The sequence below is a fragment of the Hydra vulgaris genome, chromosome 04, assembly GCF_038396675.1.
Source record: "Hydra vulgaris chromosome 04, alternate assembly HydraT2T_AEP".
Lineage (NCBI taxonomy): Eukaryota > Metazoa > Cnidaria > Hydrozoa > Anthoathecata > Hydridae > Hydra > Hydra vulgaris.
Window position 1 is genome coordinate 5,902,501 of NC_088923.1, and position 65,000 is coordinate 5,967,500.

The following is a 65,000-nucleotide window of genomic DNA, read 5'->3' on the forward strand; positions in this document are numbered from 1 at the left end:
GAAATTAAATAAATATTTTCAAATTAGAAATTATTATTATCTGCACTTAATAACAAACAATACACTACCAGACTACCATGCTAGTTTTCTGTAATAGGTTACTAAGGTTAGGTACTATCAAAATATTAATACATTTGTTGTCAAACTGAAATTCCAAATAAAAATAATATTTATACTTGTAAACCTTTTTATTCTGTTTGAACAAATTCTAAATTGAGTTAAATAATAGTATTAAAATTATGAATACAAATTTTAACAAAATGATATAAACACAGTTGTTTTAAACACTAGCAGACATTTTTTAGTCTGGTGCCCTGATGACAGTTAATCTGCTGCACTTTAATTAATCTATATAGCACGCAATCAGACAATATTTCAGTGGAAAAAATCTAACTAACCAGGTTCTAGAAATTTTTGGAACTTTGGAACTTTTTACACGTTTTTGACGTTTTTCGTAAAACTTTATGGTCATTGAGCACCCCCTAAACATTATCTGATTGGAAAGATTTTTTCCACAGTAACTTACTATCTCAAATGTCACAAAAAACACAAATATGCATACAAATCAGATAAAATTTTTTTTTTCCTGTGTTCACATGAACAGCCCTAATATATATATATATATATATATATATATATATATATATGAATATATATATATATATATATATATATATATATATATATATATATATATATATATATATATATATATATATATACATATATATATATATATATATATATATATATATATATTAAAATTAAATTATATATACATATATATATATACATATATATATATACATATATATATATATATATATATATATATATTTATATACATATATATATATATACATATATATATATACATATATATATATATATATATATATATATATATATATATATATATATATATATATATATATATATATATATATATATGTATATATATATATATATATATGTATATATATATATATATACATATGTAGATATATATATATATGTATATATATATATATATATATATATATATATATATATATATATATATATATATATATATATATATATATATATATATATATATATATATATATATTAAAAATTAATTAAGTGAAAAACAAGGAAACTGAAAACAAGTTAGATATAATATATCTAGATATATATATTCAAAATATTGGTCCAGCTCTCTGCGGCATATTATGCCGCACAGAGCTGGACCATTATTTTGTTTTGGATTTTTAAGTTAAATAATTATTTTAAGGACACTTGTTAGACTTAAGAAAAAATACCTCATAGATTTCAAATATTTATTTACAATTGTCACACGTTTTAAATGTATTTTCAAGTAATTTCGAGTAAAAATTTTTAAAAAACCGGTAAGTGATAAAAAGTGAAAAAAGTCCAAAGCTTGCATGAATAATATTAAAACGTATTCTAATTGATTCACTAAAGTAAATTACAGTAATTCGAATTTAATGTAAAAAGTTGCTCAAAAAAAGTAAATTTTGAATAATTTATGCCGGAAATGAAATGCAAAAACTTACCTTCAATCTTGCAAATGAAATCTAAATTTTTCTACAATTTATTATGCAAAACACAAATAGACCATTATTGTAATAGCGGACGTATAGAACTGAGTTAAAACATCACAAGCATTTTTGCCATATAGATGAGGATGGTACTAAAAATTCTTATAAAACAAAACTTAAATCCATATGAAACCTATCTGAAATCCACACACACACACACACACACACACACACACACACACACACACACACACACACACACACACACACACACACACACACACACACACACACACGCACACACACACACACACACACACACACACACTCACACACGCACACACAATGAACTTATCTAAAAAAAGGTTTTAGAATTAATGTAATAAAATAAATATTTCGAAGTAATTTTCATAATTTTGTGAGTAAAAAATTTTTTCGATACCGTTTTTTTAAATTTCGATAATATAAATTTCGATGCAAATTATAAAGATTCGAAAGTAAAAAATTGCTTCGGTGCCATATTTAGAACTTCGATCATATAAAAATATTTAGATACAAATTATAGAGATTCGAAAGAGAAAAATTGTTTCGGTAAATTTTCGATAATGAAATATGTTTTTGTACAATTTTCAGAAAGCGAAAAATAGTTTCGATGCTATTTTTAGAATTTTTGATGAACTAAAAATGTATCGATAGAATATCGTGTATTTCGAAAAGTAAAATTCATTTCGGTTCAAAATTAAATAATTAGAAACCGTTTCAAATTTACCGGAACAAAAAGTTTTTTTTTAAACCGCAAACTAAACTTTTGCGAAAGTGAACAACCCTAATAAATTATTTATTTTATTTTGGGTATGACCGTGAAGACATTTAAAAAGAATGTCATTATTAAATTTCTTATTAATTGGTTTTAGTTTTCAAACAATGGATATAGCTAAACCTAAATCAGGTGTATAATTATGATTTGCGATTATATCGACATTAATCAATCGATAATTTCTGCATCTTCAGGTCGTTGAGAGAAATATAAATTTTAATTTATTTGTTTAGGCAACATGATAAAGTGTAGATCTTTCAGAATTTTTCATTGCTTTTAAAATATTTTTCTTTTTGCGGGTCGCAATGTCGTATCAATTTATTCTTTCTCTAGCTTTCAGCATTTTGCAACACATAAATTTTTAAACACGTGATCAATTTTTATTGTTAAGTTTCGGTACCATAAAATTAGAACATCTTTTAACTGAAGTATTTATTTTTAACTGAAATATTTATTTATTAGAAAAAGATTTTCTTGTTAATCTTAATCAGTTTTAATAAGACAAAAAAATAACTTTAAAAAAATATAAATTTACATCAAAATAGAAAGAAATAAGAAATATGCGAAACATTGAGATATATTAAAACAAAATGTTTTCGTGCCAACGTCAACACGCAATACACGTCAATACGCGATGCTAACGCCAATACGCGATAACGTCAATACGCGATGTTAACGCTAACACGCAATATACGTCAACACACAAAGTACCAAAAATCAACACGCGAAGTAGAGTAAACTGGGGTAAGAGTAAACGAAAAAAAAAGTGAACAGTTTAGCAATTTAGTTTCTTTTGCACTTATTGAAAGCTATACCAAAAAATTCTTTAAAAATGCGAGGCACCGTTTTGAAGAGAATTTTGTTCTCTATCTAAAGGTGTAAAAATCATTAAAAAAAAAAATTTAATTTTGCCTTAGCAAACCTCAAAAGTCTCATTTTTTTTCTAAAAAATCAACTTCAAATCTCCCAAAACCAAAATTAGATTTTACTAAACAAAAAAAGCTAATTTGTAGAGAACTTTATGACGATCAAAGTTCTCTTTTCAAAATTGAATTTGCTAGTTTCGGAATAAAGTTATGAGCAAAAAACCAAAATAAATGTTTTTCCGAGGAAGAGTAAACATGCTAATTGCTCTCTTATGCATTAAGATGAGCGCGGTTAAACTAATTAATATTATTAATTATTTAAAACGTAAATAAGTATGACAGCCTTTGCTATTTATCTAAAAAATTACAAATTGCTCAACTATTTCATGTACCATCTCAGCCTGCTTCATTATCTCCATCCGAGCTTGCTTCATCGTTCTCAACTGAGCCTGTTTTACCATCTTCTTCCCAGCCTCTGTAATCATCTAACACCAGTCAGCATCAAACTCAAACGATTTGCCAACTTCAAAATTCAATAACAACACCAGTGACTCCTGCTCAAACGTATCAAATGTTGCAACACTTCACAGAAAGACTCGAAGGCAATTCGAAAATGTTATACAGCGCCATCATACTGACACGCAAAAAAAACCCAAAAGAGTCAGCATTACGAGAGTTGAAAGCCAATGTCTATAAAGAAGCGCAAAATTAGCTTCAGGTGAAACTCAGCAAGTGTAATGTTTAAAAAAACCAAGACAAGACTAAGACATCAAGAGGTGCAAAAAGTGTCGCAGAGTTTGAGAAGAAGCATTGCCAACTCAAAACAAAATGTGGTACCAATATGAAGCTTTAGTTGTAAGTCTCCAAAAAATACAAAATTGGTGAAGAGTTTTTTGCATGAAAAAATGCCAGGAACCTGGTTGTGCCGATGAAACAACTCTTTTTTTTAATTAATAAATAGTTTTCCGCATATTTGACTAAAATAGTTTTTTGTATACTTAATTTCTAATAAGATTAGTTTCCATTTTATTTTTGATTAATCTTGCTTGATTTTCTTAATATTCTTATTTAGTTTTGATTTTCTAAATATCTTTAAAAATTGTAATTAAAAATTAACTAGTTTACTTTTCCCCAATTATAAGGGAAAAAGTAAACGTTTTTTCTTCATAAAAATCGATTTTTTTAAAGATTTTCAAAGTATTTTTTCTTAACTTATATAATGTATATTTATGTAATATTTATATATGTAATATTTATATAATGTAAAAAATTCTCTTTAAAACAAAAAAAACAAAAAACAAAAATACTTTTTTTCTTTAAAAAATATTTGAATTTAAAGCTAAACCATTTACTTTTACCCCAGTTTAATCTATACACGCGTAATAATTAGAAATAATCAGACGCATTTTTTTAAATTTCATACATTTTATATCATATTTACAAGAGGTGCATGTTAAAAAATATGTTTCTATTTAGTATAAAAATAAATTTCTAACTGAACAAAACGAGCGAACGATGTAAATAAATTACAATTCGAAATCATTTTCAAAAAGTAAAATCAGGAAGTTTAAATAAAAAAGTGGTTATTTGTACAACGGCAACTGCGTTATTTGCACTTCGATGCCAACTTAGGCGTAAAGTTTTCTTATTGTAATCACTAGCAAACATTCCAGGAAAACGTAATATGTTCTTTGATATTCCGTGGCTGCAACAGTTGAAACCAAAGATGTATAGTTATCTCGATGTATACCAACTTGTCACTCATTACTTGGTTTTTTCAATGTTTTAACATTCTTTTTTATAAAATACGATCTAGTATCTTTGTTGACGATGTCTAGGCGCTCTCAATGCTAAAAATGTAAACAAATATTCAACTCTGTATAAAATACTAGTAGTAGAAGTAAAAAAAAAACAATTTTTAAAGGAAATGGTTTGCATAGTAAATCAAAAAACATGATTGCGTGGAATAAAAATTTAAGTTTGAATGAAAAATTTTGAAGATTTTTTTTTCATTTTTTTTATACATTTACTTTAAAAATTACAAAAAACTCTCGCAAATGATTTCTTGTAAGTAAGTGCTTAATTAAGTGCTTCATAAGTGCTTAGTTATGCAACTTTTTTTTTTGAAGTGAGGTTTGAAAAAGCTTAATTTAGATTTTAAATAAAAAGTTACAATTAATTCCATCAATACAAATCTTTTTTTTTTGACACTACGTTATTATAATGAAATTCTTGGCCATGCACTAAACTCAATGAAAGAGCTGGCTAAATAAACTTTTATGCATTTGTTATAATTCATTGGTTGTAGAAAAATGCTACCAAAATATGCTGTATATAATGCTGTATATAATGATCTTATCATAATACTTAATAACTTATGGCTATGATTTCCTAGCAACTAATTTTTTGGGCCTAGGCATAACAGTAAACTGTATATAATGTATATGGGTACCTGGGTGGCATAAAGTGTATTTAGATTAACCTGGAAGTAAAATATATAATAGGTAAAAATAGGCGTATATTAGTAAACTAATGCGGATTCGATTAACAGCTTTAAAAGATTTAAAATTAAACATTTCCTTTTTTTTTTTAATTAAAAAAAAATTAATATAATATATTTGTATAAAAACTATTTTTTTCTTTGATATAAATAATTTTTATATATGGACCAATTTGCACTGGTATTAACAGAAATAAATTTATATAAAAAAAAATTATATACTTCTTTTATGTAGAACTTCATCTGGTTCATCGTCTTCTTCATCCAGTAATCTCTGATGTGAGTTCTTAATGCGTTGTCTTTAAATAATTACATACATTAAAATAAAAACTGTCAAAAAATAAAATCTGAAAAAAGAATAAAAAAAGAAGAACAAGCAACAGATTAAACATACTTTCTGGTAAAAGCAAATACAACCCAAATAAGCCCACCAAGAGTTGCTGCAAATGCCAGTGATCCAACAATTATATAAACAACCATGTAATCTGAAAAACATAAACCGACTAAACATTATGGTTATCAAAATAGAGACGTACATTACTAAAACATAAAACAAATTAAAATCTGCAGACAAAGTTAACAACATGCCGGATTTTGGCAAGAATAAAATATTATTTTAAATCTTTTTATAACCAGTACAGTGGATTGGCTCTTAAACACTTTGTTAAATAAAATTACTTTAAACAAAGAATTAAACTTTGTTATTAAATTATGCAATAAAGACAAGTTTAAAAATAGTTTTTTTTTAAAACTTTTATACTTAAATAAATTAAAACTTTATGACAATGATGTTTTTTTTTGGTTGATTTATTGGTAAAATTAAATTATATAAAATTAATTTAATATAGTTAATTTTCTGAATTGGTTTTAGTGGCTAAAAAGTTTTTAAAAACAAAAAGATTTTTGGTTCAATAAGGTTTTAAGTTCTGATTATACAAATTTGTATCTCAGCAAGTATCTTAATAAGCTATATGAAATGAGATTACATAAAAAGAACTTAACAACACTAGAAGAGCGTCGAATACGAGGATTTTTTCAACAAAATAAAGAAAAGTTGCAAAGAGATTTTTTTTATCTTCACTTCCAACATAGCTGTAAGCAACCACTATTAGAGTTGGAAGTTACTGGAAGAGAAAAGATGAAGTTTATAGAGCAAGATAACGATTAACAGACCACTTAAAGTATTGCAAATTTTATGAATCAGGAAAACAAGATAAAGGTAGCGAATTCAAAAGAACTGATGTTGGAGGAAAAAAACTGGACAAATAAGAATATTTAGAGCATTTAGGAACAGTCACAGTAAAAGGATAAGACTTAATAGAATGACGAATAACACAAGAATAAATTTTAGCAGATGGCACAAGAGGCGCTAGCTCTTTAGAGCAGTGCCCATTATAGTATTTAAAGAAAAGTTAAACAGAAGCAATATTACAAAAATGTGACAATGGTTGGAGGTTGGCTTCAAGAGGGCATCATTGGAAAACCCACCCTAGATAATTAAATAGATTTGAGATAAAGATAAAGAATAGAATCCTGAGTAAAAAAGTAGCGAACACGATAAAGAGATACAACCTCAGCAGTTACTAATTTTGCAATTGATTTGATACATGGTTTCCAAGAAAGATCGGAAGTAAGAGTTCGCCCTAGAAGACAAAGGGTAGATAACTCATCAAGTACATTACTGTTCATAAATATAGGAAGGTCTAGATTATTGCTATAATGATTAGCTGAAAAAAATTGAGTTTTATCTGAGAAGTGAGGTCTTTTTCAAGCTTAAATGCCTCCTCAAAGCAATAAGAGAGTAGCTTCTTATCAAGACAAATATAAGCGAACAATGCCACTTTAGATGTGGGAATATCTAGGAGATTGGTAATGTCAGTTAAAAAAAGTATAGTGCAAAGGATAGAACCTTGAGGAAATCCTGAAGTTACAGGATATAAGGAGTGCTGTCCATCGAGGACAACTTTTATACTACTATTGGGAAGGAAGGATTTAATAATCTTAAAGATGCTTCTTGACACAATGTAAGAGGAGAGCTTTAAGAGAAGACTAAAATGCCACATTTTATCAAAAGCTTTAGAAATGTCGAGAGCAATAGTCTTAGCCTCTCCACATCTATCTAATGCACAATAAATCGATTGATTATTACTGTTAGTTAATCAGCTGTAGAACAAGAAGATCAAAATCCATATCGATGATCAGAAAACTATTAGATTCAAAATAAGAGATTAAGTGCTTGTTAATAAAGACTCAGAATTTTTGAAAATTGGGATAACAGATGCTACTTTCCAGCATGCTGGAAAACAAGACTTTGATAAGCACTTGTTAAATAGTTTTGAAAGTATAGACAACAGCTACAAATAACACTTCTGCAAGACTATAACAGATATGTTGTCTGGACCACAAACTGTAGAAGAGTCTAAGCAGGAAATCACTTTAGATACAGAAGCTGGAGTGATACGATGTCAAGCAATGGATCAACCTGTTTGTCAGCTATATCAAGCATTTGCCTCATTACTATTAAGAAACCCTAAGCCGTAACAAAGGGCTCCAAATGTGACCTTGACAAAGTACACCAAAAGTACAAACAGGGACACCATCCATGCGCAACATGGCACTGTTAGTACTCTGATATTTTACAATTGTTGATGGAATCAGCCTCTCTGAGAGCTACCACAGAGTTTGGAAAATCTGACTATCTGCCAGCCTGAGAACCATAAAACTGAGTTTTAGAGCTGTACTTTCATTAGGAGATAATAGAATGAGTTACCTAGTCATACAAATAGAGACACTAGCAAAACCCATGGATTGAGTCAAAAAGATCCAGCATTCAACATCCTAAACTGGAAAAAATGTTTTACAAAGGCATTTACGCCACCCTAATAGATAAAGAAGGGGTGCAAGGCTGGTTAGAATCTGCTTACCCCTTAGGTTGGATAAACTACTCAATATTTAAAACAATTGAAATATTAACCTTTTTTGAGTCATAACCAAAAGTTAATTAAGTCATACTGTAAAAGTAATGCTACATATATTTTTTCTCATATAGAGTTGTCAATGTTTGTCAATAGATAAATAGAGTTGTAGATGCTTGGAATGGTTTACCATCTCATATTATTAAATTGATAAGAATTAATTAATTTAAAAATAAACTTTTATAAAATAAAAATAATTCAGGCTATCGCAAAAGTTATTTATCACATAATATTATATAAAAAATTATTATACAAATTCAAAATAAATCAAAAAGCCATTTAAAAAAAATGTTTTCTCTAGAAATAATATTGTAAAAATATTTCTTTTTTAAAAGATATTTCTTGAAACAATTCTTGAAAAAATTTTTTTTTTGAAACAAAAATATTTTAATTAAATATTAGTAGCTTTTCCTACAAAAGACATTTGACAAAAATTGAACTTACCTCTTTGCTTTTCGCCTGGACCAGCTTTATTCATATAAGCTAGTTGAACACTGTCTTTTGTTGTAGCTGGCTCTCCTGTTGTTTGGCACAGTTTAACATCACTGCATTCAATTGCATAGCAATGACCATTTAAAAGATAAGCTATATCACAATCTGGTCGGTCACAACAAACATTGATGCAAGATTTCATATCTTTTTTTCCAACAGGATGGAATTTCCCAGCTTTAAGTCCTCCTTTTAATGTTTTGTTTTTCACTATTTCAGTGTTTAAGCAAGCGCTTTCTTCACTAACATCAAGATCTTAAAATGATTTTACAATAAATAAATTCAAAGTACAAAATAAAAACCTTTTACAAATTGCGTAAAAATAAAACTCACCTGTTGACTTTTCTTCCTCAGCTTCTTCTTCTTCTACTTTTTCTAGGAAATGATCCATGTAGGCAAACTTTGGTTCAACTTCATTATCTCGAAGATCAACAGCAGTGCATGCAGATTTTTTAAAACATTGTATGCCATAGCATTTCCCATCTTCCATGTAAGCAACATCACATTGCTTTTGTTGCTGGCAACATTTATTGATACAAGTTGGCATATCTGTGACACTTTTAAAAATTTGGAATTTCCCAGCTTTCTTTCCACCACGCAATGAATGATCTTTAACTATTGGTTGACTAACACATGACTTTTGTTTTGGTTTCAGTTTAGGCTTACTGCTCTTTGCTGTTACTGTGGGCTTTATTGTTGTTTGATCTGCTGATGTCACAGGTGTATCAGTAGTAGAAGTAGTAGTAGCTAGATTAAAATAATTATTTATTTTTCAATTTAGTTATATTAAACTTATACATATGAATATCTTTAAAATAAAGAGCTCTAATTACTTTAGGCTTTAACTATAACATATAAACTAGTAACTTAGAGAACCTTAACAATAAAGCAAAAGAGATCTTTAAAATGTAGCAAAAATTTTAAATTAAATAAAAATTTCAATACTTAGAAGCTTTTTTGTCACAATTTAGACAAAACAATTCAGCAAAACTATAAACTCATTAATACCAAAAATATAAAAACAAAAAAGTTTTTGTTATATTTATATATATCTTATAAATTTTACTTACCTAAAGTGGTAGGTATTGGTTCTTCTTCTAATCCACGGACATATTGAACCAAAGGATTAAACTTAGTTGGAGGAGCTGGTATTGTTCTACATAAATCTTTATTTTTACAAGAGACTAAATAGCAGCTGTCTCCCAACATAAAAGCTAAGTTACATTTCTTATCTCTATCTACACAGCATCTGTCTACACATTCTTTCATGTCTTTTAACCCTTTTATCTCAATGAACTCACCAGAATTACGACCACCTTTCAATGTTACATTTGATTTGAGAAGTCCAGGAGTACACTTTGAGTCTTCTTTAGTTGCATTTTCAGTTGTTTGAGCAACATTTGTATTAAGGGAGTGTAATGCATGAAGTAGGTCTTCATCTTCAACCTCTTGATCACTACTGTTTGAAACAGAATTTGCCGGATGTGATTGCAATTTTTCACTTGCAACCAATGGCATTTTCTTTACAGAAGCCACAGGTAAAATTGAAGGTGCTACTGAAGATGAAATGTTAACAGATTGCAGATTCACTTTAGGTGTCTTCTCATCTTCAATAATAAAATTTGTTAGTAAATTTAAATATAATATCAAACAAAATACAAATAAAACAAAATAAGGTAAGTAGTAACAAAAATAACTATTCATCAAAATTATTCATCACAAGCCTTCACTCTTAGCTAAGATCTAGGAGCCTGTACTGGTGTGTCATGATCATAAAAATAATAAAAATATAAAATGCATTAAAATTGATTTAACACAGATGAAGTACAAGTATTTTTGTCTCTCAAGAAGAACATTAAAGAAAATATTTATTTAAATATTTTAGAAAATCTCTTGAATTAAATCTAAGATTAAAAGATAAAAATTTTTCGAAAGAAACTCACTGATGATGTCATACTGAAATAAAGATAGGAAAAGATAAGCTAGAAATACTAAATTCCATTCCCAGTCCCTACTGTGCTCAACTTGTTTCTTTGTGCAACAACCTACTTTGCCAAAGTTTGTGTTTTAAAGGAGAAAGGGTTGTAATATATATATATATATATATATATATATATATATATATATATATATATATATATATATATATATATATATATATATATATATATCTGTGTGTGTATGTATAATTTATTTTAAAATTTACAGAGTTTGGAGCCGAGGTCAAAAAACTCCAGCTTTAGGCTCTGTTATCATTAAAATTCTTAGCTCCAAAAGAAACAAATTACAATAATAAAATATTTCATAAAATATCAGGTTTTGGTGATTATATCAAGATTGCTTGATATAAACTTAGATCCAGAAAACACCCTCTCTACACTTAGTTGTGAGAAAGCCATAGGAGTGTCTACTCTGCACACTTCTGTATCCTTTTTGGGTATTCCTCAATTCCTTCAAAAGCTGATTTCACTTTTAAATGTTCCTTTTCTTCCGGTCGTGACAGTTCATGAAATTGTATTTAAGGTGTTTTTATTTATAAGATTAAATTTGGTCACACTTCTCAAGTTTTCTTTTTTATCAAGCACTTTTTCAAACTTGTCTAATTCTTCATCAGAATTAGATTTACTTAAAACTGAATGAAGTGCTGTAGATGATTCAACTTGTAGATGATTCAACTTGTAGATGATTCAACTGTAGATGATTTAACTTGTTTTTCCGCGCAGCGGCCTTGTTCGTCAAGGTTCGTGTTTCGGAGTTATAGAGTTGAGAGAGGGTTATAACCACTATTAAGTAGCCTCCTCATCTGTAGTGGCTTTATCAGCCTTGAGGAGGTGAATAACAAAAAAAAAAAAAAAAAAAAAAAAAAGATGATTCAACTGTTTTTCTTATTTCATCAAGTTATTTTTGCTTTTAGGCCTTGTTTTGCTCATATATCTGATTCTCTTCTAACAATATTCTACAACTAGCATCAACATAAACTGCAGCTAGAAATGTATCATAAATTTCTTAATTTATTCACAACATATCCGACCTTTGCTAAAAGTAGGGTAGTGTATGTATCTTGTAAAGCATCACAATTAGCTAGCTATAAATATGAACAACACAGCATATCACCACAATCTTGGTATGTTTACACCCTTGGAGAACTAAGGTTAGATTTTCTTTACCAAACTACTGCACTTTCATTCTCGTTTTTATCATGTCGCAAATGCTCCTCATGTTGCTCATCATGTTCCTGTATAGCTTTATCTAGAAAATTTTCATCATCTGAATTTTTATTTAAGTGTCTCACTAATGTTTTAAAGTAACTTTTAAAGTATCGTATGCAACAAACATGATACAAGAAATAATTTTATCAAAAATAATTTTTAAAAAAATGCTAACACTTTTTTGAATGTATTTAAAAACAACTTTTTATACATCAGCTCAAGTATAATTTATAAAGTATTAAATTTCTAAGTGGATCAAAGTAAGATTAAAATACTTAACATTCAATCTATACATATAATGTCAAAGTATCAAATGCTTTATTTATCATAAAACTTTAAATGGCATTATTAATTACAGTTTAATTTAACAAAAAAAATTTTCATACAAAAAATAACTTCATAGTACATTAACAAATCCCTTTAAGAAAAATACTCATAATTTGATCTTCCAAATTATCAAAAAAAGGAGCTAGCTCGGAACCGGCAAAAAATATTTTTTGGCAACCAGAAAGTTAAATTAACTAAATTAAGTTAAAAAAATTAATTTTAAAAAGAATTCTTTAGGATTAGAATAGTTTTAGTTTAATCATTTATTTTTAAAATTTTGTTTTATATATATATATATATATATATATATATATATATATATATATATATATATATATATATATATATATATATATATATATATATATATATATCAATAAAGACTCATCAGCATTTCTGATGAGTCTTTATTGAAACACAGTATTAAGTGAAAAATTTTTATTAAGAGATTTTCTACTAATTTATTATTGCTCTAAGAATTCTTTAGGATTAGAATAGTTTTAGTTTAACCATTTATTTTTAAAATTTTGTTTTATATATATATATATATATATATATATATATATATATATATATATATATATATATATATATATATATATATATATATATATATATATATATATATATATATATATATATATACAGGTGCATTGGCTCTTCATGCCGCCTGTATTTAAAAAGTTTTGGGATAGTATATTTTGACCATTTAAAAAAGACTTTATGAAAAAAAGTAAAGAAGTCTACAAATTAGGAGAAATTTCTTGATTAATCTATTTAATGTGTACATTAAATAAAAGATTTGTAATTTTTATTAAAAGTTTTATTTTCTAACTTTATACAAAAATTTTTATAAATAATCAATATATACTTTCTCAAAACTTTTTAACTGTAACTATGCCGTTTTTTCCCCTATGTTTTTCATATATATTAGATTCCCTTAAAACCTCTTTGGAAACAAAATTATAACTCAGTATTTTTTATGTGCTGAAGTTATCTTTTTTGAATAATTCAAGTCCAATTTAAGCTCAACTATCCAATATTAAGTACATGCAAGTCCATTTTCTATAATATTATTAAAAAAAATTATTCAAAAGTCAATCTGGTACCCAAATGAAGCATTTTTAAAATAAAATTTATATAACAAATGATAACAAAAAACTTGTAAAAATTCATGTTTTGTATTCTTAATACAAAGTCTATAACTTTTGACTTATTTTTAAAGAACTTTTTTTTTATAATATTAGAGAAATTAAATAGAAAATGGACTTAAGGATGTAAATATTGGACAATTAAGCATAAATGGGGCTTAGATTATTCATAAAAAATACTGAGTTATGATTTTTACTAAAGGGGGGTTTAATGGACCCTAGTATATATATACATATATGTATATATACATATACATATATATACATATACATATATATACATATACATAGATATACATATACATATATATACATAGATATACATATATATATATATATATATATATATATATATATATATATATATATATATATATATATATATATATATATATATATATATATATATGTATATATATATATATATACATATATATATATATGTATATATATATATATATACATATATATATATATATATATATATATATATATATATATATATATATATATATATATATATATATATACACACACATTAACATATACATACATATATATATATATATATATATATATAGAACCCTTAGATGTTGTCCGAAAGTTTTTTCCATATTTTGTTGACATAAAATAAAAATTAAAATTCAAGACCGGAATTTTTTTTTTTTAATAATGATAGACTGCCTGCCCCAACCAAACCCTCAGTCGATGTAGCAGCACTCCCTTGCGGGTCAGGCTATTTGTCAGTCGATGTAGCAGCACTCCCTTGCGAGTCAGGCTATTTGTCAGTCGATGTAGCAGCACTCCCTTGCGAGTCAGGCTATTTATCAGTCGATGTAGCAGCACTCCCTTGCGAGTCAGGCTATAAGATAGTCGATGTAGCAACACTCCGCGCATGATTTACAGTAAAAAAAATAAAAATAAAAACATTTTATTAAAAAAAATAAAAATAAAAACATTTTATTAAAAAAAATAAAAATAAAAACATTGTTTATATTGTTAAAAACATTCAGAATGTTTTAAAAACATTCCGGTCAATTAAATTTGCGTTTTTGTGGTTTTTTTATATAACAATTAATTTGTAATTAAATTAATGGTTTTTACTTTCGTCCAACACGGAAATGTTGGACGAAAGTTAAAAGTAATTAAAAGTGACGTATATGTTGGCGTAAGAATCACTTTTTTCCTTCCGCTCTTCCCAAAGCCAACAAACTATAGATCTATATATATATATATATATATATATATATATATATATACACGTATATATAGAACCCTTAGATGTTGTCCGAAAGTTTTTTCCATATTTTGTTGACAAAAAGTAAAAATTAAAATGCAAGACCGGAATTTTTTTTTTTTAATACTGATAGACTGCCTGCCCCAACCAAACCCTCAGTCGATGTAGCAGCACTCCCTTGCGGGTCAGGCTATTTGTCAGTCGATGTAGCAGCACTCCCTTGCGAGTCAGGCTATTTGTCAGTCGATGTAGCAGCACTCCCTTGCGAGTCAGGCTATTTGTCAGTCGATGTAGCAGCACTCCCTTCCGAGTCAGGATATAAGATAGTCGATGTAGCAACACTCCGCGCATGATTTACAGTAAAAAAAATAAAAATAAAAACAATTAAATTTGCGTTTTTGTGGTTTTTTTATATAGCAATTAATTTGTAATTAAATTAATGGTTTTGACTTTCGTCCAACACGGAAATGTTGGACGAAAGTCAAAAGTAATTAAAAGTGACGTATGTGTTGGCGTAAGAATCACTTTTTTCCTTCCGCTCTTCCCAAATCCAACAAACTATAGATCTATATATATATATACATGTATATATATATATATATATATATATATATATATATATATATATATATATATACACACATGTATATATATATATATACATATATATATATATATATATATATATATATATATATATATATATATATATATATATACACATACACATATATACAAATATACATATACATATATATATATATATATATATATATATATATATATATATATATATATATATATTTATATATATATATGTAAATATATATATATATATATATGAAATTAACTTGTTTCTTTTATTTAATCTATTAAATAAAAGAAACAAGTTAATTTCAAAATCCAAACACAAATAGGGCTGTTAATCAATAGGGTCTACCCCAGACTAGACCTGACCTGTTTGAACTGGATCTGGGTCTCATTATTATGGACCTGAAACCCACTAGAGCAAGACCTGTTAGAGTTGTAAACCAAATGGGTTAGACATGAGTTATATAATATTTAGACCCATTATACCCAGACCTTACCAAACTTTTCTTAACTTATGCCAATCAGAACTTTTAAACTTTCTGATTTTATTTATTATTATGCATATGAGCCAATAAAAACTAGTAATGCTTTCAGTGGTTAGGGACTTAAAATCAAGGCTGAGATTTGATTCCTAGTCTGACCATATCAGCAAAATTATTGAGCGAATGGCATGAAATTCTAGATAAGTATTCTTTAGAAGTGTTCTGTGACAAGACAGTTAGGTCTTTTCAGGATACTTAAATAACCAAGAAAAAAAAAAGTTTTATTGATTTCTATACATATAACTTTGCTGACCACAACACTCTCTTTTTGACAACAACATAGATAGATTATTTCCCATCTTCAACTAGAAAAAGAAAATGCTATTTCAAGTTTACCATGATAAAATGATTGAAAATCCTGATCAATTTTAATTTCTATTAGTCGGCTTAAAAAACTGGGATGGTTTGTTTATAATGTTGGTAATGTGAAGGTCTTTGCTTTTTTAAAGGTTAAACCTTACAAGGCTAAAAATAATAAAGATTTAAAACATGATGATCATATTAAGTATCTAAGTGGGAAAGCAAATAGAAAATGCTTTGTTCTCTTGCATATAAGAAATTTTTCATCATGAAAACAAGCTAATCTTTTATTTAATGCTTTTATACTGTCTAATTTTTCATTATGTCCTTTATTTAGGATGTTCTGCTCAAAAAGTGATATAATCTTATCAATAGAAATCATAAAAAAGGACTCTGCATTGTTCACAAGAGATCTGATCTCTAATTGGATATGCTAAAATTAGATAATAACCCAAGGATCCACCTCAGGAATTTGTAGTTTGTATTAAATTAAGTTTTTAAATCTATTAATGGCTTAAATCTAGAGTTTGTCAGATCTTTTTATTAAAAAAACCTCGCCAATAGACTTTTGATTTGTAAAAAACTAATGCTACCACTCATTACCTCAAAACATAAATACAATAATTTATAAAGAGTCCTGGTAACAGGGACTCTGTATAAATTATTGTATTTATGTTTAGAGGTAATGATATATCACTTGACTTGATGAACTGGTGTCAAAACAATCAAACTAATCTCTACAAAAAATATGTATACATGAAGATGTGTGCATATATTAAAAGAAAAAAATATACAAATATATACATACATACATACATATATATATATATATATATATATATATATATATATATATATATATATATATATATATATATATATATATATATATATATATATATATATATATATATATATATTTAAAATTCTGCACTACTCTTAAAGCATGGCTATTTCTAAACTTTTGCATTTTTTCTTTAAAAACATGCAGTATGACAAAGTTTAAAATGTGACATTAAAACTCTAAGATTTGCATCAAAAACTGCATAATAATTTGTCTCTGAAAACTAGACTTTAGTTGTGTTTTTTTAATTTTTCCATACCATCACATTGACAGGTTAAAACAAAATTCTAATTTGTATTCATGCAAAAATCAACTTATGAATGCATCAAAAATTAAAAATAAATTGTTAAATTTTGTTAAAAAATGAGAACTCATGTATCAAGGCATCATAAACTTTAAACATTAAATCTTAATTATATATTTTTAAAGCTTTTTTTACAGGTATAGCATAAACAATTAATTTACCATTTTAGTGAAGAGCAAACATATGGGTAGAATGCTATTTTTATTTGCCTGAAATAACACTTCTTAGAGAGCAAAATTTCAAAAAATTTCTTCTTTATATGATTTATTTAATACTTCCTTATATAATTCTTTAGTTATATTATTAAATTTATTAGTTATTGAAGTCAAGTATGTATCATCTAGCTTTAAAGTCTTAGCCTAAATAAATTATCTATTTTAGGCTCTAAGGTCTTAGCCTAGATCTAAATAAATTACTTTTCTGAAAAACTATTGTTTAACTAATTGCTTCCTTTAATTTTTCATTGATTTTATTTGATTACATGGTTAAGCTTGGTGATTTTAATCTGATTATTACCTTTACACTTATTGAGGTTTAGGTTTTATTAAAAAATTAACAAAAAAACTTGACTAACTAGTGTGAAAACTTGAAGTTGTTTTGCTAATAAAAAATAAACTGTTTAACTTGCATGTTTTTAACCATTAAGAACAGATTCCTAATTAAAAAGTGATTCTAAATGCATTATTTCATTATTTCTGCTAAAAAAAATTTTATTCTTATTAAAAAAATTTTAATTATTATTATTAAATTTTTTTTTATTGCTTTAGCTACAATTTAAATCGATTCTAAATTTGGGTTTAGAAATTGTTTAACTTGATTGTTTATGCAAATAGTTTATCTTAACAACCACTTTGAAACTGGCGTTTCAAAGTGGTTGTTAAGATAAACTTTGAATTTCTTTGAGATGTTCTATTTAGTGAGTGTTTAAATGAATAAAATGTTTTAAAAACATCTTTTTTTAAAGTTGAATGTTGATGTTTCCATACATTTGTGCTTTGACAGGTTTCCAAAATTAATATTTAATTAAATATAATATTATAAGAAGATAAAATTTTTGGCTCTTGCTTTACCTGTTTGATTAATAAGGTCTATAAGCTCCTATTTTATACTTTATACTATATCAACCAAATGGATCTTTACAAAGGTGATCTTGGATTAGCAACTTATATATCATACTTAGTATTCATGATTTTATTGTTTCCAATAACACCTAAAGTCTAAACATATTTTGCTTGTTTATAATACCCTGAGAATTCAACAGAGTATAACTAAAGTTACAACAGATTCAATGGAAGTTTTACATCAGTAAAAACATTTTCAATTTAAAAAAAAAACTAACCAGCACTACTACAACTATAAAAATTTATAGCAAAAAAAAGTTTTAATATTTAAATAAAAAGATTTAAAAGCTATTTTTTCTCAAGAAATTTATTATCAAGTTATTAGTGGGTGCTTTGTGGGTGCTATAGTTTAGATAACATACCAAAAAAAGGAATAAATACAAACCTTTAACAGAATTTGTAGCGACAACAGCGAATTGTTGAACATTTGCAGAAGAATGATCATTGCTCTTTTCTGGTATTATATTTTGAGTTGATTCTTTTAATGGTGCTTCAATATGAACAGCATGGGTCAAGTCAGCTCCTAATTGAGGAACAGAGTGAACAACCTGTGAGTTTAATGGGGTCACTGGAGGGACTTTGAGCTGATGAGTTATTACAGCAGGTATGCTAGCTGTTATTGTTGCATTATGTGAAGAAACTGGAATAGTGCTTCGTAAAAGTTGATTAGTTCCAACTTTTCTGATATAGGATATCTAAAGAAGATAAAAAAATTTTCTTTTAAACACCAACTAAACATGCAAAAAAAATTCAAAAATATTGAACTAAAAGTTTAAACATTTTAAATAAAACAATAAAGCATTCTGCTTAAAAATCTTGAGCAAAGCTTTTTAGTACACTAGTAAGAAAGTTTGGCATTTCTACATTTATAGATAAAGTTATTGACACCATCAAAAACTGAACCTGTGAACATAATTGCAATTATAGTTAGTTGTTATCATTATTATTATTATTATTATAAATACAAAATTAAGTAATTATTTTTATTAACCATATACTAAATAAATATTAACAGTGATGGATCAATGCTAAATGATGCTGAGCTTCAAGGTAAGTGGATTTTTTTCATAAGTGACAAAACCCATGTTTAGTATTTCTCACCTCAAAGCTTAGCATCATTTAGTAGGTGGATGGGTTGTGTTAATAATAACATTTTTTTCATTTCGATTAGAAAATTAGTTAAACACCTGTTTGAACATCACTGTTGATTGTTTACACAGTTGATCGTGAATGTGATGTCCCTGTCTTTGACAGCATGGACCTTGCAGTGGCAAGTAACTTTTAAACCAAAAATAAAATTCAGGGTAATAAATGTTGTGGTGATTGACTGCAAACTTTTGTAAAAGTTTCATCCAATGAGTTTGTAAAAAACAAAAGCTAAAGGTATGTTTTCAATAATTTAACATTATTTTTATTTCATCTTAATTACTAACTTTCAAATTTGACAACTATCATTTTAATAAATTGCTTTTGTCCCAACGCCTTATAATATTAAACTTTCAGCTTACTAATTTAGACAAATCAGAGTTTTCAAAAAATATAAAGAATAAACAAAAATTTAACTTACTTCATTACAAACATTTTCACTTATCATTTCTATTAAAAATAGCTAAAACTAATTCAAACATGCTCTACTAGATATATAATAGAAAACCTAATGTACCACATAAAAATTTCATAAAACTCAGAAATTGAAAGGATGTCCAGAAAAAAAACTTTTGCAATGTATGATTGCCAACATATAAAAAATTTCCATTTAGTGAGTTATTATATACGAGAAAATTATATTTGAAAGAAAACTTTATGAAAAATTGATGAAGGATCCCAGCCTGAAAAATTGCTAATTTTAGAAAGGTATAAGTGCTAGATAATTAGTCTTGTTTGGTGACTTTAATATGCTAAACAGTGATGAGCAAATATTTATTGGATTCAACATGTCTGATATGTTTTCAGATTTGGAAAATTTACTATTTCTTTTGAATCATCACTGTTACTAATTTCCTTAGCTTTAGGCAAAGAACAAGACTTAAATTTATGAGTAACTGTAATTCAAATAAAATTTGCCATGTATGCTTTGAATTGAGATCATGCTTCTCTAACAAATTAATATAAAAAAGTAAATGTGTGACAGCTTTAGATTAGTCCATTTACAAATTTTTAAATAATAATTCTTTATTTGTTACTTCCTTTTTTTTCAGATTAATAAACAAAACAAAAATGAGTAGGGCAACTTTTTTTAGGGGTTGGGGATAACAGATTAACCTCCAGAAACATTTTTTTTGAGAACCACACTTTTGATAAATATATTTTTTGATGCCATTATGTGCTTTTTCTCAATTCAAAATATAAATTCAAAAAATAGATGACATCTTTTTTTTTTTCTTTCAAAAAAAAAAAACATGATGTCATCTATTTCTCAATTAAGAGTGGATGTACATCTTTTTTCTCTAGTTCAGTCATCATTGCTGATGATATTGATGCATACACATCTTCGAAAGTAGGACCGGGGCAAGCAGGTGTCAAGTGGGGAAGGGGTGCCTAATGGGTTTATGCCAAAAAAAATTTTAACACATAAAATCAAATCCAAATTGATGCACAAAATTAAAATAAGTTAATTTATAACTTTTTCTCCTTTGAAAAAAAATATTGTTTACCTTTTCTTAAAGCCATTGTAGTTTTATGAACACCCATCACTGTGCAGTCACAGTAGTTTTAATACACCAAACAATATTAAAAACGCATTGACTGTGTACATAACGATTATAAGAGAAATTTTCTTAAAATAAAAGTCTGAGTTTTGTTTTCTGCCATAAATGTGGGAAATCTTGTAAAGCAGGTATGTAAACAATGATTTGTGTTGCCTAGTTTTCTATTTCCATTTGAAATAAACACAGAATTTTGTAATAAGAAACTTATATTTATGCCAAATTTTTTGTTGTTGTTAATTCACTTAAGTTAATTCACCTACTCAAAAGCCAAGAAGACCATTACATTTGAGGAGGGTACTTCAGTTGCAGTTGCAATCCTCTCTAAACTCTTTAACTCCGAAACACAAACCTTGAGAAACAAGGCTACTACATGGAGAAAAAAGTTAATCACAGTACTACCAGGGATGCAGTGGGGATAAAACTCTGAGCCTCTCACATATGAGGTAAGCGCTCTATGACTACAACACAAAAATAAGACAGATATAGCAACATTGATGATTAACAGTTCAGGAGATTTGTCAAAACACCAAACAGAATATTTAACTTTAATGGGTATCGTGGGCAGATAAAAGACCAGACAAAAATGCTTAGTATCCACAAATTATTAAAGAAAAAATATCTTTTAAATATGATATGTATATAATAGTGAAGTTGTTATTTTGCATATGAATGATATTTTGTAACTGTAATTTAACTCTAAATATAATAATATTTTTAACAATATTCAATTGATATTTTGTAACTAAATGAATGAGTGCATATGTCAACTGATTTGAATAGGAAAAATATACATTGGAATGTACATACATCAACTGACTTAAATAGGGAGAAAATCCAGGAAATGTACATATATAGTGCCCTGTTATTGTTGACAAAGGCAGGTTTTAGTTATGGCATTCATAAAATTTAAACTACCAAAATTTAAAGTATTTAAAATAATTCCTTTAACACTCTTTTAATCCTCCCTAAACCTCTTATCTAAAAATTTCCATACCAAACAACCATAAACCACCCATCCCAAACCTCCCCAAACCTTCTAATTTACAATCCATCACAAACCTTTTAATTTACAATCCATTACAAACCACCTAATTTACAATCATACAATCTCTCGTCTTTATTTTACTTTCTTTTTTTATTTTACTTTCTGGTAATTATGATTTCACATTTCTTAAAACTTTTTTAGAACATTTCTTTCTTTGTACTATTATTAAACATTTGCATTTAAGAAAACTAAAAAAAAACTACCTTTGGATAGTATGCAGAAGGTTTTGCTTTTTGAGCGCGACATGCATCTACACTAGCACATTTCACAGAAAAACAGTTTGAACCAAGCATGAAGGCTAAATGACATTCTGTCATTTCACAGCAAATTCTTCTGCAAATGTCCATATCTTTAACTTTACCATGATCCTTATATGCTCCTGCATCTACACCACCTTTCAAAGTCATATGATCTAAAACTTTAGTTACAGGGCAATCGCCTGCAACACCTGTAGCTGGTTTTAGAGGTCTGCTAATATCTAAATGCAAAAAAAAAAAGATCTAAAAATAGTAATTAAAATAATTGTCCTTAAATAAATTTTATAATTTATAAAAACATTTAACATTATACATTTCTGAACTTGGGTTTTAGAGTATATAGAGATGTATCGTGTTTTTTTGGTTCTTTTTTTTGAAAAAAAAAACAAAGAGGTCTTTTTTTTTTGGGGGGGGGGGGAATATTTAAAAATTCATTTTTTAAGCATACATTTAACTTTAATAGCAATATCTTAATTCATATTTTAATTTTAGATTTAAATAGGACAAATAATACCGAAATTTACTGACATTCTTTTTATTTTGGTATGCTTAAAGGCTAACACGGTTGGAGCAGTCCTGTATAAAAACTTCATAATTTAATAAATAATATAACTAAAAAATCTTCCTCAATTTAATCATAATTGGCTTTAGTGTTATATAATAACATTTATTTACATTTATTATATTTAATTACTTTTAATCTTTGGTATATACATACATACATACATACATACATACATACATACATACATACATACATACATACATACATACATACATACATACATACATACATACATACATATATACATGTGTGTGTGTGTGTGTGTGTTTATATATATATATATATATATATATATATATATATATATATATACATATATAAATATATATATGTATATATATATATACATATATATATATATATATGTGTGTGTATATATATATATGTATGTATGTATGTATGTATGTATGTATGTATATATATATATATATATATATATATATATATATATATATATATATATATATATATATATATATGTATATATATATATATATATATATATATATATATATATATATATATATATATATATATATATATATATATATATATATATATATATATGTATATATGTATATATATTATATTATCAGACGTAACAAGAAAATAACAAAATTATGTAGTAAATATGATTTTTTTGACTATTTTTTATCATTTAAGGACATTTTACTATGGATAAATAAAAATCAATATTTTTCAAGAACAAATACATAAATTTAACAGATAATAGAAAATAATTTAAAAAAATCATGATAGAATTAAATAGCTAATATTTTATATGATGTTTCTTTGCTGCAATTACGCTTTGTATGCGGCGTGGCATACTCAAAATGCGCTTTTTAACCGCTGTTTGCAGCTCTTCACTGTGGCTCCTCACATATATTAGTTTTTCAATCAATTTCTGCTGTATTGTTATTGTACTTTTGGCCATTTTTCACTTAAGCAGCTTCCATACATTCTCCATTGGATTTAAAGCCAAAGAATTTCCAGGCCAATCCAAGACACCAATAATTTTTTCTTTCAAAAACTTTGTAATAGTTTTAGACTTGTGACATCATGCATAAAAATGTGTTTTTCTTCATTTAGGAACCATCGTGCTAACTGTGGTATTAGTCTATTATTAAGAGCTTCCTTATACTGATCTTGTCTCATTGTACCTTTTATTATATGCAGCCTTCCAGTACCTTGAAAATTAACTACCGACAACACCATGACAGATGTAGGATGTTTTATGTTTGACACAATGCAATTTAAGTAAAATTTTTCACCCACTCTTCTTCTTACAAAGCTAGATATGTCACTCATGACCTGAAAAATGCTCTCATCTGAAAAAAAAACCTAAAAAACACAAATAAGGTTTAAAATGATACCAAAATCAAGTTAAACTTTACAATTAAAGATTTTTATTCAGCATTACTTTTTTTTAGTCATCCTCTGTTAAGTTTTTATATATTTTTGTTCAGTTAAGATGTTTCTTCTCCATAATGGATATTAACTTTGGTTTATGTGGTTTACGTGTTGACCAATGTGAAGTTAAACCAAATTATTAAAGACGTCTCTGGACTGTACATTGGGAAATATCAATTCCCTGTTCATTGACAATCTTGTTCAATAAGCTGACAGGGTGTTTTCTTTGTTGTAGACAAATATACCTAATTTTTCTGTCACTCCTGAGTGTTGTTAACCTTTTTCTACTACAAGTACCTTTACAAGCAGGTTGTAAAGATATGTAAAAATCAAGTTTTTGCTTCACTCTCTTAACTGTTTTGAGAAATGTTGAGTATCTCAGCTGTCCTATATTGTGACATGCTTGTATAATTTAATAATCCACGAATTTCACCTAGTTTTCGTGGAGAAATATCACAAGCCCTCCCCATTGCTGAAAAAGAAGGTAATATTTAATAAGATTGTGTACTTATCCATAAAAAAAATAATTTTATATATAATATAATTGTTAGTCACAAAATAATCTTTGCAACGAGGTATTCCGATAATTTTGTTTGTAGAAAGAAACACTTCACACAACGGTTCTATACAACGTACGTTCTATACAATAATAAAAGAGTAAAAGATTAAGTGAGGAGCAAAAATTTTTAGTGGTGTTTTTTAGTTTTTTTCACAAGTCTAATAATATGACAAGCCACTGTATATATATATATATATATATATATATATATATATATATATATATATATATATATATATATATATATATATATATATATATATATATATATATATTTGTTAAATAAAATATATACTCATATTTGTTATTTATATATATATTTATTTAACAAATATATACTCATATTTGTTAGATAAAAGTTTTATGCTTAGCATAAAACTTTTATTTAACAAATATGAGTAAAAGTTCCAGGTAATAAAAGAAAAACTATTCAAAATAAGATGAGTGAAATATATTTATTAGTTAAATTTTAACAAATATTCTAAATTTTTCTCTAACACAGAAGGTCTTTCATATAAAATCTTCAGCTGTGTATGAGATTTACAAAACTATAAAAAACTCTTTATATTGAACTTCCTATAAAAAGTTTAAAAAGGAAGTAATTAAGGTTTATATAAAAAAACTATAACTAACAAAAATATATTATAACTTGATTCTTGTTGGTAAGAAAATTTTAAAAGTAATGTGAAAATAATTACTTTCCGTTTATATGTTCATTGTGTCATGTCCCTGTTTATGTAGGTGAGCTTTATAAATAAGAAGTAAATTCTCATTTGAGAGTTTTAACAATGGAAATAATTTAAAAAAAGGTTCATTTTTATGGCAATTAAAAACATGCTGATCAAATTTATCTGAGCTAATACCTATTCTGCATGTGTAGATGTGTAGATTAGTTCTTAACCTTAGGTTATTAGTTTTACCAATGTATCTTGTTTTTCCATCACATCCATTACATGATAGAAAATAAATAATATTTTTCGAACTACATGTTATTGAAGTTTTAATGTACCATACTTTACCAGATGATGTGGTAAAATGGTTAACAAACTGAAGATACATAGTATATAACTTACAACATTTTGATACGCATTTTAAAACCTTGCATTCATCATTAATTAAAACTGGTTTCTTATGAAAAACTGATGTACTTATGTGTCTTAAAATATTTTTTGGTTGGCGTTGTGATAGTACAATAGAAGTGTTTTCAAAAATTGATTTTAATTTATTGTCTATAAATTAACTAAAAATTGTTTTAGTTGTTGAAGTCTGATTTTCATTTTTGTTGGATTAAATACAAAACAAATGATCTGTTTAGCCAATGTAAAAGGTATGTTTTCCTTTGAATGTTTAGGGTGATGGCTATTGTAATTTAGATAATCATGGGAACTTGTAGGTTTACAAAAAATATCTGTTTCAATAATGTTGTTATCATGTAGAATAACTGTGATGTATAAAAAGTTTAAAAACTGGTACAGTGTGGTTTTCGTATATGAAATTTTCGATAGTTCTTCTGTATATTTGATATCAGTATGTAAAGAATTGAGACACTTTAACAGCAAATTAACATTAATTGATTTTAATAAAGCGACAAAACCATAATTTTAAAAATTTTAAATATTTCTTAAAATTTAAGTAATAAATATATTTTATATATATATATATATACATACATATATATATATATATATATATATATATATATATATATATATATATATATATATATATATATATATATATATATATATATATATATATATATATATATATATATATTGTATGATTTGGAAAATTGTGTGAATCAGGAAAACACGAAAATAAGGAGAGAGTTCTAAAGGGTTGAAATGCAGGGAAAGAAACTAGACAAATAAAAAATTTTAAAACATGCAGGCACAAATACAGTAAACAAAAGAGACTTAGCTGGACCCACTCAGATAGAGTGGGTCCAACTACGTTTACAATGCATTTTTGGACCTTGTCTAAAAGAGAGAAGGCATCATTAGAAGAACGGGTCTAAATATGACAACAGTATTCCATACAGGGACAAATAAGCGATTTGTAAAGATAAAATGGCAAGAAGCAACCTTAGCAGATTTTAATTCACCAATTGATTGAATATATGGATTACATGAAAGGTCAATAGTAAACAATAATCCAAGAAGACCTAAAGACGAGGACTCAGTGAGAGGGTTGCCATTTAATAATATAGGAATGTCAACAGTATTGGGATAGTTATTTGCAGTAAATAACTGATTTTGGTAAGAGTTTAAATATACAAGGCATTGTAAGCCCCAATCTGTTACAGAAGTGAGATGGGAATTAAGATCAGCTGCCTGTTCTAAGCTATCAAAAAGAAAAGATTTATTGTCAAGACAGGAGTACAGAGTTGAGTTATCATCAAATAGAATTACTTTGGATATAAGATTGTCTAGAAGATCATTAATGTAAATAAGAAACAAAATAGGACCTAGGATTAACCTTAAGGTACTTCAGAAGTTACTAGAAATGAAGAATAGTGTTGGCCTTCCAGTATGACTTCAATAAAACAGTTAGAAACGATTTGAAACTCAAAAACTTTCCCAGATACACCATATGAAGCAAGCTTATGGAGAAGACCAGATAGCCGAACTTTGTCAAAAGCTTTATATATATCAGGGACTATGCTTGGAAAAAAATGTGGGCAGCAATTTGCCCTCCCCCCTGCCCCAGCAAAATTTAGTGGAAATATTGCCAAATATACGTAAAAAAAACCACCATATTTGCCATAAATTTATATATATATATAAATATTCATTAACTTAAGTCTAATTTAAGTTTAATTGTCCAATACTTAGTTCATGTTTAAGCTCATTTTCAATTTAACAAGTCCCTAATACTGTTTTAAAAAAAATTCTTTGAAAATTGATAAACTAAGTACTCAAATTAAGGGAAATTTTATATACATCTTTATATTAAAGATATCAAAAAACCTATAGAAGTTCATTTTTTTTTTTTGATAATAGAATCTAAAAAAGGATTAACACAAACTACCTAAAGGAGTTTAAAGGCACCATAATGTCTATATACACATAAATATATAGAGAAAAAATCTTTAAATTATTGAGTGATTTCTTCTTGTTCTTCTTATTGGTAATCAATTATGGTTAAGTTCTCTATACAGGGGGCATAAATAAAAACATGTTTATCCATTTATTTAAACCTCTGAAGTACAACATGACAAATAACCATTTCCATACAGTATGCCTAGATATATAGCTAATTTAATTTTTTTATTAAAAATACAAGTTAATTTAGTGTTTATACATGTAATTGTGCTTTTTTTATACATGTAATTGTGCTTTCCTTTATTCTAGTATATTTTTAGTAAATGATCATTAGATCATATGCTAAAAATATACTAGAATAAAGGAAAACAATTTCAAAATTTATTCCTAAAAAATCTAAAAAATTGCTTAAAAAAAAGCAGAAAAACACCAAAAAAATGCAAAAAAAAACATGATTTTTTTTTTTTTTTAAAGCATTTTTTTTTTGTGTTTTTCTGCTTTATTTAAATCAATTTTTAATATATAAGACAAGGATAGTTATAGCAAAGTTTTAAATATTTACGACAAGGATGGTTATAGTAAAGTTGCTTCTTTGTTAAAGGAAGCTTCTATCCTTCTTCGCACAACTCAAAATACAAATGCAAGCAAGCCACAGTCAAAACTCACAATAACCTCTAGATCACAAAGAGCTAGAGGAATGCTCAATGAAAGTGGTTCATCGAGTTTATTTAGGCGCCTTAATTGAAACGATAAAATAAGATCATCAGCACAATACAGCAGCCAAATAGATAATTGTAAAATAGGCAATCAAAATAAAGCAAAAAAAAAATGACAAAACTTTAAAACTTGCATTAATTTCATCTAAAAAAAAATGAAGAACAATTCCTGCAGTGGGATTCTGTTATTGCCAATTGAATTTTAATTATTAACGAAGCTGATAATGAACAAGTAATAAGAGAGAAAATTAAAGAGGCATTGCATGATAAATTTCCTTTATTGGGTTCAGATGAATTTGATTTTGTTAAAGTATCACAAAAAAAATATCAAAGTTAAATAAATGCTCAGATATAGACTACTATTATTCTGTTGAAAAAAAATTTGCTGGACAAGGGCTTTTATATTTGCAACTAATACATGGTTACAATGATGATAGTGTCCATTACCATTATTTACAGCAAACAGTTTACAATTAGCTGGTCAAGAAAAAGTTATTGAAATTGATTTCAAAAACAATAAAATAGCAAACAGTCAACAGTTACCAGATCAAGAAAAGGTGAATGAAATTATTTTTGAAAACTATGATACACAGGAAATTAAAGAACTTTTATTAGCTTCATTTATAGCAAACAGTTCAGGATTAGTTGGTAAAGAAAAAGTTATTGAAATTGGTTTTGAAAGAAAAAGTATTGAGGAAATTAAAGAAAATCATCTTCAGGATCCAATTGAAATTTTAAGATTTCTTAAAAAAACAATGTTGAAAGGCAGAGTTCTAGATATTGAAAGCATAGCTAACACTTCTAAAAACATGTCTAAAGATTCTGAAGCAAACTTTAATTCTATTGATCGACAAAGTATTTTAATGTCAGCATTTTCAGAATCCATTGAGAATTTTTTAATTACATTTGAAGTTGATTTTATGGGAGAACTAACTAAGGATTGTGGTGGTCTAAGGAAGAAGTGGCTAAAAGAATGTAATGGAATGATTAACAAGAGATTATTGAATAGTGGTTTGTGAGAACTTTTTGTTGAGGTATATTACTTTGTAGGTTTGTTCATTGGTATATCACTGTTTCAAGGAGAACAGCTACCAACATATTTACCAGAAAGCATTATTAATAAGATCACTAAACTTGGGTTTTTTATATCTAACATACAAAAATGTTTATAATAATTTAAATTGATAAGGCTTTTCAAAGAACTTCCATAGTTACTTGATTTATTAAGAATATAAAAAGTACAATTCACTGCAAAAATGCTTTTGAAATTATTGAAGCCAAAATTTTCAAGGTTTGACAGCTTTAGTTAAAGAAAAAGAAATTTATTCTAATTTTGTGAAATATGTCAGAGAGGTAAATTTATTTTCAATGTAAAACTATGAACAACTTTTGCTAGTGGCAGAAGAGAGTGTGTTTCATAGGCAAGTATTCTTTCTTTTGTTACTGGTGCTTCACTTAGGTTTGCATTGCATCCGTTTATCAAATTTATTCCTACTATTGAAGCTGATAAAAAAGTAAAAAACCTCAAATTTAATTAAATAGTGTTTAACTTTAAGATTGACTTAAGATTGATTGGGATAACTTTAAGACTTTAGGAGCACAAAATCAAAATAAACATCTAAATAATTTATTGCATTTTTATTTATTAATATATTAATTTTATATATTAAGTATGAAATATAAAATAATAATTTGAAAAAAAAATGATAATTTGAAAAAAAGTGTCTGTTTTTAAACTTTTTATAGCACTATAAACAGAGGTTTCTTTGACCTGGGAGGTGACTTTGGCCTAAACAAAGTTTGGTTTATTTTATTTTGATTTATATTCACACTGTAAAGTATCATATTCATAATGCAAGGTATGCAGGTTTATCTTTTATGAAAATTTGCGAAATGATTGTTTTATTATTTATTCTATTTTATTTATAATTTATGATCCTTTATGATTTTCTTATAAACAGCACTTTTATATGAGCATCTAAAGTTGTCTCTTTTTTTAGGTGTTTGAAGTGTAAACTTTTACATCTGCATTCTGGTTAAGCGAAATAAGCAATAAATTTATTTTGAATCTATAATGACTAATCAAGTTAGTTTTTGAAGCTTATTGATGAATAACTCTTTTGTAACTTGGATTCAAAAAAAAAGGTGACTTTGGCCCAATTACATGCAATAACATTGACCCAGGTCAATATTACATCAAACAATATTAAAAAATGTCTTAAGACTGAATTTTTAAATAATTTAAATGTATAGCATTTAAATTATCAGTTTTGAGTTTATTTTAATTAGGTATACACAAGTTTAATGGTATTTAAGGTTTTTTTACTATTTACAGTTCATTTTTTTTTGCAGGACCAAGACTAATTTTAAATATGGTGCATAAAATATAGTAGAAATTTTCTACCTCAATAATGGCTGGTCTCACTTGGACATACATGTAGGGGTCAATTTAAGGGCCTGACATTGTCAGACTAAAATCTCAACTTTAAATAACACTGGGTTAAAATTATCCCAAGCAATGATTTGCTTTGGCCACCTATTTAAACTTAAAACAAAATTACCTTATTACATACATAATTATCAACATAAATAATTAGACAAATAATAAAGATACATAATTATCAACTTTGAAAATAAATATTTTTAATTGTTATTTTATGCATTTATTACAATAGCCAATGTTTTACGAAACAACTTTTGTGAATTGTGAAACCAAATAATAATGGTTCCCCAGTTGCTGCACTGTGGCGAGAAATGTATTCACATATAATTTATCTATTTCCTGGTCATTGATAATGCTAAAACAACCTGTTTTGCTTAAATCAAGGTCATTTACTCTGCAATGCACTGTTCAAAAATTTGTGATGTAACATTCCAAGAAAAACTCAAATATCTAAACTCTTTTAGAACAATTTTTGGAATTTCGTACTTTGGCCTTCCAAGGGTTTTACTATGCAATATATTAATATCGATCCAGCTGAATTTTGAAGATTTTTCATGATAATAAAAGGAAAGCTTTTGTCAAAGCTCCAAAAATATATCTAACATACTTTCTACTCTTTTTTTTATTATTTAAATCACCATTTAACTATTCGATAAAACGATTAAATAACAGAACAAGATGGTCAATTAAATCAATAATTTGTAATAATAATGGCAAAAAATCTTCAGAGGAGGTTTTCCCAATAAAAGAATCAACTCCATCAAGAAAAATATTAAACTTTCATACATATCTTTTTCATTGAATTCCTTTGCTATTGTTTATGCTTGTGTTTCAGTTTTAGCTATTATCCTTTTATTTATGCGCATAATTAGCTCTTTCCCAGAAATATTGAATATATTTGAAAAATATTGAATATATTTGAAAAAGAATAAATATATATTTGAAAAGAATTGCATATATTTTGTACAAACAATATGGCTACAATCAGGCAGGCCTAGTGTACATCAAAAAAATTATTTTAAGCTAAAAATATAACTTTTTTTTTCTCTACAAAATTACTTTACAAGATTGTAACCACTGTTTGAATTTTACATAATAAAAAAAATGTTAGAAAGAGTGTTAGAAAGAAAAAAACAGTTAAAGATTTTAGAGTATGTTTGATGATAAGAAGATAGATAAAAGTTATATATAATAAAAAGATTAATATACTAATATTTATAATAATAAAAGTTAAATATTATAAAAAGATAAACAAAAGTTTTAGGAACGTACATGTAAAAGGATGCAACTTTGATAAATGACAAGTTACACAATATTGAGTTTTGGCTAATAGAACAAAAAACTAAATTTTGCTTGGGCAGCAACCATATTTAAAAACAAGAAAGAGAAGCAACCTTACAACATATTTTTATTTTGTAAACATATTTAAAGATGGTCAATAATAAAATAACAAAAATAATAATTTGTTATTTAGATCTTGTTTTTAAATAAAAGGCATCATTTGAAGAACAAGCCTAAATATGACAACAACCTTCGATACAAAAACAAATGAGAGAATTTTAGAGAAAATAGAATTAGGAAAATGAAAAGCACAACAGAGGCAACCTTAGCAGATGTGAATTATGGAATTGATTGGATTTTTATGAGAGCTCAGTAGTGACTGATAATCTGAAAAAACATAAAATAGTGGACTCATTAAAAGTGTTGTCATCAATATGCAGAAAATTTTCCAAGTTTTTTGTTTTAAGTACTTTTGTACATTAAAAAAAAAAAAATTAGAAATTTACTAAAATTGATTTTCATGTTACTCATTATTCAATTAAGTCTCATTCTTTTTCTGTGACTGTTCTTCCTTCATCTTGCTTTCCTGATTCATATAATTTGCAATTTTTTAAGTCGTCTGTCAATTGTTATTTTGCTCCATAAAGTTCATCTTTTCTCTTCCAGTAACTTCAATCTCTTATAATGGCTGCTTACAGCCTTGTTGGAAGCGGAGATGTAAAAAAAAAAAAAAAAAATTTGACCTTATATAATAATATACATTTTGTGTGTATATTTTAATTAAATCTTGTATTCAGTAATCCAAACCCAAATTTAAAATTTCAAAACTCAAAACTTTTATATAAAAAACTCAAACCAGCGATTTGGTAGTCAAGGCTTATGCTTCAGAGTCATAAAGTTAAAAGATTGATGTAACAACAAATAGTTTTAAAAAAAATTAACCCTATGAGGATAGCGGCCCACATGGCCCCATATAAAATATGATTTGAAATTAATGAAAAACTTTAAAAAAATGTATATATATATGTATATATGTATATGTATATATAACATGAATATAATTTAAAAAATAATTATACTGTATATATTTCTCAGTGCTCTCCTGATTAAAGTTAAACCTAAATTTACCCTGTGTTTTACTGCTATAGTAAATTTTGGTTAACTTTAATCTTTTTTTAAAATGTTTATTTGGGTTAGTAAAGTGTTTTAAAACAACTCAAAAAATTTTATTTTTCAAGACAGCTGATATCATATGATATATGATGATGACAGCTACATATTGCAGAAATATTATACTTATTAGTCTCTGTGAATTGATATTATCCAAACCTACTCTATGGTAACCATTAATTATAACATAGTTTGATTCAAGCCATGTATCAAATCAGGTCAAAGTAATTAACACTTTTAAAAACATAGAAGTAAAAATAAATATGCATATATATATATATGCATATATATATATATGCATATATATATATATATATGCATATATATATATGAATGCATATATATATATATATATATATATATATATATATATATATATATATATATATATATATATATATATAAATATATAAATATATATATATATATATATACATATATAAATATATATATATATATATATACATATATATATATATATATATATATATATATATATATATATATATATATATATATATATATATATATATATATATATATATATATATACATATTTTCTACAGGGGCCAATTTAGCATTTTTTGGAGTTTGAGATAATTAACTTCCAGACTTCGAGAAAACTCCAAACATTTATATGTTTATACTTACATCCTATGATGATTTGTAAAAAACTGCAATGATTGGAGTCAGGAATTTTTTCTCATGTTTAAGGCGCTTGTGCCTCAACATGAGAGCAACAAGTTAATAAAATATTTTTTCTACAATTCTTTATTGTAAATTTTATGAAATATTTTCTTAGCATTCAAAAATTATTACTACAAAAAGTATGTCATTGAGGAGGAAGGGGCGGGAGGATGAGGGGAAGGCAGGAGGTAGGGGGGGGGGTCAAACTTTACATGGTCATAATTTTTGAGCACTAAAAGGTTGCATGAAGTTTAAAGTTTATTATTGAATATCAATTTAGTTAAGAACAGTGAAAAAAAATTTTTTATCAACTTGTTGCTCTCAGGTTTGTAGCTAGAGAGTCTCAAATTTTGGGACCTTCATTGTCTTAGGCTCCAATCATCGCAATTTTTTGCAAAGCATCCTTATATGACATAAGCAAATAAATGTTTGGAGTTTTCTCCTAGAAGTTAGCTCAAACACCAAAAAATGCTGGATTCGCTCCTGCTCTCCAAAACAAATTTTAATTATTTTTCAACTGCAGGAGTGACTTTCTAAAGTTTATATATGAAAAATATATATAAGAAAAATATGTATATGAAAAAGTCCGAAAGAAAAACAAAAAGCACAAGTTAATTGTGTTTATTGTTTTATTGTATTTAGAAATGAACACAAACAAACTTGAGAAAGTGTGAAACAAAAATAAACAAACAAAAACAGAAACAAAAACAAAGACTGAGAAAAAGTTCTTTTTAAATGTTATTTATAAAGGAACTTTCTAAAATTAAAATATTAACATTTATAGATTATATTATTTATAGGTTTATAACATTTATAGGTTTATTATTATTTATAAAACTAAAATAAGTTTGACATTAGAGCAAAACTACTTTAAAACAAGAGACTTTCTTAATACTTTATTTATTCATTATATTTCTAACAAAATTATTAACTTAAAATTGTATAATAAGTTATATTATTGTTTTCCCAGTCAGTTTGAAACTTTACTACTTTAAAATAAATAGCATTAACAATGAATAAATAAATTATTAGAATATGAATAAAACTCCATAAACTATGCAACAAATAAATAAATAATACCAGATTTTGTATTTTTAACTCTCTCACGACTAGTAACATAAGCAATTTGTGGGTTAAAAATTGATGGCTGTGCTGTAACAGTGTCACACAAATCGTTTTCTTTACATACCACACTAAAACAATTTTGCCCGAGCATAAATGCAAGATTACATTTTTCTTGTTGACAACAAATATCATAACACTGCTCTATATTAGAAACCTTTCCAACATCTGTAAAATCGCCAGCTTGCAAACCACCTTTAAGGGTAACATGAGTTTTTGGTACAGGTTTTGGACAGACATTCTGGACTCCTTTTTCTTGCAGAAGTACTGAAAAAAAATTGTTTTGTCTATCATTAATTCTAAATTTATTTTATGAAGAGATTTTCGTTAAATCAAAACTCAGAAAATGAAAAAAGAAATTATAATAATGATATCATATTTTAGAAGATATATGATGTCATGAAAAAATTACTATAGAAGTTGTTTGGCTGTTTTATATACTGATAAAACTATGAGGTGCAGGAAAAATTTTACTAGGCATTAAAAAAAAATGCAAAAAACAAACAATGCAACAAGAATTTTGGTTGGAGAAACTCAAAACTGTTAATACAATTAAAAATTGTATTTACATTTTCTGGTAAAGAGTTTGTTACAAAAAGTTTGTATTTATTTCCTGTTATTTAACTCTTTTCTTTGTTTTCTAGTAACTACAAATAGAGCGGTTGGAAGCCATATTGAAAGTCAACTTGTTAAAAAAAAAACTTTATTATTGCTATTCCTTTTTACTTGAATTGAAATTCCATTTATTAAGGTCTTATTTTGAAATTTTATCAAAGTCTAATTTTATCTATGTATCCTTTTTATTATAAACCCTTAAGCAAATAAAATTTGAAAACATTTTAAATATTTTAAATCTTTTATCAAAATTTTAAAAGATAACATTATGAACACTCCAAAACAAATTATTATAGCTTAACATAAAAAGCAATTTTGTGCTAAGCTAAAACATTACACAATGTTTATACATTATACAATATGTACTGATATTATGTATTACAATTAGCAATAGGAGAAAAACAAAAATTGACCTTTGAGGTTAATCATTTGCAGTTTAACCTCTACTGAGAAATTAAAGTCACTCAAAACAACGTATTTTTTTAATTTCTAAAAAAGTAAAAATTTTAATAATGAAACCAAGTATTATTCCATCAAAAAAGATTTTATAAAATTGGAAGCCAGTAAATAAAAAGGGGAAATAACTTTCTAACTAATCTATAAAGTTTTGCTTGAACATTTACACCAATTTAGTTGAATTACATAAATTTTTTAATGAACCATTTAGTAATAATCATTATCTTAAATTTTTGCTAAAATTTTGCTTACTATTCATAGGGGGTCAAAAACATTTTATCAAATACAAATACAATTTTTTATTTATTTTAGTACTAAAAAGAAAAAGAAAAAAAACCACTTGTTATTTTCCAAAAAAAACACTGGTTAACCTAGTTTATGGAAATGCAAATACACTTAAATCAAATACAAATACAAATATAAATGCTTTATAAATTTTTTAAGCAATTACAATCCAAATACAGATCCACCAAATTAGCCTATTTTTACCATATACAAAGATGTATTTGACCCTAACTATTTATCTAATCAACACTAGTCTAATACATCAACAACATATAATAATACACATAATAACTAGTTTTAAACTGCTACAACAAAATTTGAACAAAATTATGCACACAAAAAAAGAACTCGAAAAACTACTTAAGAACTGAAGGGTAAACTTTGACTTGTTTAAATTGCTTTTAAACATTATAATAACTTTCACTCACATTTGCAAAAAAAAATAGAAATATAATGTTCTTTTTTTTTTAATTAAAAAATGGTTGTTTAATTTAGTTAAGTTTTTATGATGAAATCAGTACAACTAAGGTTTAATAAGATATAAAATAATATTTTAGATAAAAATTACACACAAAAAAAAACTAGTAATGTTTAAATAAAATTTAAATAAAACTACATGATGTATGTGAAATTACATGATGTATGTGAAGTAAATAGTTACACATGTTAATAGATACCTGCATATTTTATAAACAAAAAAATAAAATAACTAAAAAGCTGAAAACAAAAATACCATTTGTAACTAAAGTTAATATGAATAAATGAAACATTTCATTTACGATGCAAAAATAAAAAAATACTTGTGTGTTTGACACCTTCACCATTCCATCGAGTAACATAAGATATCATTGGATGAAATTTACTTTCTTTTGCAGGTTGCATAGTGCATTGTTTTTGATCATAACAACCTACTAAATAACAACTTCCTGCTAACATAAATGCTAAATCACAAGCTGGAAAATCACAGCACTTGGTTTGACATTCCTCCATTGTACTGACCCCACCAATATCTTTGTAAGTACCAGCATTAATACCACCTTTCAAGGTCACTTCTTTGAAAACTGCACTGGGCTGACACTTACCTGCTTTATCTAACTCTGTTGCATTCACTAAAAACATAATCAAAAATATATTTTTTTTTTATTTTAATGACAAAATTAAATTTTTAAAGATATTTTAACTTTAAATAAGCAGCATTATTTAAACAAAATTTAAAAAAAATATATATATATATATATAAAAAGAAAAAAAAATTTTTAAACTAATTTTCATTCAGAAAGTTGAATACATGTAAGTAATCAAGACACCTAAAAAAATGTAACTTGCAAGTTTTATTATTATTTCATAGTTTCTATCCTTTTTAATTTTTGTTTAATTTGTGGAGCTTAAAAGTTTGTAAGAGCAAGCAAAAAGTTTACGGCCTTGATTAAGATCAACCTAAATACCAGGACTACCACTTAGAACTAGATTGGGTTATAATTTACATGCAAATTGATATACATATCAAGATATAAAATATAAAACAAAAAAAAACAACAACACGAAATTGCTATAGAATCATCATGTCCTGGTAAAAAGGTCAGATAAATCTATAGACCGCTAACCTGTAGTATGTCCTGCTCTTACATGAGAAATCTCAGCATCCATGTGTGATTGGAAATCAGCTGCTATTGAATCACAACTTTTATTGCTGTTACACTCAACACCATAGCAGTTTCCCTTATGACGAAAAGCAACACCACAAACATTCATGCTGCAACATAAATCAACACAAGTTTCCATGTTGGGAGTACTTCCTAACGTGTGAAATGTGCCAGAGCTCATTCCGTCACGCAGCTTTCCTGATCTAATAATTGAAGTCCATTTACAAAGATCTGGTTTGAAACCACTTGTGACTGAGAAAAATTTAAAGAACTATTGAGGATGGAAAAAGAGTTCAATTGTAGAAAAATCTAATAGCAGGTTTAATATAGAATATATTTATAATTACTAATATATATAAATATATATACACCTTTAAGTACTAAGCCTTGAATAAAATATAACTAATGACATCATACTATAGCTATTAGTAGAGGATTTAATACATATCAACAGATAAAAATTTTTTTGTTTCTTTGTTCCTGAAGCAACTGTCTGGGTCCGTATTTTAAAACTCAAAATGTGCCGTGCATCACAGCAATCAGTTGTCCAAATATTGGAACAATACTTACAGCAATAACATTTTAGATATTATTACTACTGACTAATTAAGTGCACCCTATAAAAAAATACTTTGCATATTCTTAGTTTTAAAATGCCAGCTTTAAGCCAGAATTGTTTAAAAAAAAGAGAAAAAAAAGATGAAGAAGAATGAAAAAAACAAACATTAATTTATACAATAATATTTCATGTAGATTAAAACAGCCCTTATACATAGATTGAAACAGCCTAAACTTAAACTTTTAGTCAATAAATTACTGAACTGAACAAGTGTGTATCAAAGCTCCCATTTTTAACTTTGTGTATATTTTATTATGACATCATCAGAGACATTCCATTCAAAGCTAAGAGTACAAAAATTTATATATGTATGTACATACATGTATGTATGTATGTATATATATATATATATATATATATATATATATATATATATATATATATATATATATATATATATATATATATATATATATATATATATATATATATATACATATATAGTGTATACACTCTATATATATACATACATATATATATATATATATATATATATATATATATATATATATATAGTGTGTATTAAAGCTCTCGTTTTTAACTTTGTGGCTATTTTATTATGACATCATCAGAGACATTCCATTCAAAGCTAAGAGTTAAAAAAACTTATATATATATATATATATATATATATATATATATATATATATATGTATATATATATATATATATATATATATATATATATATATGTTTATATATATATATATATATATATATATATATATATATATATATATATATATGTATATATATATATATATATATATATATATATATATATATATATATATATATATGTGTATATATATATATATATATATATATATATATATATATATATATATATATATATATATATATATATATATATATATATATATATATATATATGCATAGTGTATATATATGAAAAAAGAAAATATCTTTATACTATCATGTATAATATTGTATACTTAAAAGAGTGCCCAATAGATAAGCTAGAGCTATATAGTATATATGCTCTCATTCCAAAGAAATGTTTTGTCCCTACTCCCAAAATGTTTCATCTTATCCTAAATGCATGTTTGCTAAATTTTTTTATGATTTGATTTGAGTAAGGGGGTCCACCACAAATCTGAACTTTTATCCATAGTAACAAAATTCAACATACTCAGAAGAACCAGAACAAATGCAAAATTTAGCATTTTTTCTATGATATTAATTAAATATTATCTTTATCATTAATTTAAAATAAATATCTAATACTATATATTTTGCTTTAATAAATAATAAATAAAAGAATAACTATTAATTTAGATATAATAAAATGCAAAAATAGTGTTTCTCAATATATTCAAATAATTATAATATTTTTCACTTTATGAATAACACTATTTGAGCACCCTACATAACATTTAACAAAATCTTGTACCAGATCATCAATTGGCATCTTGGATTTTAGACTGTCATTTACTAGACTGTTTCTGAAATTTTTTGATTCTAAATTATCTCATCAAGAAAGGTAAATAATTACTTCTTTTTAAATGAAAATATTATTTATAATAGTATATATTATATATGCTGTATAGTTTAATTTTAAAAAGATTTTTTTTTTGCAATATCATATTACATTAGGAACAAGCCCTCTGTGCATCTTAAGCTAGATTTAGGTCTGTCCACAAGACCAGCCTATAAGGACCCATTACTCCATTAGACCAAGACTATCAAATGTTAATTTATTTGTAATTATTCAAATTAAATTATTGTTTTAGATTGATATGGAAATTAACCCAGCGGTGCAAACATCCCCTAGTGTCCTTACCCCTACTTTATCTGGAAATCTGGAGAGAAAGAACATAGTTACAAAAATCATTAACCATTTGTGGTCTAGGGAACAAGATAACTGATGATGGCGCAAAAATAACTGGATCCCGTCTTCCAACTTCTCTTTAAGTGTTGCGTTATGTTATGTATCACCTTAATGAAGGTGTAAAGTGTTAATCGAACCAGATGGGAGTCTGCAAAACTTGTCTTGGTAAAGTTAAAGGTCTTCTTATTCCAATCATCAATCATCAAAACCTCTTGGTGAAAATACCAAGATATGGGTAATGCCTTTGAAACGTAGATCCACTCCCAGTTGTATAAAAAAGATACAGGAGACGAAATGTACACTAGCAAAGACATTTCCTCTATGGCTGACAATTGTAGAAAAATTCTTTTAAAATATTCAAAAGACATGCTGTTCCTGCAGTTGATGAAAACAGATTGCTTGGCCGCCTTTCCATGCAACAAAGTGTTGGCAGGTAAACTTCAGCGTCAGCACAAACATGAACAATATGAGGCAAAAAGATATGAGAATATATCCAGCTCTCTGACAACTAATACTGAAGCGGCAGCAGCAAACAGCGACACTGAATGCAGTGATGATGAGACTAATGCTTTTAAAGATCATAGTAAATTGGGTGAGGATACTCAGGACAGTGACTCTTCTGTTGTGTTCAACATAAAATGACCATTGAAGAGAAAATGTTATGAAGCTCGCTCATTCTGAACTAGATTATCATAGAGATGGCTATCTGGAATTTGTCGAATCATTACTGTTTTTCTTGATTGTGAAAAAGAAGGACACACCTCTACATTTAAACAACCTGGAGTGCTACAAAAAGCCAGATAAATGGCAAAGCTGATCTACTCAATTAAAACTTGCCTATTTGAAGATCAGATTCATGATCTTACACTTGGCACAATAGGCATAAAAGCACAAACTTTTAAAGTGAAAGATTTTATCAACTTTGGTACCCTGATATATAGTGTCTGGTGGATGTCATGTAGTTCTGCTACACATACGCCATGAAATGATCTTATGTTATTCTGATCGGTGTTAATGTATGCAAAATTACACTCTAAGATAGCAGAAAGTGCATTGAGAGTGCTTTAGTGACACTTGTGGTACTTAACTGAAGAAATTGTGCCGCTTGCTTTTTGGAGCACTAAAGTTCCACCAACAGAACGGAGAGCTCTTGCTCACCAAATTCTGGCAATCAAGCCAGATACTATTGCATTCCAACCACAGCACCAACTCTGCACAAAATTTGGGATGTCTAATTTTCCTGAATCAATTACATTATCAACAACGCTTGCTGATCTTGTGGGAATTGATTCGTGGTTCATGTTTCACAGCCTGCAGCTCAATCTAGAATTTCTGACAAAGGAAGTTCCAGACTGGTCAAATTGTACTTGGTATCAGGTTTTGACGATCAACTGAATGTGGGTAATGACAGTGCATAGATAGGGGTTAAGTTCAGCTCTGACTTCCTAGCTACAGACAAGAGTGAAGAGCATTATCAAAATGTTTTGTAAGTTGTCGAGAAGGACCAAAACAGATGACCAGACATTCAAAAACACAAGAAATGAGCCAGAATGAGCGTTAAGACTTTCTATTTTCAAATATTCTTGGCATTGCTGTTCTTTTGTTTAACTATTATTCATTATACAAGGTGTTGTAGGTCATATGTATGAGCCTTAGTTGCTTTAAATAAATTAGTTTTGTTAAAAACCAACTAATGTTAAATATAGCAAATTTTCTGAATATATGCAAAACTTCATTTGTTTGGTGGACCACCTAGATAATGTTCAAATTTTCTAAAATTGAACCAGAAACTATGTTTTGGTAAATGAAAAAGAATTAAATTGGGGACAAACTTTGACAAATTTTTAAAATGTTGGGCACTGGATGCACCCTGCTATATATATATATATATATATATATATATATATATATATATATATATATATATATATATATATATATATATATATATATATATATATATATATATATATATATATATATATATATATATATATATATATATATATATATATATATATATATATATATACACATATATGTAGTGTACTCAATATTCTTAAAAGAACAGAGCAAAAATAAATAAGTAAAAAACCGCTAATCAATTTTTTTTTATTTTACTTAGCGTTTCATTAATAAAGACAGAATGAATCAGAAATGAATGATCAAACTATTAAATTTCAATTTATACCAATAACTAAATTCCAGGAAAGTTATAAATGTCTTAACGACTGAATTATTTCACAAATTTGTGGAATATGTTGACACTATAATAAAAAGAATTACTATTTTATTATTATTATTATTATTATTGTTATTATTATTATTATTATTATTATTATTATTATTATTATTATTATTATTATAAATATATTTAAGACAACAGGCATTTACAATTTAAGTGCCAGGTCCATAGTTTTTAAAAGAAAATTTTTATTTCAAAACTTGATTAAGTGAATGCATGGAATTATTCACTAACTTACAAGCCATCAACTGATTATGAAAAGCATGTCTGTAGTTAAAGATAATTATATGAAATGATGGTAATCTGTGCTCTAAAAGCATGAGAGATATATTATCATACTTTTCGTAACCAAAAAACATTTTAACACATTTTTTGTAGCACTGCTAAAGGCATGCCATTGTTTTATCATCATAATTTAGCCACAGATAAGCACTATATAAAAAAATGCAATATGATTAAAACAATTTACTCTGTTAGAGCATAAATGAGAGCGTCTAATTAAAATATACATACATGTGTTATATCAAATTAGGTCATGTATTATATCACCAGTTAGGCCATTTTTAATTATATGACCAAGGTATTTAAAAGATTCAACAAAAGCAATTTTACAGCCTGTTATGCATAATTCTGGGAAGGACTTTGATATAATTTTTGGTCTTTAAGTTTGCTTGAACGCCATACATACTATTTTCTTGGTATTAAGGACATGCTAATTAAAGAAGATTGGTTATTTGTAAACCTAAGTAGTTTTTGAAGAGAAAACCAAGAAGGTGTAATTAGAACTATATCAACACATTAATGAAGATACATGCTATATTAGATCCGATACGCAGCTTTGAGATTGATAAAACCAAATTGTGTATGTTAAAGTTAAATAGAAGTGGCGACAATATACTTCCTTGACGAACACCATTTCCAACTCCAAAACTATTTGATTTCATTTCCTGCAATTGAACAGATATTTGTTTATTACTATACCAAAATGCAAACATACAATAATTGTAAATTAATTATTGTTTGCTTGCAATGTAATCGACACTGTTAAATGCTTTATTAAAATCTATAAAACAACCAAATACATGAGTTCCTCTAGATGTATAGTATTGAACAGTCTTTATAAAATAGTTTGACCATGACATTGTTGAGTGATTTTGTTTAAAGCCAAATTGGTATCATCATTTTTATTAATGCTATGCATTTTAATTTTTTGCAATAAAAGACTCTTAAATATTTTTGACATAACAGAGGAAGCAGCTATAGCTCTATAGTTGTTCACATCTGTTAAATCAGCCATTTTCGGTTTAAATAATCCAGATTTAATGCATAAATTTTAAAAAATACAAATAAAAAACCGCAGTCTACTCCCACCATATATAAAAGATTCTAAACAAAGATCATGAGATCCAGCTGCTTTTCCTAGCAGCTGATATGTCAATATCAGGTCCAGTTATATCAAGCTGTAGATATGTCAATGCAGCTCACAATAATATCAGAGTTTTTTTTAGAAAGTTCCATTTCCTTTATGAAGTTGAGGTAATATTTTTTTTTGTTAGTTAAGGTATATAATTTTTGAAAGTGCTCTTTCCACATATTGGCAATATTATTATCACCGGTAGCACCTCCAACACTAGCAACAAAGTTTACTGCATTATTGTAAACAATCTTACACACATTGTTCCAGAACTTTCTTAAATCTGTATTTTTCATATTTTTTGCACATAAATCAGCTTCAATTTGTTCATTATGGTGTTTACAATATCTAAGAGCTAATTTAGAAGTAGCACGAGATCGCTTCATGTTTTCAAAAATGTCATCCTGTTTCTTCTTTCCTTGAAAAATCTACTATTTGAATGCATACCTTACAATATTGTGTTTATCTTATACATAGTCTTAGTATTTATGATGTTGTTATAGAGTAAGTCTAAATCGTAAATTGTATTGGAACCATTTTGTATATTTTCACTAAGTAGATAGACAGGTGCATATATGGATACTGATAAAAAGTCTACTTTTTTTTCACAACGTGTTAAGGTGGTTTATGTACAGTTAGGAGTTCTGATTGACATATTAAAACAAGGTTTGCTCTTATTTATTTCAGATGAGTTTGCTAATGAGTAAAAAATCAGAAACACTTATGGTTTTATGGTCTGATGCAAGTACATTATCTAAAGCTGTTATAGATATAATTAGATTATCAATAATTGGACTACATAAAGTGTGATCCAACCAGCAAGAAATAGATCCATCATCGCTGACATATGTACAAGCATCATCGAAGCAATTGATATTCGTTTTATTAAGTTTCTAAAGTAAGATTAAAAACTTCTACATAGAATTTTGACCTATTATAAAATTTAAAATTGCCAGCAATAACTGTGTTCATAGCATCAGTTTCCACTAAAAATGATTTTTTTTACATACATATCTAAATACATACATTTTTTACATACATATCTAAATAAAACAGAGACAATGTCATTATTTTAAATAATAGTTTGAAAACTGCAGATTATTGGGTAATACCAAGTGCTCTTGCTATAAAATAAAATTGTATATATGACAAGAATCTTTAACTGCAAAAACACTATTTTTAAAAGATTGACAGTTGAATAAACAATAAGATAAACTGTTGCTATCGGCCATTTTTGGGTTTAAATTATCTTCATAAAAGTAGACTTTTAGGCCAAATTTCAGTAGATTTTAAACAAGCAACTGTTTTTTAACTAGGAGTAATCCATTGATACAGATTTATAATATGAAGAACAACCACTAAACTTGGATTTTAATTTTTTACAATTTACAGAGTCACCATTATCAATTTTTAAAAAACCATAAGTGCAATCAATTATCACATTTTCTGTTGTAGAAGGATCTTGATACAAATATATCACTATTTCTCTTAGACATTTTATCCGAAAAGATTGGTTTAAGTCTATTGTTAGAGTCAGATGTAACTAAAATGGGTTTTTTTGACTTGACGACTTTTTTGATTACATGTAGATTATGTGCGTTCTTCTTAAAATATCTGATATCAATGGTTGCCCTGTAAATTTAATAGGCTTATTGTTAGTAAAAGAAGAGCTTTAAGTATTATCAATGATGTTGAGGCTAATAGAATTGTTTGGATCACTATGAATTTTAGTGCTGAAAGATTCTTTAAGAACTCTTTATGATTGTTTTCTTCCGCATTTTTTTAAAAATAAGTTTTTAAAGGGGGATTTTGTGCAAAATAACCTGAATCAGAAAGTACAAAAGATTTAGGAGAAACTTTCTCAAAAAACCTTAAGTGGAAAGATCAATTGATTTCAGTAATAAGTAATGCAAGTAGAAATGTTTGCCATATTTTTACTAAACTATAAAACTACTTTATGTGACTTTATTATTATATCCGACCTCTTTGAGAGTTTTCAGTACTAGTTAGGTCCTCATACTTAAAAAGTGATTGTAAAGTAATTGAGTGTAATATTGAGCCACCAAATGTGTTAAATCAATTTGGTGGTTATGTTATGAAAAGCATTTAAAAGTTTTTGGATAGACAACTTGAACTAAACAAAATTTTTAAATTTTTTTACAACAAATCTGCAAAACTGTGGGACTCAATGCCTGCAGAACTTGTGGAGTTGTTTTCAGTTAACTCCTTTGAAGCAAGATTCGAGTGTTTGACAAACAACAATCAATTAATTAGGCTGTCACAGTATTTTTAAAGGCATACTCACTGGCTTACCAAGCTAGTTACAGCAAAACTTACTAAATATTCTTGGTTCGCATGTGTAATTATTCTAAATTGTTCTTGTAAACATACAACACATTTTTTGAAAATTTTATTTTATGCAGGTGCACATTGTTGTAACAATGGACTAGTTTAGATAAATATCATAAATTTTTTCATCTTTCAATTGCTATATATATATACTTTGATAGCATGGATAGCAATCCTTTAAGAATAAACATTCTTTTGAATACTGTTTTTTTGTTTGGAGAATTTTTGTTTCATTGGACATTATTGGGCATTGTTTTTTTTGTTTTATTTTTTTACAATTTTATGTAATTTTTTTATTGAGAATTTTTTTTTATAGAGTTTTTGGATGACAAATAATTATTTTGGCCTTAGATAACTTTTTGTGCAACTCTAGATAATTTTAACCGTATTTCAATTCAAAATGTTATGCATATTATTAGAAGGCAAGAAGTAGTTATCATCCAATTTTAGAAACACTTATTCTATGATGAAGGAAATATATTTTGCTATATGGAGGGGGTGGAAGTTAAACCAAAAGCTATGTTTATAGTTTAGTTTTTTGGTTACTTTTTTTCTGGGTCAAATTTTAGTTCAAAATTTTGAAAACCATCTTTTATAAAGGGCATCTTTGTTAGTATGTTTAGAAGAATCGAATACATTTTTATGTGATTGGTTTTGGTTTAGCCTGTTAATAATTAAAATTAGGATTTGTTTTAGAATTCAAGGTGGATGGTTTGATATTCAATAAATGATCATTTGATTTGATGAAAGGCTTAAATGAATTCAAAATGAAGGTTTAATCTGACATCAAGAAAATTCATAATTTTTAAATTAATGCTTATTTCAACCTGAAAGCCAATATTGTTAAAAATTTTTATATTTTTTCTAATTTTATTGGGCTTTTTAATTAATGCATTACCTTTAAACCATCATTGAGATAAAGATCTAAATCATTAACATTTTGCGCCTTCTTATATAAAATGCGCCCTCTTATATAAAACATACATAAAATTTTGTAAAAATACAATTAAATTAAAAAATTAATTACAGAGGCACAAAAATGTAGAATAAATTATGAAAGGGACAAAAATACTTTTTTATACAAAAAAAAAATTCTAAATAAAAAAATTTCAAAAAATTGTTTTTGTAAACAAAAAAACAATAGCCCAATGAGTGGAAAATGCTTATCAAAAAATGTGGTATATAAACGTGTTGTTTCAACTAAAAATATACCTGATAAACAATATATTGGCTTAGCAGAGGATGAATGGAAAAAACATTTTGCCGATCATTAGCAACCTTTGTTAAAACATAACCTGCTTGTAATAATATTTCCAAAAAATACATGTTATGTCTACATGAAAAGTTTAGGATAGTTGCACATGCAAACCAAGAATTTTTATTAATAAAAAGTTGAAATTGATAACTAAATGCAAGCATGTAATAAATTTCTCTTCAAAAACTTTGAAAATAAGTGAGCTAAAAAAATAAATAACAAATAATAACAAATTATTAATAAAAGTTTATTGAAAAAAAAGCAGAAGTAAACAGACATTTAGGTGTAATAGAATCAACAGATCCATTGGGTACATGAAATAAATGTAAGGAAATACATTAAATGTAAAGGAATCATAAATGTGAAGTAATAAATATGTGCTATTCATTCTTCAAATCACAAAAATTGCCGAATCATTTTGGAAATGTCTGCCAGTCACGGTGAAAAAGTAAATAATATAAGACGAAGATTGAGCAAACTTGGAATAGGTTGCGAATAGTTTAAGTATATTTTTGTGGCCAAATTTGGTAAATTTCTAAAGCCATTTCAAATGACAAAATTGACAAACCTAAATTGCAAATGTCATTTGCAATTTAGGTTTGTCAATTTTGCTAGTGTTAAAATACAATGGCAATAATTTACAATCCGGTCAAAATAGTGATGGATTTACAATAATTTGCATAGAGCTAAAAATTAGTACAAACGTTGGGAACATTATTACTGATAAATTATTAGAAGTCGCTAAATGCTAAAAGTTATTCAATAGTAAAGGTTAAAAAACATTTTTTCGCTAACTTTTTTAACCATATACAGTAGGGTATTTACGGTACAGTATCTTACTGCATACAGTATACAGTACAGTATCTTACTGTATACAGATACTGTACTCTTAAATAAAAAAAGTTTTGTTTAATTGACACGACATAAAACCTGAGGGTCTCTCTGGTCCACTGTGTGTACCGGAAAAAATACGTTCTCATAAAGTTAAACTTGAGTTTTTGTAAATTGATGTAATAAAAATAGAAATTAAGAATAATTATTTAGTTTAGTTTTTTTTAATGCACATTATTAAAAGCTCCGTTAGGACAAATAATCTTCTGCATGATCTTTTCAACTAAGTTTTCTTATTCAAACTCTAACCAATTCTAAAAGTATTATCTTTAAACTCAATCAATTCTAAAAGTATTTCATCACAGTATACAAAAGAACGGGCGTTCAATTTGCCTTAAATGATATTTCGTCAAACTTTTTATAAACGTTCCTTTGCAGTAAATATATGTAGTTATTGAACAATATTTTTTATCAGTAATAAGATGATTTAGACCTTACTCTAGATCATCTTATAAGTAATAAGATGATCTAGGTTTGTTATTAGAAACCTAAAACCCGCCAGACTCGTTAACCAAACGGGTCGAGTATGCGTACCTAACCAGTTTGGGTAAGGGGCCTAAAGAGTCTGGCGAGTTTTGGGTCTATGATAACGAAACCCAGTCCCAGTTTAAACGGATCAGTTTAAATACAGACCTAATTAATACAATTTGTGCTGCCTAACACTTATGTAAAAATATTGCCACTATGTTTTAACTTTTTTTTTTTTTTTTTTGATTTTAGGTGCCCAAGAAGTCCAAACGGTCTTGTCACAGAGCACCGCGGAAGTGCATTTAACCAGAAAGTTCACGCCTCCTTCCTTACCGTGACGCGAAAATATGCCCAAAGCTCGTTTCGAACCTGGATCTTCTGCTTATAAAGCAAGTGTTCTAGCCACTGTGCCACGGCCGCACAACTTTTAACAGCAAGTAAAACAGTTGTTGTTGAAAAAAAGATTTGTCTTATTTGAAAAAACCAGAAATAAACCATTAATATTTAGGCAAATGATACCAACTTGGAATTATTTCGTCCCATGCTTTCATCAGTGCAGCCTTTGCTGAACATCCTAATATGATATAAGTATGAACATTTAAATATTTAAAATTTAACACTATCAGAAAATAAACTTTACTCATTAAAAAACCCTGGATTCATATTGAAGGCCCTGGATTCATATTGAAGGCCCATTAAAAAACCCTGGATTTATACTGAAGGCCAATTCATTTAGTTACCAATTAAATAGTTTTTAATTTTAATTGTCAATTTATTTAAATTGTTAATTAACTGTTTTAAGCATAAATATAGATTATCATAACAATAGATTGTAAGTATATAGCACATAGTAAGTATATAGCACATAGTAAGTATCTCATAGAGCAAGTAAACAGGGCTATGGAGCCCATAGCTGTTGGTATGTCCGTTAAAAGAGCCTTTGAGATAAACAAATTTCCCGCATCAAATCTTATACATTACCATTGTTGTTAGGCAAAAAATATCTAAAAACCAGGTCGAGCAACTGCCCTACTTGCCGATAAAGAACTTCCCATTGCTTAAAATATAGTTACACTTTGAAAAAAAAGCGAACTTGAAACGTATGTCCTGACCAATTTTAAGACGAATGATCGTTGGTCTCATACAAAACATTTGTAAGTAAAACCATTAAGAACATGTCCAAAACCGTGTTTAAAATTAATTATTACAAAGTAAGATATATTGAAAAGACGGTACTAGACACGCATTAGTTTCATAAACCAAAAAAGAATGTCTGCGACACAAATGCCAACGACATTTGCTTGATCCTTCAAGTGTGCAATGTCAAGGCAGGCAGAGTTTGCATTAAACTTGTTAAGAATTTTTTTTTTATATATAATCCAGTTTTTAACTTGCAATATACTTCCTTTAATTTCCTAAACATGTATCGCACTGTTTTGTTGTTTTAAGTATTTTTTTAAATGACCAAATTGCCCGTTTTTTGGTTTTTTCATAAATGGCTTTCATTAATATGTTATGGTTAAAGTTTTACAACTACATTTCTGATTTTCAACTTTATCAGCTTCTTCAAAAAGAGGCGTAAAAAAAGATAAAATGGAAGAATGTAAAAAAATTGATAGTTTCAATTTTATAGAATAAACTTAAAAGGACATAATAATAGTAAGAGTCTATAAATAATATTCAAATAGCCCAAAATAATATTAAGAGTCCAAAATAATGTTAAGAGCACATACTAGTATTAAAAGTCCAGAAATACGGGTCTCAAAACATTTTCATCCTTTGTTTGAACTATTCTTAGTGTCATTATTATTAAGAAAAACGTTCTCCGTTTTTTATTTCGAATCCAGTAATAACATTCATTATTTTAATTTTAACCAAGTTGCACAAAAACAAAAAAGGTAATGAAATTATTTATCCAATAGACGTTCCATACCTTCTGAAAACTGTCGCGCACCATATTTCACTAAATTGGAATTATTTAGGTTCTAAAATCTACATAAAAAAAAAAAAGAATGCAAAGAGTTTGGGCTTTGGGGAAAATGGTGCGTAACAGTTACCAGTAGACATAGATCGTCAATTAGATTTCTACCTTATTTTTGCCGCTGATGAGTTGGAAATAAGAGAATATTGTTAACGTTTAATTTTTTTTTTTTTCCTAAAGTAAAAGTTTGCTGGTATAATACGATATGAAGTATTTAATGCGTTTTAGTATTTGGTTTGTTTAGATTGGTTGTTTGCTTCTATTTTTGCTTATTTTTGTCAGCAACATTTTAAATGAATATATTGTTTGATTAATAAATCAATGACTAAAAAAAAATCTTCAACAAATAAAAATAATTACCTATGCAAAACAAAACCAACGAATGAATTAGAAATAAAACATTCTGAAAACCCATCTTTTATTTATAATAAATCATATAAGCTTTCTTTGTTTTTCCATAAGTCACTCCATCAAAATTTTAAAATAATATCCACTGATGATACTACTACCCACTGATGTTAACGGTCTGATGATGCGATAAATATTTTAATTTAGGTTGATTTTTTCCTCTTAGAGTTAAATAAGTAACGTATTTGTTGATAAAAGTGAGTGAAATTTGGTTGCAACACTATTTTGAAGTGATTTCTGTATATTTATTTACAAACCAATTATTTTATAATGAATTTGATTTTTAAAAACAATAATAACCTTAATTCAAAGTAAAAAGAAAATGTGCCCAACGATTTCATCAAATGAAGTAGGTCACGTGATACTAATTATTTGTGAGCGACAGAGCGTATGAAGTCAAGCCGCAAATTGTGCAAGTTTTCTTGAAGTAACATGCGCAACTGATTAGTTTTAATTGTTTTTCAAAAATATTTGCGTGTGTTTCCTGTTAAACTTAGCAAACGCGGTTAACTTGTTTACACAATAGAATTAAAACTGAAAAATAATTACCTTAACAAATTTAATTAATTAGCAACGTTACGTAAATGCGGTTTGTTCATTCATGGAAATGAAAAGCAAGCAGTATTAAACAGTGTAAATTCCTTATCTTAGTTTTTCTTTTTCTCGCTTTCAGGTGTTTTTTCAAAAATCTTTTTCCGTGGGCTTTTCAAGAGCTAGAGAGGTTAGCTTGTGGATTATTACCCTTTAAAAAAGTGACAATTTATTACAAAAAATTCTTTTTTTGCAGGGTTAAACAACCTGTCAATCAAAATATTTTAAAGGCAAAAAAAAAAAAAATGGAAAGAACAAAAATTTTAACTTTTTTGACTTATTTTCGTAATTTAAATTATTTTTTCTGCACACTTTTTAAAAGTTATCAATAGTTTCTCAAACATTTTTAGGGTTTCATATCGAAACTTGCCCTAAAATTCATGGATCATTAAAAGCTGTTTTAACCTCTTAATTTTGTCAGGTTAAATATTTTTGAAAAAAAAATTTATTAAAAAATTGAAGCAAGTATTTACCTCAATCTGTCCTGGTTAACCAGTACAACTCGGTCTCAGCTGAGATAAATCTGGGTTACTGGGATTAGTTTTTAGCTTGGATTTGATCCAGGTAAAAGATTGGTTCCATATGGTGTAATAACAACGCTGCAAATCTAGGTTGGATCAAATCTGGGTTTTAGCTGATATTGACTATGACTTCTGCGAATAAAATATAGATGAGTTTTGTACTGGTTAAAACAGTAGTTCCCAAAATGGGTTGTATTGCCCCACAAGGCGGCATTTTGACTGTTTGGGGAGCAATACGCTTCTTCAAATGCAATAAAAAACTAACTTATTTGAAAATATACTTATTAAAATATATTATTAAAAAGACGTTTAAAAGGCATCTTTTTTACGTGCCGTGCCGTTTGAAGAAGCCCAGTGTGCACGTCTATTTTTTTTTTTTTTTTTTTTTGACGTCTTTTGAACGTTTAAAAGACGTCCAAAACGTTCAAAAAAAGTTCACAAGACGTTTAAAAAACGTCTTTTTTACATCCCGTGCCCGCTGGAAGCATTCAAAATTTGATTTCATAACTGCTGTCTATGAAAGGATACTACTTTGCCTGTTATGCTAACAACGCTTGAATAAAATTTTAAGAATTAGGAAAAAGAGCAACTTCAAAGTCTTTAAAGTCCCTCTTTACTATTTATATTATTAATATCCTTCGTACTTTTCAATCTAGTTGTGGAAAAGTTATATAATATAAGAGAAATTAGGCATGCCATCAATATCCATTTGTTGAAACTATTTGTTGAAAGAAAAGTAAGAAACTATTTGTTGAAATAAAAATAAGAAAGTATTTATAAAAATTTTGTTTTTAAAAATGTTTTCAAATTTGTAAAGAAAAATTCGCAATTAAACTGATAATAAAAGTAAAAGTCAGAATTTTTATTTTTATCATTAGTAAAAATTTTGCAAATTTTTGAATCAGAGTAGAATCTGATTCTCCAGATTCTGCTCTTTCTTTTCTAGATATAAAAAAGAACTTGTTGTATAGAAGTCCTTAAAACAATGTTTTAAAGTCATGCTTATGTAAGATGACTTTTTTTTTAAATTAATTTGTATTTGCCTTTTATGTATCTTTGTTTAGTAGTTTATTTCGAGTATTAATACACTTGATACCATAAAAAACATTTTAGAATTAGGGGAGAGTTGCTTTAAGTGGAACACTTTAGAAATAGATATTTATTAACCAAAGATGGCTTAACTATGAAAATATTTATAATTTGATTAATATATACAGACAACCCTACTATACTTTTAACCATAATTTGACTTAGCTAATTGCTTTATTATTGGAAATAAATTTGTTTTTGCAAAGATACCATTTTGTTCTAATCAAGGCAACTGGTTCCCTAAATAGAAACACTTTGATTACTTTATCAGTTTAAGTTGATTTTTTTTTTAAAAAAACCGAGCAAGATCAACAAAAATTGATTAAAAATAGTTTTTATCTTTACAGTGTAAATTTAAACAGTTTATTCAAAACTTATAATAGGATAAATAATACCCTGAAAAACTGAAACTTTTAGTTTGTCAGGATAATATTAATCCTATTATTGTCAGGATTTCAAGTAAAAGCTTCAGCTGTTATGACGTTCTCTTAACTTATTGAATAAAAATCACTAATAAAAATTACTTTTAAGGTTTAAGGTTGTTACTAAGTTTTTTTAAACTGCGCAATCGACATAGCGTGAACACAAAATTAGATCACCGAAAAAAATGACGCAAAAAAAAATTTTAATCAATGATACACATGCATTTGAGGAATAACTTTCAAAGTGTGTCAAAACGTAGAAAGTAAGGCGTTTTACTAAAAATTGCAAAATATAGCTATAACTAATTTTTTTTCCAAAAATAAATGCAAGTGTTCCAATTAAGGCGCTGTTTTAATTATGGCAGTTCTCTTTTATAAATTACTAAAATGACTTACGAGAAATTACGTGAAAAATAGGTATTTGTACTATCAACCTGTTGATTAATTTAACTTATAGAATTTATTAACTATAGAACTTTACTAAATATTATTCAATTTATATTATCATATTCATAATATTTAAGCAATTTGCATCATTTAAGCAATTTGCATGCACAATGTGCCAAAGTACAACAGCCTTAGGTACACAGATCCAGTGACGGAGCCAGCATTTTTCGGTGTTTGAGATAGCTTACTTCCAGACATGGAACAAACTCAAAACATTTTTATGTTTATACTTATGTGAAACAATGATATTTTTCACTAAAATTGCGATGATCGGCGGCTGGGAACAAAAAAGCCATGAAGATTCTTCCTTCCCCCCGAACCTCAACCCCCAAACGTGAGAGCAATAATTTTATAAAATATTTTTTTGTACTTTTCTCAACTAGACTTATATTCATCGAGAAATTTTAAGTTTCGAAAAATTATCTATCAGCGTTCAAAAATTATGACCATATAAAATTTGTAACCCCCTCAAATTGAGGGGAGTTTTATTTAAAATTTTTAAGTCTATAAGAACACACTATTTTAAGTTTAAAGAGACTGTATAAAATTCATACAAGGCTTTTATAAAGAATAAAATTAACAAGATTATTTTTTTAATATTATCATCATTTATCAAAGTCAAGTCTGCTTTTACATTACTATGTCTTTTATTCCTAACCAAGTAGTTTATTATTTTTTTCAATATTTAAATTTTATGATGATTTTCTTTTGTTTATTAGTTTGATTTATCATTCAAGATCATTGTTTTTAGTTGCCTACTTTTACCTATTTTGCCTATTTTTCTAACATACGCTCTCGGGTTAGGTTTCAAAAATTGAAGTCACATTAATGAAGCAATTCTGCTTCATTAATGCAGCTGACAAGAATGGTGTAAACTGTATTTGGAAAAATACAACCTCCAACTCTTGATGGTTCATCAATTAATCATCATCAGCTCATAAATTCTTTAAAAATTTCATAATTAAATGGCTCAATGCCTGCTACTTAAAATCCTCTCTGTATATTAAATAAGGAGATTGCTCGTGTATATGGTTTGCAAACTATTGAAATAATATAGTAAATTGTCATAACTCTTGTATTTGTGACCATTTGATTATCACATGCAGCATTTTAAATCCTTTTCAACAGTTTTATCCAATATCCAATTTTATGCGTGCAATAAGAAGGAAAACTTAGCATTGTAATTTCGTTTTGAATTGCAAGATTCAAAGCTCCGACAGAAATCTTAATTTTATGGCTGTCCAGAAGTAACAAAATTGGAGATTATATATCTCACAAAATACTTTATCCATTCAATAAAAATGTCTGATTTTATCCAACCAGTAGGATTTGCAAATTACGCATATCCAGGAGGACCTTCCTTTATCCTTTATTCATTAAATTTTACTTAAAATTTCTTATTGAACTTAAAGCAAATGTGATTTTTTCAAATGTGATTTTTTCAACCTGTTTACTTCCAACAATTTTACTATTTTCATCAACAATTTATGTACAGTAAGGATTAAATTAATATTGTTTCCTTACTGTTTTGAGATTTTGAAAAATTCTCCAACAGTGTGTAGGTTAAAGGCAGCAAATTAAGCAAAAAAAGTTGCTTCAGGTGTTCTTAGAGACAACACTGGTGGTCTATTCGTTAAACCAACCAATCTCTGCAATTTTATTTTTAATCCATGAAGATAGGCAGATCGTATTATTTAAAATAATAAGATATTCCAATAATCGTGTTGACTTAGTTGAAAGACCATAGTTCATTTTTATCACAAGTAGTATATAACTTGATAATTTTTTTATTTTCCGTAGTAAAAACTTGTTTAATGTTGTATTTAGTCTAAAAAGATTCATTTGTATTAAAATTCTATTTATGACAATATATATTTAAATTCATTCGATTAATGATAAACTTGTAAGCTACTCAGGGGCGCTTACAGAAAATTTTTTGGGTTAGTCCAAAAAAAACTACCTCCTCCCCCTCCCTATTTTTCTTTAGATTTGACCGGATTGAGTGTATTTTATAAAAAATTTTTAATTTTTTTAATGACTTATAACATTGTTAAAATGGTCGCTTAAGCTAAAAATATGATTTTTTGAAAATAAAAAAATTATTTTTAAAAATATTCAGCTGACATAATGTATACAGGTTATAATTTTTTCGATTTTTCTTGTATTTAAAAAACTATAATTGAGTCTAAAAACTAACCGAGTCAAAAAACTTATTTTAATAATTATACAATGCAAAAAAATGTTTTTACATAGATGTCTGGTTATGAAATTAGCTGTCTAATAAAAGATAGCTAAGATATTTTTTTAATTTATACTTTTATTATATTTGAATTTTAAACACGACTCATAAGTATTTATAACAAACTTATTGGAAACTTGTTTATTATCTTTAGACAACTCTGTGTAAAAAGCTTAACTAAACCATTTAGACTTTATCTACCATTTTGCTTTGCAACTTCTTCTTACTATTCTCCTATAATCTTTTAGGTACCTCAGCAAAGAAAAGGTTTGTTGCTTGTAATGTCAGGGTTAGGGTTTTGTATTAAAGTAAAAACCCTAATCTTAACCCTAACCCTGATAGAGATGAGAATGTAGAATTGCTAAATACAGATTCTTAATGGTAGTTTTATCAACATAATGGCAAATTATTAAAAGCATGCCATTAGCTCGATTAAGTTTTTTACGGAGTGCATCTATATGAAAATTCCATGAGAGGTTCGAATCTATAAAAATACCAAGATATTCAACATAGTGTGCTGGATATAAACGTCTATCGTTAATTTTAATTTTCGTTATATGAATGTTGTATAAAATTTTTGATGAAAAAAATATTAGTTTAGTTTTTTCCAAGTTCAGAGAAATTAAGTTTGCATTTAGCCAATAAACTAAACTTTTTAGGTCTCAGTTTATATTCTTACACAAGGAATGATGAGACTTATTAATATGCAAGATATTAGTATCATCAGCAAACAGATGGACTGATGAGAAGTGGACAGAGTTATTTAGATCATTAATGTAAATCAAAAATAATAAAGGGCCAAGAACACAACCCTGGGGAACACCACAAACTATATATTTGTCATTTGATTTGTAACCATTATGCTAGCAAACTGCTTTCGATTTGAAAGATAAGATTGAAACCAGTTACAAGCAACACCTCGGATTCCGTTATGTTCAAGTTTAGAAATTAAAATGGTATGATTAACGGTATCGAACGCTTCTTGTAAGTCGATAAAAACACCACCTACGAAATAACAAGTATCTAATGCATTTTTTTGGTTATACTTATTAAAGCGTGGAATGTAGAGTGTTTTGATCGAAATCCAAACTGAAATTTTTTTAAACAGTTAAAGGAACTCAAAAATGAGTATAATCTAGAGTACATTAGTTTTTAAATGAGCTTGCTAATGTTAAAAAGATTTCAAATTGGTCCAAAGTTAGTGTATGAGAGCTTATAGCCATTTTTATATACTGGAATAACACTAGATAATTTCAAAATGTCAGGAAAAATTCCATTTAAGAAAGAGATATTAAATAACTTAGAGAGAATATGAGAAAATTCAGAATTAAAATCAATAAGAATGTTTGTGGGGATGCTGTTAGGATTAAAAGCCTGAAACTTAATAAAGAAAAAACTTAAGAAGACAGTCCTGCTACTCCAGAAGGTGCTGCTGTAGAGGAAAAAAAAAAAAAGCTCTTAGCTTTAAAACTTTAAAACTTTCTTTTGAGAACTAAAACTTTTTTTTGCGACATTTATTTTTTTACTATAAGTATATGCTGCAGCCGTTTTTCAAAACGTCTTAATATGCTTATTACATATTTCCAGAAAAACGCAATTAAAAAAATTATTAGGAAAAACTCTTGGTAAAGACCCGTATTTAACGGATCCGGAAAGCTAGGATATATACTTAAGGAGGAAAAGCTAGGAATAGGTTTACAAAGACCCGTATTTTTACGGGTCCGATCTTAGCTATTTTTTTAACAATCGCAAAACTATGAAACCGAAATACTATTATATTTTCATGTTTTTAATTTTTTTCCAACCGTTTCAGATAATTAACCGTTCATAAGTTTTAGCTGTATTTTGGTTTTAATAGTAATATAAAGTAAAACTTTTTTTTTCAACAATATAATCAAGTTAAAAAACTTTTAATTTTTTTTGGGTACGTCCAACAACGTAACAGACATCTCCTAGACACGCCCTTGCCACTTACTCCTTAGCCAAATTATGTTGCTTATGAGCATAGACAAAACTTTATTCACGTATTTTTGACCAATTGCTTACGCTGCGAGCATTTTTTTTTAGGTTTAACTTTTAATAAGAGAAATTTCTTGTGAGCAATTGCTTTATTTATTCGGCCTAATAAAAATAAATGTGTAAAAGCTAAAAGATCTTGCTGCTTCGGTGATCGATGCGCCCCTATATCATCTATTAAGATTTATTTTTTGTTATATCATTGTTACTCAGCAAACATTCTATAGCAGAATTTCAGTAGATCTATACAGACATTTTTAGCAGTCCACTGTAGTTTTGCTCATTAGTTACTTAGTAGACCATTAGTGACAGCCGACAAAAGTGGCTGCCGATGACTAGGCACTATTAAAATATCAGAAAATTATCGGCCACAGTATTATAAAATAGGTTCTGACATTAACTTTCTGACCCGGAAAAACCCTTTAATGGAATGATAGCTCATACTATGAGGATCACTTAGATATAAGTATTAAAGTCAGATTACAACGTTCTGGCAAGTTATTTACATTTGAGTTTTCAGCCAAGACAAAACGTGTTTTAAACGTTTAATATACGTATAAATACTTACTAAAACGTATTATAGACGTATTAAACAAGGCTTGTGTTTAATAAAACATTTTCTTGATTGCACAAACATGCAAAATGAGAGCTTATTTTGCTTTCTATAGTATAATAAATTTCCAATTTACATCAATATAAACAAGGAAAGCAAAATAATATATTCTTGAGCTTATACAAGTAACAAACATAAAATATATTGGTTGCACAAACATGCGAAATGACAGCTTATTTTGCATTTCTACAGCTCAAAACTATGATCAGTTTGTAAAAAACTGTTTAAATTGATATAAAACGTACTTAATTATGACATAAGTTATTTTCAAATAATTTTCTACTTTTGAGTTCTGGGAAAAAGCACATTGTTTTTACTTTACCAATTTAAACTTGGCGCATCTAATTTTACCGAAAATCCCAAATACTGCTAAAAACCACTAAAAATGCAAGAAATTTTTTTTCTTTGTTTTAGTAAATATCAAAGAGAGCTAACATCAAAAAAGAAAGATGGCAGATTAAACTTAAAGAGAAAATCAACTTTAATGATGGCAAAGTTCCACTTGAAATTTGTGAAAAATGTTGCTCTTGTTTAAAAAGGAAGGAAAGTGGAGAGGATATTACACTCCGATCATTGTATAAGTTTGAGACTATAAAAATTTAACCAGAAACTCGAGACTCTCACTGTGACTGCATGAATGTTCTATTGGAAAACTGAGACCCGATGATCAAATGAAAATTAAATTCGCACAATGTTCAGCAGTCAGAATACCCTTTAATAATAGAAGAAAGATGCTCAGACTGTTTTTCAATCATTGGTAGAGGATTGCTTCACAACAGCACAAAAGGCACTTTGAGAAATAAAGTTGTTGCTGTTGCAAAAAAGGATCCTTTGGCATCAGAAAGAATTGGAGCTCTTGTTGTTTCAAATAAAGCTCCTTCTCCGCATGGAACTGTTTGATTAAGTCAACCTTACAGTGAAAGAATACTTCCAGTAACATCAAGTATGAATTTAGTTTTTTATAGTTCAAATTGATGACAGGTTAAATTTTTAACTTTTTGCATTTACTATAGGTTCGTTATCAGCTAGACAACTTTTCTCTCCAAATTCATCAATAATTGTAAAAGACCTTGCTCAAGTTCAAGCAAACACGGGGCTTTCGATCAATGGCATGAAAAGGTAAGCAGCTACTATTAATCAGTCAACATCACAACAGATTGTTGAGAAAAATTACGCTATAAAATTTGACAAATTCAGCAAGCGGCTTGTAGGGGAGAGTGTGTATGAAAGAGCCAGTTTTAAAATGGCGTGAAAAAAACTCAATTGTAATAACTTTTTTTTCTTTTTTTTTAATTCAATAATTATATTATTGGGTAATAATTTAAAACTAAAATAAATCGGATAACAATGCTAATAATCTATCATACACCTGTTTTAAAAAAAGAAAGAAAACAGCTCTTTCATAACATTGTGTCAATAAAAGAGACACCTCTGTGCCATGAATAAGCCGTAACTTTTTTCGAACGACTATCAGCCGTAACTTTTTTTTGAACACTATCAAGTCTTTTAAAAATAATCAACTGTTAAATAGACTTCTAAAAATCAGATTGTACCTAAAGTTTTATAACTCTATGATAATCAATGATAAAATAAATGATAAAACAGCTTTAATAATAGTTTTACAAATTATTCAAAATAAAAAATTAAATGAAAGTGAGAATAATGAAATAACATAATAATAAAAATACATAATAATATAATAAATACTTAATAGAATATAATAAAATGAATCAAACAATACAAAAAAAGTTTTGAAAAATTATTAAAACTTTAAAAAAAAAAAAGCCTTTTTCAGATCTTTGACTTTTAAAAATTATATTAAATATTATTTTAAATTCATACGGAGCTATGTTTTTCAACTTCAGGGAAAGTCATTAAGACAACTAATTTCGATAGAATAAGCTCAATGAAGCATTACTAAAAATATATGAAGTCGTTAAAGGGCAAAACGATGATTTAAGTATAAAAAAAGTAAATAAAAAAGTCGGCTTTTTCATAGCATAAACAGTCGGCTCTTTCAAAAAATTGTTTGCTTAAATACATAACCTTAAATTAAACAATTTTGACAAAAGCTTTAATCTAATATTTTTGTGTAAATGAAGGGTAAATATACAGCGGTGGCCAAAAATTAAAGACCATTTATTTTTTAGTTGGTTTCTTAATCTTTAAATTAAAAATAAGAAGATTCTAATTGACATATTAAATTTTTTTTTTTTAATATCTTGTTAATTAAAACATACGGATTAAAGTGGTATAATTTTTTTAATCTAATTCTAATTAAATAGCGTTTAACTTATTAAAAAACTGATGAGTACTTATAAATCTTCTTTAAATAAATTGGACAAAATTTAACGACCACTTTCAAATCTTTTATTTGCACTTATTAAAAATAATAATCCATTATTTTTTTTAACTGTCTTAATTGCTTATTACGTTTGCTATAAAATAAAATGTCGAAACCTGAGTTTCGATATCAAATAAACATTTATTTTTTGAATTGCAATAAGGATATAAAAATATTGCAAAAATGCGTGTAAAGATCGAAGAAAAAGACAGATACGCGGCTCTTGTATTAAAAGAAGAAGGCTATAGCATCAGATAAATAGCAGAAAAGTTCGGAAGGTCTCACTCTTGCATTATTAACATATTTCAACGATACAAAGAGACCCGGTCAATTAATGATCGTCACAGGACTGGACGCAATAAAATTTCAAATGACCGTGATGTTCGCTCGTTAGTGAGATTAATGAAAGAAAACAGACAAGCATCATCTACAGACTTGTCTACGAAATGGACACTGTCAAATGGTCTGAAAGCAAGCCCTAGAACTGTGCGAAGGGTCCTCCACAATTTAAATTATTTATGGCGTGCTGCTGCAAAAAATCCACGCTTAAATAAAAAACAAAAATTTGCCAGGAAAGAGTGGTGCAAACTACATAAAAATTGGTCAACAGATCAGTGGAGCCGTGTGGTCTTTAGTGATGAAATGAACGTTGAGGTAGACAACAGAAAAGGTCGCGTAATGTTGCGTAGACTTCCAAGCGAACGGTTCGATGAATCATGCATTTTGAAACGAACAAAACAAGGCAGTGGTTCAATAGGCATTTGGGCCTGTATGAGTGCCTATGGAGTTGGCGTTTTTATTTATTCGATGGTAGACTCAACAAAGAAAGGTACATCGAAATTTCGGAAAACTCGCTTATTTCTAGCATTGATTTATGGCAGTTGCAAGATGGATTTATTTTGAAGCAAGATAATGCGCCGTGTCATAAAGCGCATGTTGATAGCGATTGGTTCAATTCTAATAAAATTCAAGTGCTTCCATGGCCTGCCAATAGTCCAGACTTGAATCCAATAGAAAATTTATGGTCGTGGCTTGATCACAAGCTTGGTAAAGAACAACTTTACAATTTGGAAGATTTGAAATCTTCTATCTCTCATTATTTGAAAAATGTGCCTGATGAAGTAATCAAAACTTTAATGAATTCAATGCCAGTACGAGTACAAGAGTGCTTGAAAACAAATGGAGGAACAACACGTTTCTAAATTATTTTTTAATTGCTTTTTGAAATATTTTTGAAACTGGTCTTAAAATTTTGTCGAATTTTTTTTCCCATTTATATTTTTTACTAGTCAGTTTTTTAATTTTTTAACATTATTTTGTAAAAAAATTATAAATTCTTTTATAATAAATATAAAATACAATAAAAATTCTTTCTAAAAATGTTTTTCTTTTTTTGATACCTTTTTCCAAAATAAAATTATACTAAGGTTAAAAATAAGTCGTCTTTAATTTTTGGCCACCGCAGTATATATAAGAATGCAGCATGTTTCTTTTATCAAATAAAACATTACACTTAATCTTAAAAATAAATAAGTAAACCACCAAAAAATTACTTTTCATTTTCAAAATCTTTAGTGCTCCCTCATGACGCTATTCATTTTAGTAGAACTGTACATTTTTTGTGGGTTACAGGTATCCAGTGTTGCCACACAAAGAGTTAAATACAATAAGGATCGGATGCCAGTAAGTTAGAAATAATGGTATTGGCTCCTTCAAAACCTGGCTCTTTCATACACACTCTCCTCTACATCATTTCATAAGTTCATCAATTCAAGATCACGCTGGATGTGTGAGGATCATATATTGCAAGGACTTCCATGAGCTTAAAAATGAAATTACAGCCATGACAAGTACACCAAAAAATCACCTTGTAAAGGTTGGAGGTGGCAAATCACCTTGTAAAGGTTGGAGGTTGGGTTTCTGAAAGTTAGCCTGGGAATTATTGAATTAAATCTTGAACCTAGCATTCCCCAGCAAAACTCAACTGTACAAGCAAAGTTTTTAAGGACACTGATGTAAAACAGCAGCTTCTCGTAGCTGTCTATCATGAGTTTCAAGAAAATTATACTAACGTTTTGCAAGTATTTGAGTTAATTAAATTGAAAGACCAGGACTTTTGCCATGTACTATGATCTAAAACTTGCAAATAATTGAGAACTTTTGAATCTCTGGAAAGAAATGTCTCTCTCTTTAAGTCAGCTGGTTCCAATATCAAAAATGTTCGTGATTACAAAAATGTTGTTTATTCTCCAATATTTAAACTACTTGGAGATACTTTGGTTTCGAAATTTCTTCTTACCATGAAATTACATCTCCCTATTGGAGTTTTTAATCATCTTTTTGCTGTGCTATTTCAAGTTTTTCCTCGAGCAATTTTTTAGACTGATGCCATTACACATTTAACAACAATCTT

At 27.1% G+C, this 65,000-nt stretch overlaps 1 protein-coding gene across 4 annotated transcripts; it reads right to left on the reverse strand.

Moving 5' to 3' along the window:
* Positions 1 to 4,683: 4,683 nt before the first annotated feature.
* LOC100209524 (uncharacterized) lies at positions 4,684 to 52,726 on the reverse strand. 4 transcript variants are annotated; one of them, XM_065795322.1, is made up of 12 exons: positions 52,258 to 52,695; positions 38,785 to 39,075; positions 37,981 to 38,289; positions 35,783 to 36,091; positions 22,774 to 23,048; positions 19,203 to 19,512; positions 10,262 to 10,798; positions 9,525 to 9,938; positions 9,147 to 9,446; positions 6,122 to 6,212; positions 5,950 to 6,026; positions 4,684 to 5,077 (listed from the first exon to the last, which is right to left on the reverse strand). In XM_065795322.1, exons 1-12 carry the CDS (start codon positions 52,310 to 52,312, stop codon positions 5,040 to 5,042), a joined length of 3,006 nt encoding a protein of 1,001 aa, XP_065651394.1. In that variant the 5' UTR covers positions 52,313 to 52,695; the 3' UTR covers positions 4,684 to 5,039. The 4 variants fall into 4 exon arrangements, with proteins under 4 accessions (XP_065651394.1, XP_065651395.1, XP_065651396.1 ...); XM_065795323.1 differs by lacking the exon at positions 52,258 to 52,695 and adding an exon at positions 48,201 to 48,281; XM_065795324.1 differs by lacking the exon at positions 38,785 to 39,075 and having other exon boundaries at positions 52,258 to 52,726.
* Between the last annotated feature and the right edge of the window lie 12,274 nt (positions 52,727 to 65,000).

Excerpts from the sequence above, each read along its gene's own strand:
- LOC100209524 (XM_065795322.1), bottom strand. The coding sequence starts at position 52,312 with ATGGGTTTTCAGAATGTTTTATTTCTAATTCATTCGTTGGTTTTGTTT. Across the intron at positions 38,290-38,784 it reads AAGAGCAGGACATACTACAG|TGAATGCAACAGAGTTAGAT; the intron begins GTTAGCGGTCTA and ends TTATGTTTTTAG. Across the intron at positions 10,799-19,202 it reads CGCTACAAATTCTGTTAAAG|ATGAGAAGACACCTAAAGTG; the intron begins GTTTGTATTTAT and ends TTATTATTGAAG.